The sequence below is a fragment of the Dicentrarchus labrax genome, unplaced genomic scaffold (genome assembly GCF_905237075.1).
Source record: "Dicentrarchus labrax unplaced genomic scaffold, dlabrax2021, whole genome shotgun sequence".
Classification (NCBI taxonomy): Eukaryota; Metazoa; Chordata; class Actinopteri; family Moronidae; genus Dicentrarchus; species Dicentrarchus labrax.
Window position 1 is genome coordinate 4,664,846 of NW_026136724.1, and position 60,948 is coordinate 4,725,793.

Consider the following 60,948-nt stretch of genomic DNA (forward strand, 5'->3'; position numbering starts at 1 on the left):
TCCTCAATACCTCCTGTATCTGTTTAAGATTGAAGATCTGTGTAAGAAGCCATCTTGTGCCATTAGGTTAGATCTCAGCTACCTAGCTGTATAGTTTTTTTTTGTGTGATTTGAGCGAATCAACTGACAGTACAACTGTTCATGTAAATATTAACCAGTCTGCAGTAAAGTGTCATATGTCATAATGTTGCTTGCTACCGACAAACAGTTTGGACAAATGCCTTTCCGTTTTCTCTGAAATTCTGACTTTAATCTCAGTCCTCTTGCTTTTTCCAACTGCTATTTCTGTTTTGACATTTAAACAGTCTAAAAAATATCCAGCATGTTTGATATTGACTGGCATGATAGATAATACCAGGAGCACTGACAGAAAAATTAACATGGAAAAAGATCTCCGGGATTGGTCTGGGACTAGTGCGAGAATCCATCGCTGAATCCATCACTGATGGTATACCTATGCAAATAACAAAACCAAATTCCTTGCTTTTAGCTATTGTGCAAAATGTCTTACCCTTTTGGAATATGGCCAACAACATCAATGCCATATCTTGTCTTGAAGTCAAAAGCATAGGACACGCCACATGCAATGACAGTCTAGAGAAGAAATAACACAATGGACAGAAGTTGTTAAGCTTGAATCATAGGATGAGTTTCAAAATGAGAGATATTTATTAACTCCTGGTTTACAGATTGTGAGCTGTTTATCTGTTATCTATGAGCGCTTATCATTTGTAGGGTTCCCATTTGACATTAAGCGAACGGAAGGTTACACCCTGGATGGGTCGCCAGTTCATCACAGGGCTGACACACAGAGATGAACTATCATTCACGCTCACATTCACACCAAAGGGCAAAAGTTGCCAATTAACCTGCATTTCTTTGAAAGGCACTCCAGTCCAACATCATAAAAAGTCACAACAAAATATTATCAATGTTATCATTATTAATGTTTATATAATGGACACGCTTTCAACACCTCAGCTGTGCAAACATACAGATCAATGTTACGCAATGTTGCTCACCATGATAACCTCTATGGGGATGGGTACTGGCAGCTTGGATTTGAATCTGTCATTTAGCTCTTTCACAATGAACACCACCACCATGATAACCAAGGAGATCACCACATCACACACATTGGTGGAGGTTATCTTTTCAAAGATGATTTCCAGGGTCTGAAAAAGACAAAAAAAAGTCAGGTCTAATAGATCCTGTGACACTCACATAAATAAAATAAATAAACTGTGAGAAAGTTTTGAATTTTTCTGTACTTACATATATGATAGCGAGCGGACCACTGATGCCTCGGACTTCCAGCCCCAACACAAACTTGAGCTGGGACACCAGGATGTGGATGGCGGCTGCTGTGGTGAAGCCAGACACCAGCGTGTCAGATAGGTACATGACAACAAAGCCCACCTGCATGACACCCATTGCCAGCTGGAAGAGAGATCATGATGATGATGTGGTAGTCTATGAAAAAACCCACTATAACTTTCCTCCATGTACAGACTGGTCACGATCTGTAACAGAACACTACGTCTGGATTTAGAGGAGTTTCAGATCCAGATATATTCAAGGTGCGTATACTAGAAAGCGATGCTCTTCCAACTATGGTCATGATTTTATGGGTATGTAACTATTATGCTAGTAACTTCATACTTATATACCATCCGGCTCATGCATTGCAAAGAGAATTTCTGTGTAGTTAAAAAACTAAAGAGCAACATATATAATGTTGGCATATAATGTGCACAACTACAAATGGAGCGAAGCCTTCGAGCTAGTTCAGGCAGTCAACTCAAGCTGCGCTGCTATACACTCATGACATGCCTCACTCCATAATCACTAACCAAGCGCACCCTTCCAATCTCAGTCTGTTTAAACTGCACAATTTCCCAGCTCTCCCTCTGATCTGTCAAAGTCATTTGCCCTGACACTGTTAAAGGGATTGGAGGGTTGCAGTGAGGGTGTTTCACCTGCATGATACCAGCGAGGAAGGTCACAGAAGAAGCCACCAGCACTCTCTGTTCGTCTCTGGTCAGGCCTTCGAACCCTGTGATATTGGCAGGTGGACCCTCGTCCGGGACCAACCTGGTAACCACCGATCCAATCATCAGACACAAGACTGGGAACGGACCTGCAAAGAGAGACAGAGAGAGGACAGCAGATTAGCTGAGCTGTGGCCACAATTCTATATAGATATGTTTCTATATATATACTGTTCTTACCCACTGAGATGTGTCTGGAGGTGCCCAGGAAAAAGTAAATGACAACGGGGAAGAAGGCAGAGAAGAGTCCGTACCAGGGTGGCAGAGAGGCCAGCAGACAGTAAGCCAGACCTGAAACACAAAACCATTTACAGTGTGATCCTCTTGTTTCCTTTACTTCACTTCTCAGATGAGGCACTTTTCAAATCACACTTTGGTGTGATTAGATAGCTATTGTTACTATTAAAGTAAAGTAGTATTAAAACTGAAATAAAAAAAAAAAAAAGGATAATTTCTTTTAAATATCTTAGTTGAAGAGAATTCAAAGTTTTTAGTTTTTACTTTCTGAAAACTACTGCTACCAATACTGTATATAGGACAAATGACGGAACAATTCAGGGTATGTTTGCATACATTAGTATTTAGTATTAGCATTATCATTCTAAACAACTCAGATAGCAGATGAAAGGCTGCCTGTAAAGTTATCATATATTATCAGTTAAGATTTTAAGTCTGCTTCTGACTCACATTCAGACATTCATACTTTTTGCAATTACTCATGTTCAAAGGCACAGGTGAGATTTACAGCAGCTCATTTTGTGGCTATGACAACACATCGACCTCCACGAATGACGTCGGAGCCCTTGAGGCAAATCAGTAACAAGATTCATCTCCCCCTCGAGGAATGTTCAAACACTGTTTTTTTTTCTACCGATATCATCCACTGTGTGATTGAAGATGCATTTGTCCACTCCCTTTGGTTAGGTCATGCAGTGGGAATGAGGCTACTGATAACTAAGTTTTATCTTCATTTCACACAGTTAGAGTAGCTGTGATATCCAACTCACGACCTGCCAACTATTTTCTAATTGAGAGCCAAAATAAATTGATTCATGCCAATTAGGAAATGTTCAATGTCCCTTGGCTGTGCAGTGGAAGGGGAAGGGCTGATACTTGATTTCAGGGAAAAGTTCTCACACACTTGATGTGTAGCTGGATTTACTTCTTGGTAACAAAACCACTGTGTTTAAAATGACAACTGCTGTATGCAAGGTCGCTAATATCAGGCACCATTATAAGTCAAAATATGCTGGCTTCAGTGCAGCGTGGTAGCAAGAAAAGTCGTCTTATTCTGCCACATCAATGAAATGTTCATTAATTTTTATCTGATAACTATTATTAATATATGTTTATTAACTGGCCCCTTTTCTTCTGTGATTTTTCAAAAGTGAGCCCCAGGCAAAGCAAATTGAGAATCCCTGGTCTACCTCATACTGTAATATTGCCAAAATGCATCATTTCTCTGTCAAGTTTTGTTCAGAACTGTTATTTTTCCCCACTTTGGAGTGACTAAGGCAGTCCCTGTCACTGTTAACTCTACTGTTGGTCGGCAGTAAGACCTCTGTGACACGTGATGTTGCCAGCAGCCAGAGGGTACTGTGACCTCATACAATGTGGGAGGTTCACAATTCCACCTCCTGACCAATCAGAAAGAAGGATAAGAATCCTTGCTGGTATCCCAACTCGAAAAAAACAACCAGTTGAACTCAAGGGAATCAAACTTGAGTTAAAAATGTTTGACTTTTATTTATAACACCCCCATTGTGCCAATAATTGGAACTTTCTGACACTGTAATCCTGCAAAACGCATTGCCCACACATGTTTGATTAGTGGTGTCAGAGACATACAGGACAGAGAGACTCATATGATATTTAGTTTCCTATATTTGCCAGTGACATGAAGAAAGACTTGCAGAGTTACATTTAGGCTACTAATACGTATTTATTATGCCAGTTTGGTTTAAAGAAAAAATTATCTTAACCTTACATTCAGACACTATAAAGTAAAACATATTTTACCTTGCAGGACAGCTACCAGTCCGGTGCTGATACCAGACACAATGTCACTGAGCAGCCACTCTTTGATTCGGTACATTTTTATCCAGCCGATGACCGGCAGAAGAGATAGAGCAGCGTTCTTGGCTCGTTTGGCATCACATCTGCAACGGCACAATAGCAGAAAGAAAAATAGAGTCCATGTTAAACAGATAAATAAAGCGATCACTCACCCTCTGAAGCTCTACTGTAGGACCTGGCGAAATATTAAAAAACAGACTCAAGAGTGATTGCGCTGTATTTTGTGTATGCTTTGGAATATTCCTTATATTCCTGTCTATATGTCAGGGTAAAAGGAAGTACATTCCATTTAAAGTATCGCCATGTACTTGTAAGCTGTTGAATAGCTAATTTGCACAGACAATTTAAACCACCAAAGCTATAAGAAACCAATCAAAGGCTGAATATTAGTGGGATGGTTTCTGGGATGGTTAGGGTTAGGGTTTCGTGATGCTGAGGGTAAAGCTAACCTGGGGTAAAAATTGATTTTTAAACTTTATGCTACTATGACAAAATGAATGTGTATTTATGTTAAATAAGAAATTGACATTAATGGACAACTTCTCTAAAGAATTTTGTAAATTTTTGTAATTTCTACAAACCATTTTTTACAAAGCTCTTGCACAGTAGAAAGTCTTACAGACCGACCGTCACTGTACTGTATTTAATATTGTCTATATGAATCGACCAGATAAAAATGACATGTTTTATGTGTTATATGGAGGATTGGACCTTATGCATTAAGCTACAGGGTTATTTATTATAATATTAAAGTAGGTGAAGCAAGAAACAACTTTACAGAACTTGAGCCATCATAATTGTAAAAACTATACAAGCTGAGCCAAATGTTAAAATAATATATGAAAAGTTGTGGGTTTTATATTTATATACTGTATGTATACAGTACATGCAGAAAATTAAACAGGATCTATGACTCATGAAACACTTGGACCCAGGAGCTCAACTTTTCCTACTCTGCTCCCTTCAAGTTCATCATCTTAACATCCATTAAGGACAGACCTCAAGGGTTAATTGTCCCGAAAGTAAAAAATCACACAGGAAACAAAAGCCAAAAGCAATGCGTGCTCCTTACGTGAAGTATTGCTTGATGTGGTCCAGCATGGTCTTGCGGTGCCTGTAGACCTTGTCATGCTCCTCCGAGAAGGACTCCTCCGAGTACAGCGGCCTGGCCACCACATACTGCTTCACTCCCGGTCGCATCATCTTGCCTCTGCTGCCCGGACGAACGCTGCTTCCTCTCTATGTGGTTCTGAGATCCATTAATGACATTAGGTTAGTGAGAGGATCCTGTCTTGCCTTTGAACACCACTTATCAAAGAACATTAACAGCAAACAACAAAGGTCCAGACCCTCAAATACAGGCAGGGCACATGAGCCAGGTCAGGACCTGCACTGTCCTGGGGGGGAGCTTTGTCAGGCTGTATTTGAGCTCTAGAACCAGATCAACACCAGAGAGGCTGCTTTTGAATTTTAATACTGAAATGTCTCAGCTCCCTGACTTTTCCCAGATATAGTTATCAGCATTTTTAGCATTCCAGTTTACGGAGATCCTCTGATGTTCAAAGATTTCACACTCAAAAACTTTGCTTTGATTGTGAAATCAAAGTTTTCTTTTTCCAATAACTTTCCTATCCTCATGTACTGTACAGCAGTCTGTGCAACATACCTGACAGTGTCCTATTCTGTCTCAAATCCAAACTCTTCACTCTCTCTTCCTCCTCCTCTTGCTCCTGGAGATCAACTGGGACCCCGCACAGCCTTGCCATCAATAAATGCCACCTCTCTTATCACGATTGTAATTATTAACAGCAATTATGATGAAGTCCCTGTTTCGCATAACTGCTGGACGCCTGCCTTATCCTTGACCATTGTTCTTACTGATATCTGTAAGCCGCAACTTTCAGTGGAGGCTTTCCGCCCCCATAGAGCATTGGAATATATTGTACCAATTGGGCAGGATAGGGAGGATGTAGACGGGACAGACAGGACAGGACAGGAGAGGTCATTGTTATGAAGTGGAAATCAAGTAGCTTTTCAGGATGGGAAACACACTGCTAAAGGTCGGCTGCGGCGCTCTGCCGTGCACTTCAGGGGTAAAAATAGTTTGTGCTTTGCCGGTACCGAGACTGTTTGAGGAAAAAGCTGCCAAATGCAGGAGTTGTATTCCAAAATTCATCTATGTAGCATGCAATAAGACACACTCATACTCTGATAGTCACAACTTAAACTTAACTGACCTCTAATGTCTTTACTCCTGGACACAACAGAGAGCCAACAGGAATGAAGCCTTCCTTCAAATTTAAACCAACACCAACCAAATTTATAAGAATGAGCAGAAACTGTAGTAGTGTGAGGTGTGTGTGTGTGTGTGTGTGTGTGTGTGTGTGTGTGTGGGGGGGGGTCTGTTACTCACTGGTTTCAGTAAAGTCTTATCGAAGTGTCTACTCAGAATTAAGTGGAAGTAATGCCGGCCCCAACTGTTTGTCCAGGATCAAGCACAGTTCAGGCCAGGTTCATGGGAAATGTGTGTGTGTATGTGTGTGAATGAATGAATACATCTCTTTGTGAAAACCAGTTTGGGGTATTTTAATGGACATACTCCGAAGGTTTTCACCGGACAGTGGTGGTGCATAATTGTGAATGCATGTGTGTTTTTTTCTGTTTAACTGTGGCTGTGTGTGTGTTATTGGAGGGGTTAATCTTCCTCATTGGAATAACTCCCAGCTCATACAAATTACTATAATAAACCAGTGTAATATGATTGTATAGTGTGATCAATTAGATTCGGCCTTTGTTCTGTCACACTATGCTCAGTGATAAACGACAATGACTGATAACTGATGAATTCTGGAACAATGATCTGCTGTCAATTACGCCAAGGTCAACCACTTTCCACTTGGTATGCTTTTATTTCCATTAATAAAAAAGGGACTGAAGGAAAGAACAGCGTGTTTATGGGCTGTGTGTGGACACGCCTGCATGTCGCATTCACTCCAGACAAAATTTCCAAAAGTTAGCAACATACACATGCAGACACACAGAACGCAATCTATTAATATTTGATCCTGTAATTGTTTACAATTATCTGTAATTTAAATAAATTAGTATTAGAAACATGATATCAAATCAATGAATTATCCTTTATGCAGTTGACCCTTCCTAAGCCTTTGCTCTTTGCTCGAGTAAGCAAGCCTCTGTCAGAACCTCGGTCAGATGGTTAAAAGAAAAGTAAGTAAGACATACAGGCTTATAGTCACATCTTAAGTTGGGTATCTAATGTTAGTCCAGTGGCTTCTGCAGCTATTGTTAAATGCTTGCTAACTAGCTGGCTAATTTACATCAATTGTTATTTAGCTAAACAAAAATGCTGCTAGCATGGCAAAAGATGTAATTCAGACATCATCATGTTTCTCTAGGAATGTGTTTCACTCATGAATTAAACAAAAATATTTGCATATTAACAGAATTCAAAGGAAAAACATTCTAGAAAGAATAATGCTGATAAAGCTGAAATCCCCTAAGAGAGAATCCTACAGGCTCACAGTACGTACAGTAATTGTGCATTGCCAAAAAAGGTTTCATTTTTATGATTTCATTTTCTGTTGGAATCTAAAGGAACCAGGAATATCCAGCTACAAACCAACTGAATTGTACTTATGCAGTTTATATTCCCTGTCAGTGCATTTAAACACGTATACATGTATTACCTCCCACCTCTGGCTCTTTGTGAAGGGAGGAGATAATTCTTGTACAAAAGTTGCGCAAATAAACAATGGACATACACTCACAGGGGGGGCAGTATTCCACCTGGCCTGACATAAGGCAGACGTCAGACCTGTGTTTGTGCCCATTGCTTGTCAGGGAGGAGAGAATGTACTCTCACTACAAACAGCGGCCAAAAGGGGAAAAAAAAAATGCACATTCCAAGAGGACAAGAACAGCTTGCAACTTTAGCACACAGAGTGTCTTGAACTGTCCTGCTGCAGTGAACGGGATGTGGTGACAGAGTCGGTTGGAGTAATTTGTTTGATGTTGCAAAACTGTAAGTTCTCTGCTCTGATAGTGATGACTGTCCTATAAAACTGATAAAAACACCCACGAAACCAAGGCATTTGGGAATTGCAGTCCAACCGGACGTGTAATTAAAGAGGAAGAACAGAGAAAATGAAGGAGACACAAATGTTTGACGACCCCAAAGCTTAAAGTGAAGCCTATTTTTACCCTGATGATGTCATCAGGGTTAATTGGGCGTGGTGTTTGGAGATTATAAATAGATTATTAACAGAAAGCCTACAATTATAACCTACGGCATAGAGTTTGACAAACATGGGCATTTCCCAGGCACGGGAAGTCTAAAGAAATATACTTTTGAGTTGCATTATGAGAAATTTATGATCCAGTGCTTTTGGAGCTTGACCCACACAGTACTAGGGACTAAAAGTCAGGATATTTTCATCACCTGCAATTTTTAACTATTATTTTTTGCAAGTATGGAAGTGGAATATGGAAGAACATCCTCTTTAAAAATGTGTCATATAAAGAGTCTACTTGTCAAAATAAAAACACTGGCAATGTACCTTTGATACTCCATACTAGAACCAAAGGTCATATTTAATTTCACAGTAAATGAAAATGAATTGAAAGCTGTAAAGCTGAAAAGTTCTTCATCGAGGAACCACAGGAAAGTTTTTATTGAGAAGCAGTTACAGGAAGTGCAGTTTTTACCTCCTCATTCCCGTAATAAATGGAACACCAGTGGGTGAGAGTATGTTTCTTGTTTATTTGTGGAGCTTTCATCTAAAATTGACCCTATATTGTATATAGAGCTAACTTTAGCAAGTAAAAAATAAAATGGTGTTCTGTATTCTACAGTCAAATAATTCGATTGTACAGTATTCTCTGTCACAATAAAATAAATAAACAACAATTCTGACAGCGTGCTATTAAAAAGTTTAATTTATTAAATGTAAGTTGCTTAGCTAATACAATGGTACGCAACTAAAGATGAGATAAAAAGTATTACTGTAAGTGTATTCTGTAACACAGGACGGAACAATGTGACCTTAGAAAATGGAAAATGGATCAGAATTTTTAGCATCAAATATGTCTTCTACTAAAAGAAAAACTGATGTATTTTAAGATTGTAATCCTGCTACTAATCCCAATTTTAATTAAATGTAGCTGTAATCTGATTAAGTCTTTTGTAATGGATTACGGTTACAGTACAGCCTGGTTATGCGTTGTTTCACTCTCACCTCTAAAATGCGTTAATTAACTCTGAGCAATCAGGCGACATCACTGAGTTACTCGTTCATTGATAGTCACTCTCACAGTTGGGGTAACAACTTAAAGGACTAACCCTGGATTATACTTGATGCAGTGGGAGTCCCCATAGACATTTGTGGCAAAAGTTTAGTTTTACGGTTCAGTGTCAGATTTCTCCCATTAATACCACCACCGCAACACAGTGGTGCTGATAGAGATGTAACCACATTGTCAAGTAGGTGCAGCTTTGGACCCAAAATAGAAGTTGTAGCTACAGAGTAACTCCTTAAAAAAGCCTAATGTTACAGCAGTGTCAGTTTGGGTTCAGATAAGTGAATAAATTCAATAAATGTATTGTGTGTTTTCTAACAGTGATCTCTCAACTAGACTCTCTGTTTAAGAAGTTGAAAAATGTCTGTGCAATTTCTTACTTTAATACACCTTTTTCACAGATAGAATTAAAAAAGTGTTATTAAAGTGAGCCAGCATGAACAATACCCGGATCCTGAAACTGAAGCAGCTAAATGGAATTCAGCAATGTTTCATTTTATCATTTAAACCTGATGTGAAAAAAGACTATTGTCAGTTTTGTGCTGCATGTTTTCTGATGACATTCAAGTTAACTGTAACACATTATCACATCTGATATCCAATCATTAAAGACCACTATATATAACTCCATATCTCATCTGACAGGAGGGTGAGAAGTCACTCACACTTACAGGATAGTTTGATTAGACACATGGAAAAGTTGAGAGAGATACAATAAAGATACCCAGCAGAGAAGTTCAGGGGGACCACAAAAGTTCATAACCCTCAATATATGAAAGCCAGATTTATCGAAGAAATACAGCCAGGCAATCAAAATAAATGCTCCTTCAAGTAATTCTCCAATAAAATGTTTGTGTACACTAAACATTCACAGCAACTGAAGCTCAAAACACGGGAGGTGTTTTTATTGCACAGACTTTAAACCCATCATGGGCAATAAATAGCGACAACCACTGGTAGAGATAATGCCGGCTCACAACAGAACTATTTACCAATCTCAGACCAGAGATTTTGTACAAAGATAACAGATACAATCAAAGATTAATGATAACAAAGATCAACAGCAGATTTTGGCTCCAGAAACATACTGCTATTACTCAATGAATAATAATTAAGTTAATAATTCAAAGTGTTTTCAACTAAAACGCCCCGATTCAACAGATTAAAGATCACATGAAGATGCAGAAAAAGTGTTTAAAATGTCACTTACTGATGCAGACAGGTCACCCAACTTATCATCAGGCCTCAAGTGTCTTTAAAGTTGTGGTTCTAATATTTTTTCTCCTCTAGCCTTTATATCTTTGCCAACTCACTTCAAAAGTGCAAAAGTGTTTACACCAAAAGGAGCATTCACCAAAGGGGCACAGACTGCTGTGGTGTACGTTTAAAGTTCCTTTTCTTGGAGTTGGTGTGTGGGAGAGAAAGCTGTGTATGTGAGCATGTTTGCTTCTGTGACTAATGTTACCAACCATGCAGTGTTCCTGCACAGTGGCTGTGGCAATCAGGTTTGAGGACAGAGTAAACATTTTTCTACCATCAGTGAAACAATATTGATGCACGGTCCTTCAGAGCTTTCCAGGCAGGAGTGAACACCAACAAGAGGTACAAAGTTTACAGGCTCACATGGGCCGGGAGGAATCGATAATGAGAGTAAAGGACTATCATAACAATAAGTGAAGTTTCAAACATGAGTGTGAAGTTATGTTCAGGTTTTCATCACAACAAAAACCCATTGAACTTTGTTAAATAAATGGAAAAAAAAAATTTAAATAAAAAAATTTAATTAAAAAATATCAGGGTAGATTCAAATATCAGGGTAGATTACAGAGAAATATATATAAAAGATGCAGAAGGTATACAGAGTCTTAGTGCAGTTATAAACACTTCTTCAATAAAGCACCACCACAAGAAGATACAGTGTGGAGCTGACCCTAATGAGTAGCTTTTAAGTTAGATTAGGCGACTTTGTTAATGCACAAAGACAGTGCACTGTTGGTACACTTCCTTAATTCCAGTGAACTGCAAACCTTGTCTTTTAGTCAGCTGAACACACTTCTTAACATTTAAATTTGTGTTCAGGCCAGCATACAGTTCAACAAATACAAAGGATGTTCTAGGACACATTAATGAATAACTTGGTTCATAAAATTACATCTCTATAAAATAGAACGTCATCGTAGATTACAAAACTAAGTTAGCCCAGACATTTAAAAAATCTGTAATTAGATTATTGTTTTTGTCTTACGATGACTTGATTCCATCTTTAAATATGGCAATTTTAAAAATGATAGAAACCAATGCTCTATTAACTATAGGGATGAGTAAGTACACCATTTTCAGTATCTGTATCTGTTCAACCAAGTAGATTATCTGTATTCATATCTTCTTGGAATGGACTTGGCTTTAACCCTGAAACTGATAAGGGTTGATCAGAGGTTGCTATCTTCATTAGAAAACTGTTTACAGAACAGCTTCAGTATTGAGCTTCATAATATTTTGATCACAAAAGTAAGAGAACTATTTACATCAAAATTTTATCAAAGAATGACTCACTGCTCGAGAATAACGATAAAGCTAAAAGAACCAGTAGGTAGGATTTAGTGGCATTGAGGTTCAACATGGTAAAAACGTCTGGTTCAAAGGTACCTAAACACAATGATTCTTATTTCCCTGTTATTATACAGCGATAAAAACATACCCATAAATATTACATTCCATTTCTGCCAATAGATCCTCCTAAATGTCACACTCTGGACCTTTAACCTGAACCAAAAGATAACCACAGTGTGTTTCTGAATCTTGAAGGGTCAGTCGTGTATTCAGATGTCCGGTGACCCAGCCGAGGGAGGAAACAAAATGTTTATGCCTCAGATCAACCACAGCCGCATGGTGAGCGGTCCTCGCCCAGAGATGAATGGCGTTCCATGTTTAGGCTTTTGTTCCTTTCCAAGCCCTCAACTCGCTCTCAAACAAGTGTTGGTGGACATTTGCTGTAGGAAATAAACATTGGGCTTGTGCCAGAAGATGAGGGTGGACTTAAAAGAGATGGATTGATCTTAAAAATAACTACAATTTTGTTTAATAGCTGCAGAAGCCACTGGACTGATTAAAGCATCAGTATATCACTACAGTACTCATGATGTGAAACAGACTGCAAGCCGCTTTATGCTGTGTAGCACTACAGTGGATCTGGGCAAATGCTACTGTATTTATTTTACGGAACAGAACAAGAATGAGGGCCGGTGTTTTAATGGCATCTAGTGGTGTAGTTGCAGATTACAACTCCCTCGCTTCACCCTCCCCTTCCAAGCATATGGGGGCTGTGAAACACATGAAAAACACAAACAACCATATTTAAAGCCAGTGTTTGGTTTGTCCTTTCTGGGCTACTGTAGAAACATGGTGATGTTCTAATGTCTTTGGTGGTCCCCTTGAATTTTCATCATTTTACTAATTTGTCCAATATTCTGTATTAATCCCATCAACAAGATGCTCTTTGCGCCTCGATATAGCAAATGTTAGAATGCTAACATGCTAAGCTAACAACCTAACCTAATGATGAACATGATAAACATTATACTTCCTTAGCATCAGCAAGAGCATACCCATGTTCTCAGGGTCCTACGTGTACTAACCACCTTATGCCCGAAACCCTAACACTAGATGCAGATGCAGTATCTGTTATACAGTGCTGCAGGGATGACGAAGTTAGCATTGCCCATGCCCATTTTGAGTTATTGCAGAAAATAAGCTCTCTGGGTATATAATGCATGTTTTATTCAGAAAGATAATCTTCATAAATTAACTTTAAGGATTTTTTAAGCTTAAATATGATCACCTGAAGTTAAAATAAGGCTAACATTAGGCTACAAACAAACTACATCACAGTCACATGACTTCAACATCACCACCACTAAACTTCCAACTTGTAATTAACTCTCATAATTAAAATCTACAAGTTGTAAGAGTACGAGTACAAACATAACAGGGCTGTAAAGGGGGACTAGTGAGTAGATGAATCTCTGTGTCACTGTTAATGTCATCGAAAACTTCTGTAGTCTTAATTGGCCACTTGTCAGCAACTGCCTTTTTTAGGATATGTAAAAGCTTCAAAATTCACAGGTGGGGTAATTACTGACATATTTTATATCGTAGAACAAAACGTGAAAATCTCTTAAGCTTGCATTATCCACAGTCTCTATTTCAGGCATCTAACCAAAAACCCATTTAAAAACCCCCACTGACTTCGAGGTGAGGGAACCGGAGGTGCAGAAATGCTAACCCATTTGTGGGTTTAGGAGTCATTCCTGCAGCACTCTATTAATGCTGTTAAGATACTGAAGGCATTTAGGCTTTTATTGGATCTGTGTGTTCAATAAAGAGAGAGGCAGAAGGAAAAGAAAGAGGCATGACCTGTGACAAAGGATACTGTGATTACAATGCATTCGTCTCAGCCAACTGAGCCAGAAAACTCTGCTTTTCATTTGTTCTTGACAAACATTTTTACCAGTTCAGCTGTTTTCTGCCACATCGCGGCGGCCCGTTAACAGCCTGTACTCTAGTCTGTTGCTAACATGAGAGTAGAAGCCTTTAGGGGGCAGGACAATGGATGGATGATGGCATAAATTCTCTCTGTACAACAGTCCTCAACCTCACACAGGACTAACATGGTACAGTGAAGCTGTGATGTTCTAATGTTCCAGGATGGAAAGTTCCTTCCTGAAATCTTCAAGCTTGACTGTGCTGCTATTTTAAGACAATAAAACTGAAAGCTCTCAACCATTTTATTTTACAATGCGCTTTGAAACATGTGATTCATACTGAGGCAATCATTTTATTGACTTGGGTCTATTATACTGTCAATAGTTCTGAACCATAAAATCCTGTTATGAAAGAGATATTGCCTACCTCGGGACAGTATTATCAGTATGTGTTAGCTCCCACAGCAAGAAAATGTCTGCTATTAGATAGACTGGAGGGTGGTTATACAGAAATATACTGGAGAACTGGCTTTGTACACAGTTTATATGTAGATTTGAGGGCTTCACTTGTCCTTTATCTTTTATTTTTCCCACTTAAAAAACACAAAAACACCACTCCCCTTTACAATAACTATTGATACGTTTTAATAAAGGCTTCAGCAGGCATGTGTTTCTGTAATTTCTTGTTTGATGATAGAAGATATTCTTCATTCTTTGGTGAATTAAAACAGTATATTGAGCATATACAACAAAAGTCTTCTTTGATTTGACTTGTCTACACTGATTTGTCCTGTATCTCCCCCTTGAGGACTGTGTTTTATTACCTCCACAGGGACATGTCAAATGTGTATCTGCTGTATACACTATATATATGTATATATATATACATATATATAGGAATGTTTACGTGTTAACACCTTTGCAATAATAACAGAAACACTGACAGGAGCCATTCTGCTGCATAATGGGTACTTTTACTTTTAATAATAAGTAAGATTTGATAGTAAGTACATTTTTTACTGTATAAGTAGAACATGAACGCCTCTTCCCACACTGGTTAGAATTCACAAAGCACACATCTTGTTTCCTGAAATCCAGTACCTGCAGTCTTTTTTTTATTTATTTTTTTGTAGCAGTTTAATTCACTGCACTGGACTCATTGACCTATGTTTTTTTTCTGGAAGCACATGTTTGACCATGTCTGCTGTATTACTTAGCAGCGATGACAATGCAGTTAGGCCAATAAAAAAATTCAAAGTGAGGATATGGAACAGGAAGTGCTCCCACCCCGACAATGCTGGCGCCGTTCTGAGGCTTTAGGTCAGTGGTGTGAGATCTAACTGCTGCAGAAACAAGGAGAAATGAATGCTTATGAAAGAGACAATATTACTGGGCAGTAACTGAGACACAGTGAAACATAATTAGTGCTATTAAACGCTTTATAGTTTTAAGTACCATTGTGATTGTAATTGTTTGAAAAGCCATGAAAAGCCATTTGAAAAGCCATGGTCGCCAACAACATCTACATCACCAACATTTCCATCTTCCATCAGCAGGAAGTGGTCATCAGGCTGAAGGCTGGAAGACGCAGGGAAAACCCCTCATGACAACAATGTTCACCCACCTCTGATTCGAGGAGCCGTAAACAATGTTTTTACTGCCCCATGGAAAAAAACACAATGCTGTAAATTATTCCAGGCTTTGAAATCAGTCTATCAACAGCAGTGACTTGATAATTACTTCATCACATGCTCTGAACTCATTTACCTGGAGGGTGTTTGGGACAACAAGAAACGCCCAGCGGCTACCTGCTACATGATCAATGGTGAAACATAATAAAACAGTCAGTTCATCAGTGTTGTTGCAGGTCTTACTGGTAACTTATCGAAGTCAATGGGTTTTAGATTCCTAAAATAACATTAATAGTCTTAAGTTCACACTTTGTTCTATGATATACAGTATGTCAGTGAACAGTAAAAAAGGCGGTTGCTAACATGGCTAAATTAGACTACATTAAATGTCAGCACACTGAACAGCGAGCCTCTTTAGAGTTATACTCACACTCACACGCAATTTGTTCTAACTCAAATTTTCCATTTTGATTACAAGATTTAATTCCATATTGGAAGTTTTGTGGCGGTGACGCTGAAGTCATGCAACCGTGGGGTAGCTTAACGTTAGCTTTTCCCTTCTGGCGATCGCATTTACGCATCAAAAATCATAAAAGTGGTGTTTATTTGTGAAGCTTATCTTGTTGAGTAGCATAAGTATGCAACAATCCAAAATCCACTGGAAACATTACATTGGCTTTTTCTTGAAAGAACCAGGGCGATGCTAACTTAAAAGCTGGCCTACAAAAAAATCTGTCATCCCTGCAGCACTCTACGAATATCTTTTTCACTTTTGGTACTTTTGAAGGAAGTAGTTATTAATATAACTGTAGTATTGCTGGTCCATGAAGCAGCGGTTGTTATGAAGCATGAGCACACTCTTGCGCTGACACACAAGCAGTGATGTAAAATACAATATTGTGATGGAGGCAAAGTTTTCTGAGGGTTTTTGCAGAGTTCAACGGGACTGTCGTACTGTGGCTTTATCACTCAGGCTGGGGTCATCGACACCACCCAGCAAACAGCCTGCACTCACTCCATTTGAACATATTGACCAAGATGAACGCAGATATAGTAGCAGCTGATTTTTTACTACAGCACTCCTCAGCATTTTAAAGTACTACACTATAGTGCAAATTTGAGGTACTTGAGTATTTCCATTATATGCTACTTTATACTTCTTCTCCACTACATTTGGGTGGAAACTACTGTACTTTTCAGGACACCTTTTTTATTTGACAGCAGACAACTTTTCAGATTCAAATTTTTCCAAAAAAAAAAAAAAAACATATGCCAAAATATAATATAATTCGAACAATGCGTTGTTGCAGTTTGCTTGTATGTAAAGTGCTTTACACATAAAGTCTGATTCTTTTCACATTATACTGTATTTCACACTGATGCTGCAATGTTGTACTTCCTCATGTATGACTTGTATTACTGCAGCTGAAAGCATTAAAACTAAATGTGCCTTGTGTTATGATTAAGCTCTACAGATACTGTAGTCTCTGCTCTAGTAAAGTTGAACTCTTTGACTGTTAGTGCCCCCTATTGGAAACAGACTGTTATTACAGAGAGACAGACGTGCCTCTTATACTGTCTGTATTTACTATTGATTTACATTCATTCATTCATTCTTTCCTCTTTTTTTTTATTATTGCATTCACTCAATGCATGTCCTGTCCCGCCATGTCACCCAATGTATTACAGTCTGTCTTGTCTCACCTGCTATGTGTGAAAAATTGTAATCTGAAAAGTAACTAGTAACTACAGCAATGCAGTGAGATAAGAAGTGTAATGCTTGCCTCTGAGATGTAGTGCAGTAGAAGTATACAGATGCAGAGAAGTCAATTCAAACATTCAAGTAAAGTAGAAGTACCCCAAATGTGTCCTGAAGTACAGTACTTGAGTAAATGTACTCAGTTACATTCCACCACTGCAAAGCAAACCTCCCAAGCAGATATCAAATATAAAACCCACACAAAAGTCAATAAGAGACAAGTAGTGTGAAGTCCTCTGTCATCATCATCATCATCGTCACCGTTCTCACCTGTGTTGTGAAATGTGTGGGGTGTGTGGATTACTGTAAGGGGAGGTAACACATGGAAGGGGGGAGAGGGGGGAGAGCTTTATCGGTATATATTCAAATGTTGAAAAGAGCTCTGTGAAGACATTTCATACAATTTGGACCGTGAGAGGAAAACAGCTCAGGAGGGAGTCGCGTGACTACGAGCCTACACGTCAGGACAAGAAAACCGGCGCGCGCGCTTTCATCATCCAGGTCCCAGCCCCCCCAACAACCAGAGATCTACAGCAGAGGAGGAGCGCTCACTCTGACATCAGTTCTGATTGCAAAAACTTTTGGCTTTCATTACAGGAGAGAATTCATGTGATAACAGAATCCCTCAAAATGAAATCACATGTCTTTTCTGTCAGTGTTTACATGGGGTGGAAGTGTGGATTTTAGTTAGATGTTTTCAGTAACACTGCCAACTGCATCACAAGCTCACTCAACTGTCAAATGTCCAGACAGTATATACGGCCATTGTCAGGGCCATAGAAACCATTGAGGTTTGGGGGTTTAGTAATTAGAATGTTATGCTACAATTAAAAACTCACACATGATGGATATCATGTAATATATATATATCATTTATTTTATGTATCAGTATATTTAAATTTGACAATTTGCCAAAAAAAAGAAAAAAAGAAAAGCTGTCTGAAGTTTTATAATGCTAATATCTCGCTGCAGATTAAGCATACCGGTAACCCAGTAAGTTCTTTTAACTCAAAAAAATTGTTTAAACTGATTACATCTAAATTCTTAAATAACAGAAACTACATTTTTTAGGTTGAAAAAGATTCTTGATCAGGCTGCTTTTACTAGTAATTTTAAGTGGCACTAACTTAGTTTTGTAAGTCACTGAAACATTGCTAATTAATATATTTTTACTAGGTATTTGTTTTTCACAGTTCAAAAAAATAAAAATAAAGTTATTCTCACTTAAAATTACTAAAGCTAGGCTGTACTTGATCAAAAATGTTTTCTTTCATTTACAAAATTGAATTAGTTTTATTTAAAATTTTGATGTGATCAGTTCCAACTATTTTATGAGTTATATGAACTTTTGTTTTGTTTACAGTTTTACAGTGTAGGTTTCTCAACACTCACTTTTACTTCCTTATGACCTTTTTATGGTAGTAGGATAATTATGCTTTTGTGTTAAGTGTAGATTTTCAGTACTCTACCCATCACTGCCAGATTCATAGTTAAATAATAAATAAATAAAAATACATTCAACTGAAATTCGTGTGGGAACAAGTCATTGAAAATCTGGCAATAAAAACCATGGCTCAAATATTCGCAGCGTTAAAGACTACAAGCGTGCAAGAGGAGAGCGCATGCGTGAGGGTCAACACCCATCTTTGCAGCCCGGAAGGTGAAACGGAATTTCACTACAGGGTAATACATCCTCTCAACGTGTCCTATCTCTGCTGTATCAGAAGCGGTTATGCTGTCTGCTGTCCTCGAAGGACGTCGCTGACCTTGTTAAACATTAACCGAGGAGGTCCCTTTATTAGTCCACATTCTCCTTCACCGGCAGCATCCCGGGAGCTGGAGGAGTACGGCGGTAAGAGCCCTGTCTTTACTAGCATCTTCATGTTAGCTTCACTGAGGAGAGCCAGAAGAGACTCCTCTCCTGTCACAGCGAGGGTAGTATAGTTGGACACTGGTTAATACTTGGAACCCGAATATTTCTGTTAAATTGTAAGTTATTTCCCCACACATTTCAAATGTATAAAGTCTCTGTTTGTCCTTTTATTAACACCGTGTGAGCTAGCTAACGTAAAGGAGAGGAAACGGGAAGAAGCTCGAGGCTGTCTGTGCGTCAGAGAGTTGATTGAAGAGATGAGTCAAACAGTGGAGCCGCCTCCTTTAATAGGATATTATACAGATAACACACAGCACTGTATGCTCGCTTAAGAGCGCCCTGTCACTGTGACAATATTGTACAGGTGACATGATAGAAATGTCTGCTTTAGCATCATTTATCATCATTTACAGTACTATCAGTCAGCTCAGTTACTTATATTATAGTTACTTAATATTAATATTTTAGCTTAATCAAATGGCTCCAAAGATGTATGTAAATGTATGCCTATCCTCAGCTTTTATATAGAATAAAATCCCTTTCAATCACAGGAGATAAGGTTACTGTAAATTCACTCTGAAGTCATACACAGGCGTTTTATTCCACCTTTGTTGTTGTCTGACTTTGAGTGAGCAGGGGGGAGTCCTGTACTCTTTTTCAAAACATAATACATTTGCATATATTTGCATACATGTTATTGGTTCCATAGATATTGAAACAGGAGGGCATGTGGTTGCGTGACTGAGAGAAATGTTCTCTACCACCAAAAGATCCTCTGCTGTAGAACCCGCAATGCTCTGACACACACAGAGGAACCTATCTACGCCACACTGTAGGATTTTGTACAGCAAACTTTGTTCCAACAATAGTTCATATATGATACAACCCATGTAGTTGTGTAAACTGGCCAAAGACCAAATATTTGCTTGAAATCTGATAAAAGGTGCTGGTACTCTTGCAAATCCAACAGAAGTCTCTTTTATCAGCACAAAAATGCACAAACACAATGGTCTGGTTGGTTATCATCACTCCCGCTCTTGTCGTCATGTAAAAGTAGTGAACCGAAAGGCAAACCAGATACTGTTGAAATGATCTATCTTGTCTCTTCTGGTCCTTTGAGCAGAAAAAAAGTGCAGACAGTTGGAGCAGTTAAAGGAATGAAGATATACCGGCCACAACAATGACGGAGAGACATACACTCTGACTCAGTAAGATCAGGCCTGCTATGGAGCAAGAAGAAGCTGCAGCTCGGGAGGGCTCGCAGCTGATGTACAGGATAGAGCGCTCGGTCTATGATGAAGCCTTCGTCCGGTCACAGCTCCTCAAGCGCAAAGAAAACTCCACAACCCTCCGACAGAGGCTGGCACAACAGTTCCGGTAAGCTTAGACCGACTCCAGGAATTTACCTCTGGATTTGTGCTGCTTAAGTTCTGAACAAATCATTGACTCAGTGTGGGTATGTCCACACAAGGTGAAATATCCCTACCGGGCTCAATTAGCTATAATTCTTTTTATATGTAACTCATAAAATGCAATAAATAGTAAAAAGATAAACAAAAGAGCAAAGAAAGTTATTTGATAAACAAAGTTTGTTGCACAAATAATATCAGTCCTAAATGCCAAACATTTGCAAATGTGAAGGTTTTCACTATTTTCTGACAATTGATTAATCAATTTATCAAAAAATGACATTGATAATTAATAATGAAAATATGCAGCCATAAAGCATACATAGAATGGCTGCAGCAGTTTAACCTATAACTTCTGAACATGCTTATGCAGTATGATCAATGTGAATGCCAGTTATTTGTAGGGCTCCAACTTATGATTACATTCACTGAATTTGCTGAGTTTTTTTTCTATTTTTTTGTTGAGCTGTTTAATTGTTTAATGTCAGTAAATGTCTAATTTACTGTGTTTAATGAACAACGATATAAAACAGAAACCTTATATTTGAGAAGCAGGAGTTAATTAACCTAAATGATTAATCAATTGTCAAAATAGTTGATGCATGCATGATGAATTTTCAGTTGATTGATTTTCATTTCAGCACGATCACAAACTTTTTACAAAATTCCCCATTTGTGCAAAAAGGCTCAGTGTTTGCATATTAAATGACACATGGTTAGATGAGGTTTATTGGAGGGTGTGTCCTCTCATTTTTGTGAGACAGTGGGTAACTTTTTTTAAAGCAGTCACATTTCCTCCATCCCAGTGCACAAACAGACAAAGGTAGATGATATCTGTAGTAGACTAACTCTGAACCCCTGCAGCGGTACGTTAGTTTTACATTTAAGTTACACAAACCTTACTGATTCAGATTGTATTTGAATAGAGTTATTACAAACCATTTGTCTGTTAATTGTTGCAGTTAGGATAAAGATGTGGCTGTTTTCATATTAGTCAAAAATTTCCAATGTAGAAAACAAAACACAAGTGAAACAAGTTAGTGAGGAAGAGGATTATGTTGTGTCATACTTTATCTGACCAAGTATGGCCTTTTGGGGGGCTGGGAACCATTGCTGAAAAACAACATGGATTCCAGGAAAGACTTTCTGTAACTGAAAAGATTCCTTTTTTTGATGGGGCACAAAAAGTCTGAATTGTTTTTTTTTTAATCACAAACTGATAATTCCACTTGTCTCCTTTCACAGGTGTTCTTCAGAGAAAGCCAAGGCGGCAGTTTTTAGCTTCCTGCCTATTTTAACATGGCTGCCATCCTATCCAGTCAAGCAGTACCTGTTTTCCGATGTGGTCTCAGGTCTCAGCACAGGAGTTGTGCAGCTCCCTCAAGGTCAGTCCCTTGTAGTCCCAGCTGCACTAAAGTGACTAAAGTCCCTTTCAGACTTGCACTTACGCTGCCTTCAAATGGAACTCATGAGCTTGTTGTTATGACATGAGAAGTCGTGTATAATATTTTTGTGTGTGTAAATGTGCTGCATCAGATGTCTTTCTTGTGTATCTATGTATTTATGTGAGGGTATGTACAGACTGTGGCAACACATTTTCTTGAAAGGACAATAAAGAATCTATCTAATTACAAGGAAAACTCTCTATACGACTAAAACTACAATATATTAACTCATGAACATGGAGCTTTCAGAACATTTCCACTTCCAAGGTCATGAATATCTTAAAAAGGGGGGGTTTATATAGACTCTTCTAATGAACGCAGTAAACACGACCCCATTTTTACAGCAGCATTAATTCAAATGAGGGAATATCCTGTGAAAGAATGGAGCTGTTCTCCAGTAGAGTTCTGGTGCCTGCAGTACAGCTGTTGGTGTATGGTGGTGTGTGGTAGAAAAACACAGTACAAAGACACTTTGTACCCATCTATATGTTTCAATGTCTAAAAAGCATTACCTTTACAGACTGAGCAATGTTATATATTTCAAGACTTTGTACAGTAGCCACAAGTTTGGCCAATCAGTGTGTAAGGGGCCAGCTGCAGACTCCTGAGGGGCCGCGTTCAGCTTCACACTGTTTCTGTTTTGGTATCTCTGCAGCCCTGAGGTTGTGATGCAATCACTGGGCTTCTGGGACTGTTCAGTTTATTTACATCTCTCCCTCTCCTCTGCTCCACAGGTCTGGCCTATGCTATGCTGGCTGCTGTGCCTCCAGTTTATGGCCTGTACTCCTCATTCTACCCAGTTCTGCTCTACACCTTCTTTGGCACATCCAGACACATATCCATTGGTGAGAAATTAACTGAAAGCTTCTTGTAGACTTTTGGGTCATTAATGTCCTACTACAAGCTGCGGCTGGTGCCCATATGGAGACTTAATAGAGACAACATGGCGGCAAAAACACACCTGATGAAAGTTTAAGGCTGCCTTTTGTGTATTAAATGTGTATAAATTGTGCATTCATTATGTGTATTAAATGCGAAATGTGTGTCAAATATGGAAAAGGGTTTTGTTAATGCATTCTGACTGTTGGCTTGGCCCTGGCCCCCCTTAGTAACTGTTGCTATGTCTATCAAGCTTTCCGTTCTCGTGCTGCACATACATGCAGTTTACAATGACAGTGGCACACTTAGCACTGGAAATCCTTACTAATCCTCCCTGTTAAAAATGTTTAGGAACAATGGGTCCTTGTTTTCAGACTGCTTTGATGTTGTTGCTAGTTAGCGTTTTAAGCTAAGGTTAGCGTCATGAGTTGATTGAAAACAATGACTCCGACTTTTTAATGTTCCCTGCAGATTGCGGGTAAAGCTAACAAGACCCAGGAAAAATGTCAGCATTCTCACCAGACAATGATCTATGTAGATGACATGGAAAGAAAGAAGCAGTATTGTTCTTGTATTGCACTGTAGAGATAGTTGTGAGTGGCTGTAAATATTAGTAATGACTGCGTCGCAGTTAAAACGGCAGGCACTGTGTTCAATCCGTGGATCAGGCGGGCTAGGTCATAAAAATAAACATTCTGGTTAATAGCAGATGGGTGAACTAGGGTGAAGTGTCTCCCCGTTAAGAGAGACGCTGTCCGCATTTACGCAAGAGGCACAACATCGTCTTCACTTAATAATTAAATCACCAAACATGCCAACAGGATTGATCATAATCTAATGCTAATTAATGTTCTGTGTTATTCTACACATCCAAAGAAGTCCCACACACAGACCAGGTTCATTCAGTGAAATAAAGTAAAGCAGCTGGCTTCCTAATAAATTCTCTGTTTCCTCTGGAGAGTTTACTACTACTAAGTACAGTTTTTAGTTTTGCTACTTAAATATTATTGATATTTGCTGCAGTGACATTACTGTGCACGTGGAAAAATGCCTGAAAGCAGCCCCTCTAATCATTTAGGTAGATTGTGAAAGAAAACAAAAAAGGCACAACTTCCACACAGTGAGGCAAGACCACACAGTGGACGTGCGTGTCATAGACTGGGCTCTTGTAATATCATCCGTAACCCCATTAAATATAATGTGGTCCTTGGCCTTCGAAGTACTGCTTGTTTACTTTCGTAAGTCATAAGCTAGTTAGCTGGGCATGCTAACAAATGCAATGGAAATGCATACAGTTGATCATGTAAATGAATGGTGGATATGCTGTTGTCAGTCAGTGGCCTTTTCACACAGCCAGGTTGCTCTTTACTGTCAGTGCCAAGGACACTATGATCAGCTAAAACTGCCAAGCGTCTCTGGCCCACACACACAGGGGGTACAGCACTGCTCTGGTAGAGAGACTCAATGAACTGTCTGAATATTCTCAAGTTGCAGACTGATCCAGAGATGAAAGATTACGTTGTCTTTCAGATGTCACATGGAGGAAACGTTTTCACTCAGTTGTGAGAACCATGTCCTTGACTGACATGAGCAGCAGGATTGTGAAATTTCAGTGACCCCACCCCTGACAACTCTCCCACCCATCAAGGTACTTTCTTTCCTAGAAAGGGCACCAGGTTGTCTCAAATGTCAGTTCTAACCTTTAAGTCCATCTGACAAATGGGCGCAATAAACGAAACCCTCTCAACCTTTTGAATCAAAAGGTTTAAGCAGAAGTGAACAGAAGTTGGCTTCCCTGTAAAATGGCCTCAGACTTTAGCCTGATAACTGGTTGCTGTGGAAATGATGATCCCTGAACTTCTGGCAGAGAATGAGAGGGAATAACTGGGCTGCTGTTCAAGTGCTGGGCAAGATGGCCTTTTCACTCAAAGGGATACACACACACTTTAAGTGCATGACCCCACAGTTCCACTGGAGATCATGAAACTGTACAGCACTAAGCCTGGACATAAGTGGGGCTAAGGTGAAATGATTCAGATATGACGTTTGATGGGGGACGGTTGTGTTTGGTTTGGTGTTGCTCTGCACTTTCCTGCAGTGAAGGCAAATACTGATAAGAGACTTTGTGTCTGGGGGACTGATTAAGATTAGACTTTATTTTTTTTGTCACAATGTTCCAATGCACAGCTAAGCTGGATGTACATTTAAATGATCCTATAGGCCTAAATCCACAATCTAGCTGTGCTTACATTATTCAATTCAATTCAATTAAATTTTATTTGTATAGCGCCAATTCATAACAGAAGTTATCTCAGGACACTTTTCAAATAGAGCAGGTCTAGACCGAACTCTTTAAAACATTATTTACAGAGACCCAACAGTACCACCATGAGCAAGCACTTGGCGACAAGGGCAAGGAAAAACTGCCTGTTAAAAGGCAGAAACCTAGGACAGATCCTCCGGCTCTAGGTGGGTGGTTGTCTGCCTCGACCAGTTGGGGAGGGAGAGAGGGAGAGGGAGAGAGGGAGAGGGAGAGGGAAAGAGAGAGAGAGATGCACAGCAACAACAGTATTGGCAATCTAGCAGGACCATGGCAGGAGGCTCCACCAGGATCGAGACGAGAAAGCACAAGAACTCCGGGGAAGAAGTGAAATTAGTAACATGCATTAATGGGACATGAATGAGTACATTATAAGGTTACAGTTTGGGTAAGAATATAGGTGGTATATTTATACATATTATACAGCAGTCACAGTAAATCTGTCAATGAAACACAGAGATTTGACAATTTCTTACTTTATATTTCAGCTTACTATCTCAAGAGGCTGTATGTTAAGCACTGGTGGTAATAAAAACTGTTGCCAGTGTCAGCATGGCTTCATCAACCCTTTAGCAAAATATTTTAAGGCAAGTTATTCTTGTGTTTGTTAGTGTTCATCCTAGTCTAAATGAATGGTGGTCTATAAGACACACACAGCCCGGTTGCTTTCCACTGTCCGTGGCAAGAACAGTATGATGAGCTCAAACTGCCAACCGTCTCCTCCCACACACACAGGGGGTCAGCTCAATGAACTATCTGATTCCAGATTAGGAGGCGTTTTGATGTGACCACAGTTGACTCTTCCTAAGTCTCAACCCTTTTTGCTCTGTGCTTCAACAGTGCAGCTGTTTGCTCTCAACAGTTGAGCAAGCCTCGGCCAGAAACTCGGTCAACTTTCTCCTTTCCTGTACGCAGCTTTTGTTAGCAAAACATTAGCCACCTATTGATGGAAATTAGCTTGCTACATAGCTAGTGTTTTGCATCAGTTTAGTCACGTCTCTCAGGGACACCTTAGCATTAAATCAATAGTTCATATAATTGAATAGGTCTGACCCTGATTCAAAGGAATATATTTCAGAAAAGTCTCTTTGCTTCTAGATCACCAACTGAATCCTTACTGGTATTTCTTTTATATGAATGTGTTTTATTATTATTTCTGGGCATACATTTTCTGTTTGTATAGCTCATTTTAAAACTAGATTACAACCTATGTAAAAGACAGTATGTTGGTTTTTTCACAGTGTAATTGTTTGAGAAATCAAACCATACAGGTTTTGAACAGAATAGTCAGATTAGTTAATATTGCATATTACTACATTGGATGTCAACATAAAAGATGGACGTTGCGTCTAAAATGGCCTCTGCCCAAAGTCTTTTTAATAGGTTGCTGTGTAAATGATGATCCCTTAACTTTTGGCAGAGAGAGAGGGGGAGTAATTGGGCTGCTGTTCAAGAGCTGGGAAAGATAGCTTTTTCACTCAGTGGGCTACTGCACATGATGGGGTGTAGTCACAAACCCACGCACACAGTTTAGATGAATGATTCCACAGTTAAAGTGGGCATCGTAATACTGTACAGAACCAAGCCTGGATGGATGAAGCACTTCCATGATTCAGCCATAATAAAGTGTAACAGCAGGCTGTGTGTGTGATCCGCAGGCACCTTTGCGGTGATAAGTCTGATGATCGGGGGTGTTGCAGTGAGGGAGGCCCCAGACGACATGTTTTACTTCCTGCCTGCCAACGGATCCAACGCGTCTGCCGTCCTGGACGTGGCGGCTCGTGACACCAGGAGGGTGCAGGTGGCCGTTGTGCTCACGACTCTGGTGGGAATCATCCAGGTTAGTCTCCAAAAAACAACCACCACACTCAGCCAGCAACTGAAAGCTGCTGTTGATTAGGTCTGTCTGCCTTCCGCACCCACAGAGTGCCTGTTTGGTTAAGCATCAAGTACAGTGATACGGCTTGCTGAAAACTTCACGCTCAAAAATCACTATTTACCCAAACGATGTTTTTGTTTGAAACAGAACTGTGTAGCTCGTTCTTATCCCCTTATCTCTTTCTTATTCCTTGCCTTCTTAATTTTTTCCCCCTTTCTTTCAGTTTGTCTTAGGCCTTCTCAGGTTTGGTTTTGTGGCGATCTACCTCACTGAACCCCTGGTGCGAGGCTTCACTACAGCAGCAGCCGTGCACGTTGTTGTCTCTCAGCTAAAGTACCTGCTGGGGGTGAAAACACCGCGCTTCAGTGGGCCCCTCTCTGCTATTTATGTGAGTTTTAATGGCTTCTGGAGGGTTTGTAGGTGGGAAGAGCGCAAGAGGAGACCCCTTGATTTGGGAGTTGGGAGAATTTGCGTATTACTAGTACTCCTTTTTTTTTCTATGTGTGGTTTTTGGTAATTGCAAAACACAGATCACTTAAACTTTCATACAAGGTCACTATGTCCTGTTTCCCTTTCCCCAGAGCATCAAAGCAGTACTCACTGACATCACCAGCACCAATGTCACCACTCTCATCCTGGGCCTCTCGTGCCTTGTCTTCCTGTACGTGATCAAAGACCTCAATGAGCGCTTTAAGAAGAAACTGCCCGTTCCCATTCCTGGAGAGATTATCGTGGTCATTGTGTCAACTGGTGTCTCTTACGGCATGTCCTTATCGGGCGATTACAAAGTGGACGTGGTTGGGGAGATACCAACAGGGTAGGTTGTTATGTTCTCTTTTGTCAAGGGAATTTGCGACTGGAGTTCCAGTCATGGGATTTTACAGCTGAGAAATCTGAATGTACTACAGAACGTTGGTTTCATAGCTTGCCTGTATTAAATTTGTGTTTTTAGGCTTGTTCTGGGTGCACTACAATTGTTATCTTACGTGTTCTCAGGCTTCTCCCTCCTGCCGTCCCAGATTTCTCTCTGTTACCCAGATTGGTCACGGACTCCTTCGCTGTAGCAATTGTGGGATTCTCAATGGGCATCTCACTTGCCAAAACCTTTGCCCTGAAGTACAGCTACAGCGTGGACGGCAACCAGGTGAGTCTGGACATCTGAGGAGCTGCTGACGAGCCAAAGATCCTGGCACAATAAACTCTTAACAAGGGCCCAGCACGCTAACCTAACAATAAGTTTACATGCACCTTAGTAACCCGGTTACAAGAAAAACCTGGTTTCTTTTCTGTAATTGAGGTAGGGATTGTCCAGGAATGGGATATAGAAGACAGTTTCCACTGCTAAAATTGAAATGCATTCTGTAGGGAAAGGCTGTGCTCTGTCTGTCTGCTACAAAACACACTTAGATCACTAAAAAGGTAAAAATAAGTAAGTGCTTCTGAAATAAGGTTGACTGTAGAGGGGAAATCTGATCACTGACCTGCTGCATGTGTACATGGATTTACAGTAACCAAGTTACCACAGTGCACGTAAACGTACTGAGTTGTTTGGTCTGAGCCACAGTGGAAACAAAGCACCGTGTTTGGTTTGTTTTAGTTCACGCTGCCAAATTACAAGGATACAGGAGCATGTGAACACAAGTCACATGGACTCACAAGCAGGGGCTAGGCTATATAAAAACAGACATTGTTTCAATGAATATGCTGCTTGTAACAATATGTGATTTGGTATGGTAAATCACGTCTGTCACACTTAACTGTCAGGAAATGAGAAGCCACTGTAACTTGAGCCAAGCGTAATTGAACTATCTGTGCTTCATGTTGTAAGTGATCCTGTCTGGAATTCATTGTAGTTTATGTCAACATCTGAGATCAAACGTGTGTGTTTTAGGAGCTGATTGCCCTCGGCCTGTGTAACTTCTTCAGCTCCTTCTTCCAAACCTTCGCCATCACCTGCTCCATGTCAAGGAGCCTGGTGCAGGAGAGCACTGGTGGGAAAACGCAGGTAACACACACTACAGGAGTGATTACACTATCTCACTGGACTAAATTGGTGTTGTAAAACCATAATTAGAGAGATGATGTTGACACAGTTATCGCGGTTTGTGTGTGTGTTCAGATCGCCGGGCTGCTTTCGTCTCTCGTGGTGCTACTGGTGGTGGTGGCCATCGGTTTTGTCTTCCAGCCTCTCCCTCAGGTGGGTGAAACTGATGACGCAGAGCTCCCAGCTTCCTGTCTGGCAGCTCGGCGTCACAGTCGAATCTGCAGACGCTTTTATTTTCTTCTCAGTCTGTTGAACAAACAGTGGCTGACTGCTCCACTGATACAGAAATGAAGTCATTAAAACTACTCAATGCTTCATGTTACACCTAATGAGATCAGGAGTCTTTTCTAATGTGTTTCACTTTGTTCTCATGTTGTATTATCCTCTGTTCTGTTTCCCAGACGGCGCTGGCTGCCATCATCATGGTGAACCTGTTGGGGATGTTCAAACAGTTCAGAGACATTCCCCTTCTGTGGAGGACCAGCAGGATCGAACTGGTAAGTCTGTCATATCAAACTCCACATTAAAACCACTGTGCTTTTTGGATGGGTCTGATTTAAACTTTAAACAGCTTTTCTTTCAAAATAGTCTGTTACCATGAGCAACACATGCTGTGTCTTTAGTCAGAACATCAACAACAACACAACACAAAAGGGCAATGACTTGAATGGGTCTTGATAATGTTAGAGACTGCGCCTGTTCTTAAAAGCAGAGGGCATTTGGACAAGTGTTTTTCCCCCACAAGTTACCCAGTCCCAATGGATTTCACTTACATTGTGCCTTTTTAGGTGCAGCGCTGCCTGTCACAATAACTACTTTTGTTGGACGATATATTGTCTCAGATGTAATTGTGAAAAACAATATTGTCTTTTCAGTGTTTCCTCTAGGATTTTTTATAGCAGTGGGTCTGTCCGAACACCCCCACAACGTTTCGGCCTTGTGGCCTTCGTGCGTGTGTGTAGCCTAATTCATTAAAACCTTAACTTTTCCGTGTACTATAACACAACTATTTACTTTAACATCATTCCATCTATGACTACATCTATAGACTATTTCCAATTTGTATTATATTAGTGACTTGCTTACCGTTTTAATGTTTCCAGATGTTTGATATCAGGACGTTGAGCTGAGAACTGACAAGTTGAACGTTGTCCAATTAAAACGGACCCACCGCGGTGACGTTTTTGGTGGAGCTGTTAGTTTAATAGTCGACTTGGAAGAAAGCGAACGTTTTGACAATAAGCTACATCAACACAACAGTATGTGGAGTTAAACTGGACAGCCCCAATAACCATTATTGAATCATTCCTTCCTCAACATATAGTAATGTTAGGGAAAACCCTGCTGTTTATTCTGGCATCATGTTGGTGATATTCTTCAACGATAAGTCGAAATTGTGACAGGCGATAACTACATAGTGTACGTACGATAGGTTGATAACTGTGAGTGTGTGAAAGTGCGTGTGTGTTATATTGGACTTGTCCACCTCTGCATGGTGGAGAGATAGACAGGTTTATTTTTTGTTTTGGATAAAGAATGTTCAGTTGTGTGACCTCTGCTGTACAGCATAAACAGGATAAACTGCTTTATTTTTCTGTTTCATAGATTAGACCTTAAACCTCAGTTTTTTGTCCTTGTATCGTATCTGAATATTTCTTTTGTGTGTGTGAAACAGTGTTAGCTTGTGACGCAAGTAGGGATGGGAATTGATAAGATTTTATGGATACCAACGCTATTATCAATTGTGCTTATCTCTCAGATTCTTTATTGATACCTGATTAATTTTCTGTGTGGAGAGAAAGTAGGCCTACGCAGGTTTTCAGCATCAATGCAACTTTTTTGTTAACTCTGAGTCTGAACAGTGTGGAAAAAGAGTAGTTACAGTAGTTTGAGTTCTCGATTGCAAGTTTCAGAAGGCATCTAACAATAAAGGGCGATCAGGAAAATAGGGTATAGCTGTTTGCATTGCCTGGCTGTAATACATCATGTGGGTATATTTCAGTTTCTTTCTCTTGCTCTCTCAGGCCATCTGGCTGGTAGCCTTCGTAGCGTCTGTGCTGCTGGGCCTGGATTACGGCCTTCTGGTGGCCTTGGCATTCGCCATCCTGACAGTCATCTACAGAACACAGAGGTACTGATAATGAGCTGCTTGTCCAAATGTGTCTTTATTTTTGTTACCGTCATATCATTATTCACTATCTTCTCTGAGTAAATAGTAAACACATTTGTATGAGCGGGTTTGGATGGTGCTCCAGGCTTGAAAACAGAATTATAATAATATAAAAGGTGCTTAGTGTTTCTGACCTTTCTCCATATCTTTCAGCCCCAAAAGTGGCGTCCTGGGCCATGTTCCCGGCACGGGGCTTTACTGTGATGTGGGCGACTATGAAGAGGTGAGTCTGTCAGCAGAGAAAACATTAGCACATGAACCCAGGCTAAAAACTGTCACACTGAGTCTGTGGGTCTGAACTCTGGTTGGTGTTTTTGTTCCCAGGCGGCTGAATACGAGGGGATTAAGATTTTCCACTCTAACTCTTCAATCTACTTTGCTAACAGTGACCTTTATGTGAATGCCCTCAAGGAGAAGGTAATCCTAGCCACTATGTCTGTGTGTGTGTGTGTGTGTGTCTCTCTTTACATCTATGGAGGAGAGGAATATTAGAAACCCCTTTTATTCATAGAGTTGAGCGGGTTTCAGTGAGGTTGTGCAGTGAAATTTAAAGGTGACAAACACTGACGCTACGGTTCCACAGAGACATGAGTAATCATACATATGTGTAAAGGTATGTGGAAACAGCTCAACAGTTCTGATTTTTGATGATTTGACAAAAATCTGGATTACTCAGTTCTTCAACTGAAATGTATCTGCCGCTGTCCTTAATCCCAGTTCCTCAAATATTGAATTCTTCTGTTAGCACTTTATAAACCCCCAGACACAAATGTCTGCTTTTCTCAGGTATGAGGTATGATGACATTAGATGAGAACATGCTGGTTATTGAGAAACCATACCTATATAGGATAAAAGATGCAACAAAATAAAATGGGTATCCTGAAATAAAGAGTCAAACCTGAAAAATAAGTAGTATAAACTATAAACTTAAATTAACATTTTTGACTTAAAAAAGCAGTTGTAACCAGAAAACATTGTATTCATGTGGACTAAAACATTTAATTAACTTCCTACCAAACAAAAATATGTTGAATATAGTTGGACATTTTGGGAAAATGAAAATGCAGAAGGAATGTTGCTTTCTGGCCAACAGTTAGAATCTCAGATCTGTGTGGTAAATAGGTTACTGTTAAATAAAACTTGTCCTGTCTTTATCTATGCATGTTCCTTTCTTTCACCTCAAAAATCAAAGTTAAAAGACACAGTGATACCATTAGCTTAAAAGATAATTTGTCAGTAATCAACTATTTAACAGAACAATTTGGATATTTAAAGATGCCAGATGATGGTCATTGGTTTTAGGGAGCTTTTGTTACTGATTCCTCTGCGGTTTCAAGGAATCTGTCAGGCTGGACATGAAGAGTAGCAGTTGGTAATAGTCATGCAGGAAATTAGAATGAGTTTGTTTGAAGCATGATTGCATCACTCCCTTTCTGTTAGGGTGGATGTTTGTACAAATCATCATTAGTTACATTTACATTACATTTACTTTGCAGCCATCAGTCATGGTACTGAGTTGGAAATGTGTTAAACTGGAAGTTTTAAAACAGTCTCAAAACATGTTAACCATATAAGCATAGACAGAATAAAGTGCTAGAACAGAGATGGTGAAAAGGACATTAAATACTGTTTCACTGACAGGCTACCATTAATGATGTGTTCACAGACGGGAGTGAACCCTGAGCGTTTACAATCTGCCCGGAAAGCTATACAGAAACAGAAAAAGAAGGCAAACGGCAGCCACAACTCTCCACGGAAGATCTGTGCTAAGGTGAGTCTTTCTTCTCCCCCTGCTTGCTTGTTGCGTACTTACACAGTCCGCTTTGTTGACAGTGTAAATATGCAGCATGCTGATATGTGTCTGTCACGTAGGGGCTTGAGTAAATCCTGGAGGGATTGAAAACCTGTTTCCCATGCTGATGTACGGTCGGTAGCAAGGGGTGACTGATCCCTCGGGGGGTTTTAAAGGGTCTCGTAGGCCCTAGCTCACTTCTATTAACAGTAACAGTAAAAGGAAAAGAGACATTTTAAGTCTTGGTCACTAGATAGATGTACGCAAAGCTTACACATACCACCCTGAAACACCTTGTAAAAAAACAGTTTTCTCTGGTTCCAGTACAAGGAGCAGTCAGTGACCCATGAGGTTTTGTCCATTAACCACGTGGCGGAGGAGCAGACGAACGGCCAGTTGGGGGACAGACACAGCGAGTCCGACTTAGAGGAGGCCGTCTTCCTGGAACCTCTCAGCACTGTTCACTCCATCATCCTGGACTGGACAGCTGCCAACTTCATCGACTCCGTGGGAGCAAAAGCCATCAAACAGGTTCATTTCATTCCGTTGCTGCTACAATAGCTGTGTTTCCATTTATGTATTTTTATTATATAAATCATCATTTATAAGTATTGCTTAGAAAAGGTTGATGGAAACGGCAAAATTCCGAATAAGCTCTGATGTAGGGAACATTTAACTCACATGATTGATGAGCAGTTTCCACTCAGACAGTCTCCTCATTACTGTCATGGTTCTATAATACATCCATGATCGCTGCACACAGATCTGATAGAGCCTTCCTCACTTCATATTATTATGTCATAGCAGACATCCTGTGTTTTTGGTTTTCACCATTTGAGCTACGACTGGCGCTCAGAATCCTTCTCCAAAGGGGGGTGTATTTGATAGACAACCTTAATACCCTCATTCCCAATGGTATGAATGAGGAGATTTGCTTGTTTTTTAGTGTGTGTGTTTGTGTAATTTTTTTGAGTTTCCATGTATTTTGTATCATGTGACTCTGGGCCTGTGATTGTTGGAATGAACTTGTTGATAACCTATAACCTACATGAAATCACATTAAATGTGGGATGCATTTGGATGGAAACACAGCTCCTGACAGGAACACTTGGTTCGACCTCAGTGACTGAGTCAGCATGTGTCTCTGCAGGTTATTAAGGAATATGCAGCTGTGGACGTGCAAGTGGTGCTAGCCGGCTGCAGCAGTAAGTAATCATAATGACTTTTCTCTGAATTTGTTTAAAGCTTAACTGCATTAACTGCTGTTGTAACTTATTAAATGCGGAAATGTACAAACTGTCACCGGCCATATTTATATGCACTTCCCTTTTTAAAACGCAGACTAACCTGTAATAATTTTGTATAATTAAGAGGAGCCTAGTTAAGATGCTTTACCCAGATTAAAAAGGATACTCTGACATGGAAACCTTTGTCTTTCACTTGTGCTTCAAGTTAAGACTTGCACAGCATCGTTTGCAGTATAATGACATCGAAGAGGTATGACGGGGATCAACAATGTCTTGAATGTCAATAATTTCTTTTGTCATATCTTAATATCTTTTATTTTCCAAATAGACTCCAAAATGCCCATTAATATGAATCAACACCTCTCTAAAACAGTTTCAGCCATCAGAACGTCAAAGACTGAAATAAAAATGGCTTCAGTTAAATACTGGAGTATGAGAGCACGGTTTGCATGTGGTCTGACTGATATCTGCACTGCTTTGATCTACCAGGAAGCCTGCTGTCTGAACTGGACGCCCTACAGTTTTTCACCGGTATCATGACTCCAGAGATGGTGTTCCCCACCGTCCATGATGCCGTGCTGCGCTGCCAACACTCAAATCCCCACCTGTCAGCTACTGCAACCAATAAAACCACCTGACCAGAGGTGACGCCTGTGACCGGGGACAGATTGAAGCAGCGAGGTCCTGACTCAGACAGCAGATTTGGGAGGTCCCCCTTTCTCCTCTAGGAGGGATGAGTTTGTCTCCACTGACGTTCCATTATCACAGTAGAGATGAATAGTCACTCATATTGAATAGACGAGTGTTTGTAGCGCAGGTGGATGGTTTTCACTCTCAAACAACTGTGTAAACTTAAAAGTGCCCAAAGCAGCTTGACACAAGGCAGTTTAAAAAGGGTTTTATCTCATCAGAAATTCCGGATTTCCAGCTGACATTCCCACAGCCCTTATTCCTTTTGAACAATCTGAGAGGTCGAGAGAGAGAGAGGATGCAGAGTTGCACTTTTTAAGTCTTTTTGTAGTTCTTACGGCTCTCTTGGGAGAAGTAGATTTTATTGTAAGTTGCTGCTGTCTTGTTAGAATGATTTTAATGTGTGGTTGAAACTGACTAGAAGCTGCCAGTCATTATCATGCTGTACCAATGTTGATGGTTACTGAGATGTTTTAAACTGTATTTCTGTCATTGTGTATTTAAATCAGCAAAAGCACTATCATTGGTCAATTTGCAGTGTCATGTTTGTTGTTATGGTACATTTGCACTGCTGTATGAGTTGTGTAATGTATTGTACATTCTGTAATTGGACATTTTTAGCATAAGAAGAGCTCTATTTTTGTGTTAGTTATGCTCTTATTGTATAACACAGGATGCCTTTAAAGTTACCATGTGGTTATTTTACACCATTAAAAAACTGAGACTCAACTCTGGAATAAACTTTATTTTTAAGTGAACAAGAATGACAACAAAAAGGACAATATTTTTTTGACTCCGTTTGACAGTAAAAAGCCAAAGTGGACACTCTCACACACTCTTAGTTGTAGGTCATGTATCTGGGGGTGGCGCTGAACTTGGCGTAGGACTTGATGACCTTGTTAACGGCCTCCAGGAAATCCTTCTCTGTGGCAATCTTCCTGCGAGCTCTGATGGCGAACATGCCCGCCTCCGTGCACACGCTGCGGATCTCAGCGCCTGGCAGGAAACACATCAAATTCTGCTTACAGGACGAACAGGAAATACTGCGTGGAGGTTCAATCACTCATGTTGCTATACACTGGTTAATGAGATTTTTGGGGTGAGATGTTTCTATGGCAGTTTTGTGATAAGAGACCGTTTAAAAAAAAAAAGCTTTTAATGTACAAGTGCTGAGCTTCATCAGCTTGATGAAGTAAAATAAACCAAAGATTTCCTGACTCATTGTCTGTGTCCTGTGAAAGCCATGTTTCTATGAAACCCTTTCCATGACAGTTCAGGTTCAGCTTTGTGACAAATGCACAGAAGAATGAGAATTTCATCAACCCATAAAAGGAACTTTTAATCCTTTTGGCTTAACTGTAAAATTCAAATATATAATCAAAATAAATTCAAATAATAATTCAATCTCTAAATATGCAGACATAGTTTGGATTGGACAGCAAAATGTTGATAGAGTGCACCCTTGTGGTCACATATCAGTACTACACTCGTGAACAAATAATTGAAGGCAAACTTGTAATTGTTCACAGGAGTCAATACTCCACAGCAGCATAAGGAGCCACTGAGAAGAATAAAAAAAACTTTGAGGCCTTTTGGATTTTAAGACATGTTGAAAACCTTGGAAATATACAAGTAGGCCTATATCTTTGCATTTGGTTCACTTTTGTGAAGGAAAGTAAATGTAAAGTATACTGTTTAATAGAACAATGGCCAAGTATCAGGGACATTTTATATTTATTATTTATTTATTTATTTATTGTGTATTTTTGACAGAATTGTATAAAAGTTTTCCTAAACAGAAAATAATCTGCTCAAATTTAATGAAAATCATTGTTTTACACAAACATCTTTCAGTTACTGACTTCAACTGTTCACAGTTAACTGAAGGATAGAATTAAGGAAAAAGGTTGGGAACCACTGCTTTAAAGGACAAATTACAGAATGAGGGAATGCTGTGTGTCAGTCTTACCGGTGCTGTTGGGGCAGAGGCGAGCCAGCAGCTCGAAACGAATGTCTCTCTCCACACTCATAGAGCGGGCGTGAATCTTAAAGATGTGTGTGCGACCCTGAAATACAGAAGAATACAGAGGTGAGACTTAAACACAGCTAGAAATAGCTAGACAAAAAAGGATACTATTTCATGACTAATCATGTAGTATAGTCTTATGGTCGCTCTCTGAGAGTATGTCTTGTCACCTCCAGGTCGGGCAGGCTGAACTCGATCTTCCTGTCCAGACGTCCGGGTCTCATCAGGGCCGGGTCCAGGGTGTCCGGTCTGTTGGTGGCCATGAGCACTTTGATATTGCCTCGAGGGTCGAAGCCGTCCAGCTGGTTGATGAGCTCCAGCATGGTTCTCTGGACCTCGTTGTCTCCACCAGCACCGTCATCGAAACGAGCACCTGGCAGGTTCACAGACAACAGGGTTCATGTTAAAGTGGAAGACTGCATTATATATTTATTTTAGCTTCTTTACACTCCTCTGAGAATATAACATTCAGTATTTCATGAGGACAAAAGACAAAAGACAAAAAAAAATGTACATACAGAAGGAATGTTGCACCAAACTGGTTTAAAATTATATAAATTATAATTTTAATTTGTGGGTAATTTTAAGATGCATTTTGTACTTAAATTACAGATATGGCACTGTTTTGTGAGTTTCAGATCTCTTGATGTTACCCTGAAGGATCATAACACAAACATACTACAGAAAACCTTACCTCCAATAGCATCAATCTCATCAAAGAAGATCAGACAAGCCTTCTTAGTCCTCGCCATCTCGAACAGTTCACGCACCATCCTGGCCCCCTGCAACATGAATGTTCATATTCATCAGGACTCTATACAGCTGCTATTCTTTGCCCAGTGTGTGCTTCAACTGCTCTCACACTCACCTCTCCCACGTACTTCTGCACCAGTTCAGAGCCGATGACTCTGATGAAGCAGGCATCTGTCCTGTTGGCCACAGCGCGGGCGCACAGGGTCTTTCCTGTGCCGGGTGGCCCGAACAGCAGCACACCTTTTGGTGGCTCGATACCCAGATTGACAAACCTCTCAGGCTGGAGAGCAGAGCACAAAAAACAGGAAGATCAGTCAGGATGGAGGCAGAGTATTCGTCCTTGGTACCTGTTCATCTGAGTCTGGGTCAATGCTGTGACTAGGAAGTGACACTCACGTGGAGCAGGGGGTCTCGACCACTTCTCTCAGCTTCTCAATCTGCTCCTTACATCCACCAACATCACTGTAGGTCACGTCCGGCTTCTCCTCCACCTACAGGACGAGAACAGAGTGTTGCTGCTTATTTTGTAAACTGCAGGAGCCAAAACTACAATCTTCCATCTAAGATAGAAGTCAACTGTTGTTTCTCATAAAATGAATTGGAATAATGTAAAAGAAGTCAGACATTTCTTAACAACATACGGTTCTCATACCTGCATCATGGTGACTGTCGGGTCAATCTTAGGAGGCAGAGGAATGTGGATCTGATACTTGTTCCTGTCCACACTGCAAGAACAGAGGAGAAGCTACATTTAGCCGTTTCACTAGATGTTAGACATAAACGTGACTTTTAAAGAATAATTGGAGACATTCAAATAATACTTCTGCCTCACCCGACTCTCATGCCCTCCTCAATGTCAGTCGGAGCCACCTGGTCGCTCAGGTCCACCACAAACTTAGCAAACTGTTTGACATTGATAATGTACTTAGGGTCCTCGGAGTCTGCGTTGATGATCTTTGTGCATCTGTTGGAATCATACGCAGAAAGAGAAATGTATGGGACTACTGCACAAATTCAAACATGAAAAGAAATATGTATTTGGTACTGGAGAGGAACATGGTAAAACACTGCTTTGAGGTGTGTGAGGCGGATCATTTATACTATTATTTTGACAGAGGATGGATAATAAAGTAAGTTTTCAGTTTTTAAATGCAGAAGGAAAGATAAATCGTTAACTCTGACACCATCTTATACTGCAACTTAAAGAAGGAATGGGAATCTAAAAAACACTTTATTTGTAGAAAGATTAAGTACTTGCAAAAGCACAGTGCTTTTCAATATTCACATTGAATATTGCACAAAAAGCAAAAACACAGATTGATTTTTTTTAACCATCATCCAGTTGGCTTTACCTTGCCACCTGCAGGGGCTGTTCACTCTGCAGCGTCTGTTTGTCAGCAGCCAGATCCCAGAGTGCTGGTGGAGCCAGGCCTGTGTCTGACTCCTTAATGCCTGTCAGAGCCAAAACACACGAGCAGCATCCGGTCAGAACAATCTCCAGCCAGTGAGTTACAGGGGGGGGACACTGAGGCAACACACGGCCTTATATTAACGCTTCCATCACTCACCTGTCAGCTCGTTGATCTTTTTGAGCAGCTGCTGGATGTCATCTTCCACTTGTTTGATCTGTCTGGAGTACGTGCTTTGACCCTGCCGACAAACAGCAAGCACCACGTTAGAACAACTTTAAACTAACAACAATGTAACAATGTGAATGTGAACACTCTCACAGGTAGAGCTCTACTGGAGCGAGCTGTGGCCACACTTACGTATGTTTTGAGCAGGGCGATGTCCCCTTCATCCAAAGCTGTGAGGATGAAAACAACATGAATGAGTGTGCAGTCTGCCAGTGGGCCGCTAGCATTGTTGTCGAGCTGAGCGATGTAGCAGTTAGCTTATGTCATCATGGTTACACATTTCATAGCAACCGCTTTCACTGCAAACATTTTAAACGGAACCTTTACCAAACCCCGACAGTTATCACAACCTATGATACATAAAAAATCTGTTTAACGAGCAACGCTAACGTTAGCTTGGTGGCTAACGCCGACGTCCCCTTTAGCGAGACCATTGACTGTTTTCTAACAGTTGAATTTAGTTTTTACTAAAATATAGTGTTTACATCTGATGGGTGCGTCATCCTTTTCCTCTTCTTTAGTCTTCCTCTGGTCGTCTCCCAAGTAATCCGGCATTTTAAATCTGGTATTAAACACTTTGTCACTGAAACACTGCGCTGCCTCTGCGACCGAGCTGCACCATTACACAGCAGCTTTGAGTTTCCGCCGCTGCGCGCCAGGCACCGGAAATACCGCTCGGAATTATATTGAGGACGTACCACCAATACAAAATATCTTTGATACATAAATAATGCTCTAATAATTATAATTTTTCATTTTAAATATTAGTTAAATGTTGAGAATTTCCAATTAATAATCAACGAAAAGTCGCTGCTCAATAAAACGCTTATTTCGGAAGTGCGGAACCATAGTGCGGATGTGTAACACGGAGTGGTTAACGGCGTCACAGCGGAGCTCGTTTTTGGATTGGCACTTGGAGAAGGAGGCCCATGTGGTGTGTGTGAATGAGCGGGCCACAGACTTCTGCACTTTAGGAAGCTTTCACTTGATCATTTCGGCACCTGAATGTTCGTTTCGCCATTTCTGCCACGATGTTGTTAGAAGCGCTGGACGGAGAAGAAACGGTTGTCTTCACTACCGCTGCCGGTAAGCGCTGCACGAGCGGGCCACGGGGAGGCAGCTAACGGAGCTACCAGTGTTTAATGAAGACCACTCGTTAGCATGCAGCGGAAAAAAAGCAGACAGCGAGGACTAGGCTAATATGAGCTCATGTAGAGCTCGAAAGAGTCTGTTTATTCTTCATATATATGTGTATATATATGTATATATGTGTGTGTTGTTTCTCGGTTTACTCCAACAGGGTTGTTATTTCCTGTGTTGTGTAATGTTAGCGAGCTGCTGCCCACTCATGGCTGCACTTGCTGCGGTGATTTATTAGCTCAACTCTCGCTGGTTGGCAGCTCTTGATGTTGAACACACTTTCACTTGTTTAACATGCCACTCACTTTTCTGCCTATGCGTGTCCGACATTCATTACCGGGCTGTTACATAATGTCTGGACACCTGTTGTACCTTCAGATAGTCTGACCTGTCACCATTTTCAGTGAGGACAAAAATAGCTGTAGTTCCTTCTTTTAAAGGAAAGGCTTAAAGGTACAACCCAGAGTAAAACCCCACTGTTACCGGAATGGGTGGCCTTTGATCCTGGTAGTTTAAGTGCAGTTTGTGGGGGATTGGCAGTATTGACTGTTGCCACCACACATACATGTCACTGCAGCTCAGTGGCATTTATTTGTGGTGGTCAAAGTCTTTAAAGTTTTAAAGTAAGAACATTTTTTAATATAGCCGTATACCATTCAAGAGCAAATGTCACAAAGGCTGTGTTTAGACTGCAGGTCAGAGTTACCCAAGTCTGAGCTCTTTTTTTTTTTTTTGCTCATATGTGACTCAGATCAGATTGTTTCCTGACAGTGTGATCAGCTCAAATCATACAGAATCTGATCTTTTGGATTACAACTAGGGCCACTTGCAGTGTGACCTCATAACTTCATATTGCTCTAGATAGACATTTGTAACCTGTTCATACTGGAATCTGATATGGGCCACATTCTAAAAATAATGTAAGTTTGAACGTAGCCTACGTGTGTCTCATAAAATCTAGACAAAGCATGACAATTCACTGGCTTACCTTTTGAACGTTTGTCTTGTAAGTACTGTATTTGGAAGCACACAGGTCTCTGGACAGGCTGCTTTGAGCATCATGTGGGTAGATGAACAAACAACCAAAGACTAAAGGAGGACTCTGGTGTGTGTGTCACTGTAGTTAGAGTCTTGCAACTAAGAAAAGAGTTTGTATCAGAGTTGGGGATGGGCGTGAGTACTCAGTTTGAGCGTCGTCCAATGTATATAGAGTGCTCACATTTTTCTCTGAGCACAAATGATAGATCTGTGGATGATGTTCAGCATTTTCAGTCACATGGCACTCAGTCGTTGCACTCAAATTGCACTTGTTTTCCATTATCGGGCAATTTACACAAATATGAAAGCATTATGTAGCAATAGATTTTCTTATAGCTTTTTTGTAAGCTGCCAAATTATTGAAATTATTGCAACATCCTATGTTTGTGGATCTGTTGGCTAATCTCTACAGTCTGTGCAGGTCAGAAACATAGGATAACCCTAACCCCATTCACGTTTTCACCTAGGTGTTCATTTTGGACCCTATTCTTACATTGATTATATTTTTGCGAGTACTCGAATATGGAACTGGCTTCCAGTGTTATTAAATTACTTTGTACAGGAGTCTGCTACAGCTGACAGTGCCAAACCAGCGTGTTTTGCATAGAGCCCGACTGATGCACCGGCATGGTTGATAGCTTATCGGGATGTATATTATCAGCCGATATGATGGCTCTAGGGAAAAAATGCGTCTGAGATCATCTAGGGACAGTGTTACCATTAGTCTGTACACCAGAGAGTTCTGACGAGTAGGAATGTGACGATATATATTGCGATACAAATATGTGAAGATTAAAATTGGTCAGATGAAAAATGAATCGTGACGCTCTTTTTAAACAGCTGAGATCCAGTTTTGACTCTGCTCTTTCAACATAATCCTGTTTAAAATCAGAGGTGCTGCAGCTCTTCCTGAAACAATAATATTAATAAATAATATGTCTTCAACCTCATTAAGTTAAAAATCATAAGAAAATCATCTTGTGAGTTCAGTATGGTTAATTGTGGGTATTGTTACACCCCTACGGAGGAGTTTTCTTTTTAGACTGTAAAATGTCCTACTCAGTACATATCTCTGTCACAAATCTTTACAGACTTGAGGATCTTTGTGTGTTTTTGTAAAAAAAAAAAAAAAAAAAAGGCAGAAAGGCGACCCCTCTCCGCCTCTTTTCTGCAGCCTCTGTGCAGGTGCGGGTGGAGCCTGTGGGTCGATGGTTCGAGGCCTATGTGAAAAGGAGGAACAGGAGCACATCTACCTCCTTCCAGGAGCTGGAGGAGGAAGAGGAGTCGGAGGAGGAGTTGGAGGATGAGGAGTTTCAGCTGGAGGAGTACCCGATGCTCCGAACTCTTGACCCCAAAGACTGGAAGGTATCGGCCTTAATCACAGAATTATGTCACAGGAAGAGAAATTTGTTTCCTCTTTAATGGATTCATTTACTCATTATTTCCGCAGTAGCAAAACATAAATCAGCTTAATGAAGCTGGCTCAATTTGTAACAAGTGTAGTCGTAATGGGAGTCGCTAGTTGCAGCCCTCCACCGAGAGGCTGTTAATGAGTGATACATGCATATTTTACTCCTTCCATTCTGGTTTTTAACTTATCATTTAGTTGTGATATTGGATCGGAATGTTTATCATGTTGCTCAAAATATAATCAATGAGTGCAACATTCGTTTGAACTCCTTCCTTGTCTGTCAGAATCAAGATCACTATGCTGTCCTCGGGCTCATACACTTGCGGTACAGAGCCACACAGAAGCAGATCAAAGCTGCCCGTAAGTATTCTTCTTCTTCGTCTTCTGCCTGTTCTCATGGGTCATTTCTCTACTTTAGTGGAATAACTTATTCTCTGCTGCTTCTCAACAGACAAAGCGATCGTGTTGAAGCACCATCCTGACAAGAGGAAAGCTGCAGGAGAGCAGATTGTAGAGGGAGACAATGACTACTTCACCTGTATAACTAAAGGTCTGTAACACTGCTTCTGATGGTTCCCAGCACTGAGGTTCATTCTGGAGGCTCCTGGTCTCACCGTCTCTCTGTCTGACCCTCAGCTATAGAAATCCTGTCGGACCCGGTGAAGAGGAGAGCCTTTGACAGTGTAGACCCTACCTTCGACAACGCTGTGCCTTCAAAGGGCGAAGGCAAAGAGAACTTCTTCGAGGTGTTTGCTGCCGTTTTCGAGAGAAACGCCAGATGGTCTTCCAAAAAGCACGTGCCCAAACTTGGAACCATGGAGTCCTCTTTTGAAGAAGTCGATAATTTTTACTCTTTTTGGTAAGTGGATGAGGTTTTTGAAATGTTAATCTGATCAGAGAAATGTTAGTGATTGATCAAAGACACAGGTTAGAGCGGAGAGAGTGTTTTTAACTTGTATGTCGATTTCTGTTAAAGGTACAACTTTGATTCATGGAGGGAATTCTCGTACTTGGATGAAGAGGAAAAGGAAAAGGCTGAATGGTAAGCTAGTGTGTGTGTGACAGCAGTCCATTATTGTACTGAAACACATCTGTCTATAACTGCAGTCTCTGACCGGCGTGTTCTAACTCTCCCTTGCAGTCGAGACGAGAGGAGATGGATTGAAAAGCAGAATCGAGCCTCCAGAGCTCAGAGGAAGAAGGAGGAGATGAACAGAATACGAACACTAGTTGGTACAGTCTCAGAGCCGGCACGCTACAGCATTGATGGAACAAATCAGAATACCAGAAAGCAACATTAGGCTCTTACGTATTTAGTAAAAATCTCTATCCGTGTATGGAAAATGGTCTGTAATATGGTGCATGAGCCAGGAAAGCTGAACAACAGTGAGACTGATGAGTTCTATTGCTTCCCCGCAGACACCGCCTACAGCTGTGACCCTAGAATAAAGAAATTCAAAGAGGAAGAAAAAGCCAGGAAGGAGTCTGAGAAGAAGGCTAAGGCCGACGCCAAGAGGAGAGAGCAGGAGGAGAAAGAGAGAGTAAGTCTCATATCTAAAGCTGCAACCATTATTGGATTCAGGAGTGAGTTGTAAACTGATATCAGCTTCTCAAATGTGAATATTGTCTGCTTATTTTAGTCCTCTATAAACTGAAGCTCTTTGGGTTGTGGACAAAACAAGACATTTGAAGACGTTATCTTGAGCTTTAGGAAACTGTGAAAAACATTTTTCTCCATTTCCTGAAAGTATGGACCAAAACAACTAATCAAGAAAATGATTAATTGATGACAAAAATAATCGTTAGTTGCTGCCCTATCTCATTCTAAACCTAACACCTGCCAGTGTCACGTGTCCATTCACTTTGTCATCGTCCTCCCCTTTCTTTCTAATGTATAGTCATTTTTAAGAATGGCTCAGCAATTTCCTTAAACAGCTTAGAGCTTTGATCAGGCCCAAAAAATCAGCCCTGACCAAAGCCTAAAACAATCTGTGGGAGTCCAAAACCAAACCACAGAAGCCCAGTTGGGCCTGAGACCAACGCAAAGCCACATTTACACTTAAATATAATAATAGTAATGATAATAATAATTGAACACCGCCATCATAGCACAACGTAGCACAGTTCTTCAGCATTTGAACTGGTCCCAGAGTAGGCAGTAGAATAACAGGGACACCAGGAACAGAGCTCTAACCTGCTAAATGTATGTTGTTTCTTTGGCAAACGTTCACCAGTCAGTTTTCGGTGTGCTTTACAGGCCCGGCAGGCGGAGCTGGAGGCAGCTCGTCTGGTGAAGGAGAAGGAGGAAGAGGAGGCCAAGCAGGTAGCTCAGCAGGCCAAGAAAGAGAAAGAGATCCAGAAGAAGGCCATCAAGAAGGAGAGGCAGAAACTCAGGACTACCTGCAAGGTTCGTTCTCATATGACTCATTACTTATCAATCCTCTAGTATTTCTGAAGAGAGGTGCAGTCTAGTGCTTTAGTTAATGTTGTCTGTCTCCACATTGTTCCACTCCACAGAACTGGAATTACTTTGGTGACAATGAAGCTGACAGTGTGAAAATGATGGAAGAAGTGGAGAAGCTCTGTGATCGACTGGAGCTGACAAGGTACAGTCAGCAATGAATTTGAATGCTTTCAAAGCAAAATATAAGCTAAGATCATTCCAACCTTACAACACTTTGAGGAAATGGAGCCCTGAGGAAATGTGTAAGAGTATTTTATGTTTTTTGTCTGTATCCAGTCTGCAGTCCCTGAATGAAATCCTGGCCTCGGGCTCAAAAGACGACAGTAAGGCAGCAGTGGAGAAGCAGGTAGAAAGACCACCACGAGACCCTTCAGTCGACGTACGTATAGTCCTCACAAGTGTACAAACATGTTGGCGTTCCTCCCCTCAGGTGCAGGAGGTGAACGCCCAGCTGCAGAGGGAGAGGGAGGCAGAGGTCCAGGCGAGGCAGGCGGCCCGCAGCGCCGACCAGGCCAGCGGAGGAGGAGGAGGAGGCGGGGGGAAGGGCTGGAACGAGGACGACCTCCAGCTGCTCATCAAAGCTGTCAACCTGTTCCCCGCTGGAACCAATGCCAGGTTAGAGAGAAAACACACACGATAGTTTTCAATTGTTTTACCATTATTTCTTTATCTGGAATAACACACAGTTTCCTGATGAGTTTATGGTCTCAATCGCTACTTTCAAGTCTTCTTCCAAACATTATGATGTTCATTTAGTAAACGATGGTCCCATTCAGAGTAAAATAGGCCATAAATCAGGGTATGCTTTTAGGGCGTGGCTACCTTGTGATTGACAGGTCACTCTCTCAGTGAATCCGTCCAGCTCAAACAACAATCTGTTACTGCTTTGCCTATTTATTTATTTATTTATTTATTTATTGAGAGCAGCTCAGCTCGCAGTATGTCACCTCCGCTGGCTCTGAATAACCGACATGGCGACAACCATAATGCCAAACTTCAAACCAATGGGTGATGTCATGATAGGTTCACACTTGCTTGAAGCGTAAGACTATCCTTACTTGCATACAGCGTTAGTAAAATGTGAGCGGTGAAGTGTCAGCAGCAACATGTTGCTTGCTTGTTTTGTTTGAGTAAAACAGGATTTTTGTCAGTTTTGTATTCTTCTTGTTTCATTCCTGCTCCTTTACTACTTCACTTTGTCCCGTGGTGTAACCCAGTATTGTTATTTGGAAATATTACTTCAGGAAGGACTAGAAGCTCTTGTTAATTCTACTGCATAACACCAAAGTTAAAAGTATTTTTTGTCTCTTTTAGATGGGAAGTTATTGCCAACTATATGAACCTACACTCCACCAGTGGCATGAAGAGGAACGCCAAAGATGTCATCAACAAAGCCAAGAATCTACAACGGCTAGGTGAGCTTGCTTATGAAGAAAACACTATTTACGTATTCAGTGTGTTTACTAACAGACCTGGTTTAAATGAACATAGAAAACGTTGAGATATTTAAGATCTCACCTTTTGAAGTAGTTTTCCTCATGCAAGTCAACAGATAACTCAGTGATAGACTTTATATAAATACATATATAAAATCAGTTTGAATCAACTAAAATGTTCTGATCAGTCCTGTTGAACTCATCTCCACAGATCCACTACAGAAAGATGAGATCAACAGAAAAGCCTTTGAGAAGTTTAAGAAGGAACACAGTGCAGTAGCGCCCTCCATAGACAATGCCATGCCCTCAGAGAGATTTGATGGTGAGTGTATCTGATGCTGTGAGTGATAATGTGTGGAAATGTGTGACAATGAGCCACAGTGACCCGCTGTGTGTCGTCCTACAGCCTCTGGTAGCGATGGCAACGCTGCCGCCTGGACCACAGAGGAACAGAAACTTCTGGAACAAGCCCTGAAGACCTACCCAGTCAGCACCCCTGAGCGCTGGGAGAAGATTGCTGCTGCTGTCCCGGGACGAAGCAAGAAAGACTGTATGAAGAGGTACAAGGTAAGATCATGAGCCCGTCTGCTCCTTGGGTACGGCTAGCTAAAGCTACTGCAGTGTAAGGAGCCTGTAGAAATCTATTCTCTACTCACTAAACGTATTTGCATGTTAACTATTATCCATATTAATGTGCAATAATGCCCCCCCCCCCCCCCTTCTACTCATATTCCCTCTCACTAACTCTAGCAGAGAACTGCTTAAGGTAAATTCTGATGTCTAATCACAATGCTTTATAAGAAGACGAAAGAACAAATTCACTCTAGATATAGTAATCTGAGAGACACGACAGCCAATCAGAATTGACCTTTAGCAGTTCTCTAATTGGTTGATTTTGTGGCACATTGTCACTGGATAATAATATGGATAAAAGCAGTTACCGAATAGATACGTTTGTGTATAATTGATGAAAATATAATCTGTTCTCCAACTCTCCCATTGCTTGCTCAGTATTACTGGTTTACTGACAGACTGTTCTGTGTGTCTCTGGCAGGAGCTGGTGGAGATGGTTAAAGCCAAGAAGGCTGCACAGGAGCAAGTGGCAGGCAAGAGTAAAAAATGACAAGAACCACAAAGAATAGTATCTGTTATTTTAACATTATTGTGTTGGTCTTTATTTTATAATAAAAATTAAAGGAGGAAAAATGCTACAGACTTAAATACTGTTTGTTTATATGCTGTACAGTTGATGGGTAATGTGAGCCCAAAGCTGGTCTGTTCAGGTTCTCATCCAGAACATCCCACTCTGGATCTGGTTGTAGTCTGGCAGCTGTTCAATGGGACCTGAGACAAAAACAAGTTGGGTTATTTTCATTAAACCTGTATAGACCTTTTCCCAGCAGCCATAGTAGGGTAAACACAGGTGTTGCCAGTGAGTCAACAGGGACAGTAGCAGCAACCCCTAATTAGTTTAATTGGTAACAGCTGTGTTTGCACTACAGAACAAAGGTCATCAGTTGTTTATAATAACACTGATATCCTAGAAACTACATATTTCTCCCCAAACACACAATTTTACACAACTAAATCAAATCAAATTATTGACCATGCTGCAACAACGAAACATTGAACAAATCATTTTCCTTTATATATTTTTGGTGAATACAGTGGTACACATTAAGCTTCCTGGCCACGATGCAAGTCCAAATATTGTCTTACAGCAGCTCAGTTTGTTGCATGGTGGAAGAGGTCTCAAAATTAAATATTGCTACTTATTGGGAATTTCCTTTGATATGACACTTATGTCATCAGTATTGGCAAAGTTACATTATTTTAATATCTAGTGATCTCAATTATTTGAATTACTTTACCAAGTACTGAATATAAAAGTAGTAACTTCTAAATGTCTGCTTCAATTCTCTTATTTTTCTCACACAGCCATTATTATTATTATTAATTATTAATTATTATTGTACTGAGATAAATTATCTAGTTAATACTCCTGACCACCAGGAGGAAGTAAAGAGTAGTTACACTTCATACGTGCAGTGCAAAGTAACAAGCCCATTTAAATTTCAGTAACTGATTGTATTAAGACAACTGCCTATAGTTGGACCTTATGGTCAGGATAGATTAAAGCTGTTCTGGGGTGGGAATAGCCTAAAAGCATCATGTTCCTGCTACAGAGTGTACAGCCTGTCTCTCTAAATCCACACTGAATAATCAGTGACATACCAACTGCTGCGATGGCAGGAGCCTTGCTGAAGATGTATTTGGTACACACGTCCTTAATGGTGTTAGCATCGATCGCCTGTTGAAGGGCAGAAAAAAGACAATTTCAACATTTTCCATTAACCTTTAAAATGTATTACAATTGATCAACTAAAGCAGTTCCTACAAAAAGCCCCAAAATCAGAGAGAAGTTCTTAATGGGTCAGATTTCACTGTATCCACTCACATCAATTCTGGCCTCCAGCTCGTGCAGAGGGATCCTGCGACTGTAGCACAGCATCTGTCTGCCGATGTCCTCACAGATCGGGGTGGATCCTGGAGACAGCAGGTATACGAGGTGATGTCAGTAAAAAGCGTTACGTTATGTTTCTCTGAGCGGCCTGATGTGACGCAGCCTTACCGTCCAGATGCAGGAGCATGTTGGTCTTGAGCAGATTTTTGGCCCGTGCCACCTCGGTCTCCGTGACACTGGTGCACAGGGACATCCTGAGAGGGAGCGACAAGACTCATCAGCCCACCAGATCTCATTAAACGTTATACTTAAACCTCATCTGTCCTGTGTGCACTCACCATTCCATCTGAGTGAAGTGCATCATGTCGTTGATGGTGCCGGGCTCACACACCATGTAGAGCCCCCACAGGCCTGTGTCTGTGTAGCAGGTGTTGAAGGACTGGAAGCTGTGGCACAGGTTTCCCTGACAGGCCATCTGAGCCAGTTTGCTGGACAGATTCTGGGTTCACAAAAGATCCAAAACGGGTAGGGTTACAAGATGGAAACACAACCTGTGCATGTACAAACTACTGGGTTGTGTCTGCTTACCACTGAACTGTCTTTGTTTGCTTATTAAAGAATTCCAGTTTTACAAAAAAGAAAACATAGTGCAGACCAATGGGACACCACTGAATAAGTATTTGGGGTATTTAAGTTGTCTGGTGCAGCTTGGTGTAAGAAATCTAAATTAAATGAATTAGCTGTAGCAGTACTCACCACACCTCCACCAAACGAGCGGTCCCAGTTTCCAATGAGTGTGTTGGCGACCATGAGAGGGATGGTGTCGGGGTGGGACCATCCAACCGCCTCCACTGCGATGGCGATGTGAGCCAGAGGCATCTTGTCGTCACGCACGCGGATCTGAAGCGAAAGCACAACACAGTCACTGTCACTCCACTGTCAGTTGTTCAAGACTGAGATGAGATAGATTTCCTCTGAAATAAACATTAATGTATTAGTGCTGCAACAATTAGTCAATCTGTTGTCAACTATTGAATTAATCACTAACTTGTGAATTTCAATAATCAATGAATTGTTTTCAGTTGTTTTAAAAAAGAAAAGAAAAAAGTTTCTCTGGTTTTAGTCTGTAGCGGTGAAGAGACTGACCATGAACCTACATGTCCCTGGTCAACATCCCTCTCTCCCTCATTTCTTCTCTGTACTAATCTGACAAAGGCATAACATTCCCCCCAAAATATTAAAAACAAAGACAATTTACATGACCAAACTAAATAAATACAAAAACAAGAAAACTAAAACAGTAACTGTGTGGTGTGGTATTCGCACCCTTACCTCACTTCCTGTGAAGTGGCATTGAGGAAGTGCCGGGGCTTCACCCTTATATCTGCCAGGAAGCTTTCCAAAATGATACTTCGCCAAATCGATCAGCTCGTTGTGTGAAACTCCTGATCAGAAACACATCACAGAATGAAGATCAAAAAGACCTCAACGTCATATTTCACACTGGAATGAAGTCATGACTTGAATGTGGTTCATGCAGAATCAACAGTAAAGTCAACTGTACTTTAATCAGTCGAAAAACAGGAGCTAACATATCAACCTATATATAGAACAGCTCTGACCTCCAGCAGCAGCCAGCACTATTCTGGGGCCTTTGTAGTGAGTAGTGATGTACTCCACCAGGTCTCCTCTGTTGATCGTCCTGCAAGCAAATACAGATGACTTATAGCAAGACGGAACAACCCTTCTAAAGCAGGTCTGATTAAAGCTGCAACACATGAGACCCCCACATCAACAACACAGTGATCAGGTGTGTGCAAGCTGTCTGTTGGTGTCAGATTTCATCTGCACCACCTGCAGAAAACATCGTTTAAAAAAGGAACATCTGGCCTTACTTGATGTTCTCTGTGGGGCCCAGGATGGTCCGGCCCAGAGCTGTGGACTGGTACGCTGTAGCGTGCAGGTAATCAAAGACCACTTCCTGCAGATTGGTCTCCACTTCCTGCATCTCTCTGAGGATCACCCCTCGCTCCCTCTCGATCTCTGCCTCACCCAGAGTGCTGTTCTGGATGATGTCAGCCAGGATCTCCACAGCTTAGGAGGAAGGAAACCATTTCATTAGCATACAATAAAAACTATTCCAGCACATCAGTCTGATGTTCAGTGCATGCAGGGTGTTATTTTGTGTTGTGCTATACTTTACTTTTTGGATAAGACTGAATTTGGTGTACTTAGCTGTCAGTTTCTCTTAACAATAATTATACAGGAAACACCAACTCCACTTTAGATTACATAACTTAATTTTTTTTTATTTTAGGATTTGCAGACGTGTTGCTTACTCTTGTGGCTGTATTGCAATCTGGTCAATTACTAACATCCATGGTGGATCTCTCCCTAAAAGATTGAACATCTGTGTATGCCGACTCCAGAAAGAAGCCCTCGCTCTATGATTATGTAATCGAATATGTAATTAAATACAATAAAATAATATGTATCCTCCTGTCTTTATCAATTGAATCATCCTTATGGTAACCTCTACACAAACATTCCTCCTCTGCTGTACTGCACCTCGTGGAAGGTCTTTAGAGAAAGCTTTGGCGTAATACACAGTCTGCTCTCGGGACGTGTAGGCGTTCAGGTGAGCCCCCATGTTCTCGATCTCCAACTCCAGATCCAGCTGGGAGCGCTTCCTGGTGCCCTGTCACACACATACACAGGGTTGAACAAACCTCAGGATGTGTTTTACATTACTGAAGACAACACATACCATGTTGTTTCTTTTCCCTCAATATTACATGTATGCAGTTCTTTTTGCATGATGTCACCCTGAACAATTCCACCGTGTTCCACTTTGCTAACATGTTTTTTCTTGTTACATATGTGCCAATAAGAAACAGAACAGTTTTCAAAGCCAGTGTAACAGAGTCAATTAAACAGCAGTAATATGTAGTATTATAATTACACAAAATCTGTTTTAATAGTTATAACCTGACATGTCCGGCCTTCTGAGTCAATGTGTGGAACGTTTGAGACTCAGTGGTTCCTGTACCTGACATTCACTTTTCGTGGGTCCCCCCCTATAAATGTGTCTCACGCTTTTGCTGTTGTACTCCTTGGGAGAGGTGAGCGACACTGTGGTCACAGAAATGTCTGTGTTTTAGCCTCTGTTAAACTACACTTATAAGTTCACCTGCCAGCTTAAACTTATTGTGTAGTACACTAACATATTTCTGTCATTTAAATTTGTGTCGGAGCACACGTTGATAACAATTGACCGGAGGATATTGTTGTTATTTACACCTTTGTCAGAATAAACGGAGATCGCCTCCAAAAATATCCTGGTCTGGGCCTCTTCATCAAAACGCAGACAACGCTAGAAACTAACCGGTTACACCAGCAGTCAGGCTGGAACGTTCTATAAAAAATTACAAAATACAATTGCACAATTACCCTATAATTATGTGTATCATATATATATATATATATATATATATATATATATATATCTCCATACCAAAATCCTTTTGTACATATGTATTATAAATAATAGTTTTATATGCATCTATGCATATTATATTTTTATATTATTTATATATATATAATATATATATATATATATATATACAAATCCTTGTACATTGTATTGTAAATTAGTTTTAAATGCATCTTGCAAAAGGGGGGGCCCAGCCATAAGCTAATGCTATCTGGGGGGCCTTAGGATGGTAAAGTTTGGGAACCCCAGCATCAGAAGACAACCCAGTAAGTCCAGTTAGCAGAAGTAACAACTTTGCCAGACTGGTACCATCTCACCTTAAATGCCATATGTTCCAGGAAATGTGCTGTGCCATTATTTCTCTCATTCTCGTAGCGACTGCCAGCGTCTATCCACAGGCCGACCTGGAAGTAATGAATATCCACACATTAACACACTCTGCTGCCACGCTACTGCTGTCACACAAATACCTTTACTGCAATATTTTGTCCCTCAGAATAACAATCTGAGCCTGTCAGTGAAACGTACTTTGACAGGCGCATTTGTTCCCAAGGATCAGCTTGTCACATGGCAGCCATAACAGACCGTTTCATTCACATTTTCTCGTCTTACTCTGACATAAGCGTTTAATTCAACCAAACCAGCGTTAGTGAATGTTGGAAAGACAACAGAGACAGTTTTATTTTGTTTCTGTTAAGTCTGAAGTTTACTATTATTTAAGTAAAATGACTGGTTTTGTCAGTAGAGTCTGGTAGCACCCACTGTTTTAGTCTGAGATGCTTTAGTGTGACATCTAGCAGCAGTGAGTTTCATATATAACCTTTAAGTTTCTATGTACAATATTTTGAATTATGAGACGCAAACACTAAATACTGTGACAAAATGGCATTTGATTTTATTCTTGCATTTGTACTTTCCTGAATTATTATTACTGTATATACAACAAAGTAGCCGGACCAAATAAACAGCGAGTGAGACTGAGAGAGTGTGTGTGTGTGTGTGTGTGTGTGTGTGTGTGTGTGTGAACTCACTGTGCAGGTGGTGAGCCCGGCGTCCTCAGAGGCCACCCGCAGTCCGTTTTCTAACGTGGTCACCTTGGTTTCAGGAACATTTAGAGCCACCTGCTGAGCAGCCTGGGTAGCCAACAGTCTGCGTGGTCCCGCTGTGAGCTGCAGACAGACGGACAGACAGACAGACAGACAGACAGAGGAATTAACAGCCAGTCATGATGACACTGCTAATTTAGGACAGTGACGTCAGCTGTCGCGAGCCTCCTGCCAGCATTGGTGAGGTGAAGTGAACTACATTAAACCGTACATTAAAATGTTTGAGTGCAGACAGGACAAACATCAAACATTACTTTAACAACTCATTGGAGTAGCCGTTAGCAAACAGTGAGCCTGTCAGGCCGTACGGAGGGCTTCTGCTCCGTTACACTGCGCACACACAACTGTCTTACAGCACAAACATGAGTGTAAACACATTGTTCTTACCCGGCTCAAAGAATTTGTCTTCAGTAAATGTTTCTGTAGCAGATATCTTCCTCCAAATGTGAGGCGCTGTAAGGACGCCGCCATGTTGTTTCTGTCACACGGCGCATGTGCAGTTTTCAATTACGCAACTATACGAAACATCCGCTCTTTATTAGGAGAATAAAAGCCAGAAGACTTTGGGTTTATAAAAAACAGTAAAAATAGATTTAAAGTACTCCTACAAAAGTCATTATAATAACAAAAGTGGAAAGAAAAGGAATAACATCTAGATGAAAACGATCTAAGGGGGTGTATGTACATTTTACAAGCTGGTGTAGCCATAGATAGCTAATGGAGTATATATTGTTTAATTCCCCTTGCACATTTTGTTTTAGTCTCACAATTCTGCATGTTCTTAAAAACAATACAAGATTTTCCATTAACGTTGACTATGACAATATACAAATTTAACTAAGGCATCTGTTTTCTACTAATATTGTCTTAGTGTCTTTTGTCTTTCATAAATGCAGTGGCAATGAAAACAACATTTTGCTTTACATTGAAATTACTTTAATATATATATATATCTGAAAGCAAGTGCGCAGTGAACTGTTTCATCATTTATAAAATGAATTAATCAGCAGTCTTCGTTTGAGTCAAGACCTGTGTTTACAACCTTTTGGATCATATAAGATGTACTTATTTGTTGGTGTTTAGGTTTGCTTTGCTCAGTATTATATATTATATTAAAGTGACTTTTCTACTTATTTCTTTCTTGCACGTTTACTCTGAAAGGGCCTGACAGTTGGAAGGCGGAAGTGTTGCTTTGGCCCAGCGCGAATTTTCTTCAAGTCTCTGTACTGACTGACAGCCTCATCTCAGCAGCTCGCAGTGAGTTCAAGAGCCACGCAGGGCTACAGCACTGTTTGATGTAGATCCGAGAGTCGGCTGCTGTGTCGGACATTTGAAGGTATTTCTCTTTTAACAGAGTAGTTTGATTCTCTTCCGGGTTTATTATTAACTTCTGTGTATTGTTAGCTGCTAATGGTGTAGAGTTAGCTAGCTGCTTGCTAATGAGTGGCCACAACTTTATCTGATGCATTAGAGCAGCAGTCAGCAGTCAGCAGTCAGCAGCCATTATCTTTGGTGTGGCTTCCAGACAGAAATGGCGGATAGCGGAGATCTAATGGTCGGTGATCTGGAGGATGGGGAGCTCTCCGGGTCCGGCTCGGATACTGAGATGGGAACCGCCGCCGCCGCAGCAGCACCAGCTCGACCCCAGGTTCCTCCAGCTTTTGGCGGCCAGTCCTTCCAGCAGAGAGCCGCTGCCCAGCCCTCTGCCGCCGCCTACCGCAGCGCCGGTGGGACGGTGGAGTCCAGCGACAGTGAGCAGGACTCGTCGGACGAGGAGGCGGCTGTTTGGCGCCGAAAGCGCCAGAAAGTGACCAACGCTCCCCAGCCGCCTGCCTACACCACCCGGGCAGCGCCGACCCGCATGCCCGGCCCCGGTGCACAGGGAGGCCGCAAGGTTAATAACATCTGGGGCTCTGTGGTTCAGGAGCAATGCCAGGATGCCATAGCTGCAGAGCTGGGCATATTTGGCATGGAAGGTGAAGTTAGCATGTCCAGCAGAAATGTGGAGACTTATAACTTTGTCCTGGCCCGTAAGATAATGGACAAGGAGAGGGAGATGGAGAAGCAGAAGGATGATGGAGAAGTGAGCATGCTGGACGCCCAGCTGGAGGAGTACATGAAGGGCAGGGAATCTGAGGAGAGGGCAGGAGGTGATGCAAAGAGGAAGAGGCCGGCTAAAGATAGACTGGGGCCCAGGGCTGAGATGGACATCAAGGGCCGCTATGAGATCACAGAGGACGACTCTGACGATAAGGTGGCGGATGAGATAGCACACAGGCTGCAAGAGCCTAAAAAAGACCTGATAGAGCGTGTTGTTGAAGTCATTGGGAAGAAAAAAGCCATAGAGCTGCTTGGAGAGACTGCCACGCTTGAGGAAAGCGGAGGCGTGTACACTATGGACGGCAGCAGGCGACGGACACCCGGTGGCGTGTATCTCAACCTGCTGAAGAACACACCCAGCATCACTAAGGCCCAGATCAGGAAGATATTCTTGGAGGAGCACCAGAAGGAGTACAAGTGCAAGAAGGCCGCCCAGAAGAGGAGGCGGCACATGGTGGCCAAGAAGATGAAGCAGGCCATCGGCACGCTAAACCTGCAGGAGCACGACGATGTCTCCAGGGAGACTTTCGCCAGTGATACCAATGAGGCCTTGGAGTCACTGGAGGAGGCTGCAGAAGAGGAGGAAGAGGAGGGTCAGGAGGAAGCTGCTGTAGGCATTGAGGAGACAGCGGTGGTGTACAACTCTGCAGACCTGGAGGTCTTCTGAGGACCGCCTGCTGTCGGAACACTGGGAGGTTTGAACAGGATGGGACATTTTGTATTGAAATTAAATCCAAACACTTAAAACACTGTATAAGCACTGTCTCTACTGAGTACAGAATCACACCTGAGTGTCCTTTTTTGTTTGTTTGTTTTACCTTAGGAAAAAAAGAGAGCTTATGTTCATTAAAATATAGTTTTGTTGGGTAAATGCATGGATCTGTAGAGTTCAATCAAAATGATCAAAAATGTACCCACGTTGTTGCAGCATATTGGAATAACAGTGAGGCACTCTTGTTGATTTTCACTCTTGTTGATAGTAACTTTCTTTGTTCTAATTAAATTTTCATTATGAGATAAGGAGATCTGGATTTATTCAATTACTTTGTGACTATCTGGAATATAAATAAATGTGACTGGCAAAAATGACATGAACACTAACTGGTTAGCACACTGGGCTTTTTCAATGCTGGCTACTATAAGAAAAATACTATTCAAGGCTAAAATTAATTTTTTAGCATTGTTATACAGATTCAGTCCCTGATATCCGAAGATGCATTAGTTTGGACAGCTGTTGTGGTGCAGAACTTTGTCCACTAGATGGCGGACACATCATTTCAGAGAAAGTATTGATCCACACAAGGAAATAAAAGGATATCATACAAAAGAATGTTGAATAATATATGTTAGAAAAAGTACTGCATACCAGAAGACAGATGTGATGGAATGTGCTGTATACAATATACAATATCAAAAACACACACAAACCCAGCAATGAAAGTGAAACCTAAGGTAAGTAAGATGAATGATGAACTTACATAAGAAATACAAGAAGAGCACTTAACAGATTGGGATGGGTTCGTGGTTTAAAGTGTCGATAGATAGCAGCACATGCAGTTGTACTGCATTTAAATGAGAATGCTATCTATCCACAGACTGATCCTAAAATAGATAGCGGTATAATATAACATCGGTGGCAGCAGATGGTAATGCAAAGTACATCAGACAATGTTCTGGTTACACTGCATTATCACACTGAAGAAATAGTCCCTATGAAGACTGTGGATTGTGTTTTGTAACTGGCACATGGATTGATGCAAAAGTGGGCAGCTAGAGGTCTTTGAGGTAAGTGAGGAAATCTGTTTTATTTGTAGTTAGGGTTAATTGACCTTTTAATACTAAACATAATTCTTATTTTGAAGGTAAACTGGTTGCAGTCATGTATTCATGTACTATAGACAGACAGGACAAGACTTTCCTCTTCAAGGCCAATTATGTGAAAACCTACTTGGCAATAAACACAATAATAAGCGATTATGATTCTGGTCCACATCTCAAACACACATCTGTACTGATCAAATTCATTAATTCTTAATAGTCTTTGATACATTTCCAGTCACACTAATCAGCTGTGTTGAACTTTACCAATCTTATCTTGTTTAATGGTAGAATTGCACAGTCTTGCTTATTGTCCCCCTTTTTTTAAATGTGTTTATTCTTGCATGTACCAGACAGAACAAGTGGGTGGCAGCAAAGGTCTAGTTATGGTTGTATGAACAGTGTTCTCTGACAAAGCAAGGAGTCAAATACTAGATGAATGTTTTGTCCTTGAGGGCATTCTGAAACATGTTCCCTGTTCATTGTTTCATTTAGAGAGGTCTGAAGTTTAAAAACCGCCATTTAGTCCATTAGCTCATAAGACTTTATATCAGGAAGAATTATTACACTTTAGTTTACAGGTCTTGTTATTTCCTAATAGTTTCATTGCATAAACTAATTACAGGAAAATAAAAAATGTGATTTTTAGTAAGTTGTACTGACTTAATATGCAACTGTTGATTTCCAAATGAATTTCACTGTAAGAACGCCTCCGTGTAAACCAAGGTAAATATTTATTCATTTGCTCTGGTAACTTTATTCTTCATGTAAGTTAAATTGTATTTGTATGTGCACTGACCGAAAGACAGTAGGTTATGGTAGCTTAGCACCTAAATTAAAATAAATAATAATAATAATAATTTAATAATATTTAAGGGTAAATCAACAGATTTCTTTGGCCACTTAGGAGCAAAGGAACAAGCTGTAAACACAGCATCTGACATATTATCGCCTCATACAGTTATGGAAAAGCAAACAGTTGCCTATTTACACATCCGGATGATACAGAGCAACATCAGCATTCATTTGGAGTTGTGTTTCTGGCGACCTTTTAGCTCTGTCTCGATCTCAACCAACTTAGCCTGCTACAGTAAATGTTAAACTCTTTTCTTTGCTGCTGGGCAGCTGGCATACAGTGGATGATGAAAGGTGCAGTGTCAGGTGATAATTCTCAGCAGCCTGTTGCAGCAGCTGTGTGAGTTCAAACTTTAACTTTTTTTAACTTCATATATATATGTGTGTGTGTGTGTGTGTGTGTGTAAATTATAACTAAGGTGTGATTTATGCGTTACTAAAATAAAAGCGGCTGCACCACGGAGATAAGTTATAACTTCACTCTAAACTAATAGATTTCCTAAGGTAGTGTAGATCATAAAATGTCACCGAATGATACTCACCAATAGTGAAACAGCAACCATTTTGCAACACAGTAATCGAATACAGACAACATTTATTGATATAGTATTTCAATATTGATGAAGCTTACTGTGCTACGATGCCAAGTGGCTCATTGTTGATAACCACTTGCCTTTGTTAGGACTTTTTGTTCAAACTAGTTGTTTGTAGCTGATTTAGTTATAAACAGACTAGTAGTTACTGAGCCTCTAGAACTTACACATAGCTGGTGCAACCCAGTTTCCTCACTACAAGGTACACCTTTCGACATTACACATACTTATGTGATCCTATTGATTAGTGCAGCTTTAATGTCTGGGAACAGTACCCTGGCATACTATTTATCATCCAATATTGGCTTTACAAATCTGACTTGAGCTAAACAAACCACAGTAAACCAATGCACCCCGCTAAAGCAGCTGCATCTGACTCAAAGTAAAAGTATACAGTCGCCCCACACAGCTCCGGGGGAGAATGAAAGCCTTTAATGGTGGCGGTGGATTTGTCAGCTGAAGCGCCTCGGAAATGATCATTATCTCTGCTAATGGCTGCCACATGAAAGGCCCAGCATTGTGGCAGAAACATGTTTGATAATCCCACCACTTATGGCTGTTTTCATATTTGCTGGTGGATACGTCTTCTCTGATAAACTGTCAGCGTGTACATCATGATTCCATGGGGCAATTAGGCAAGCTGATAAAGGTTTGCGAAAAGGTGCGTGGGTCTATTTCCTGCAATTGAGTTTTGCTGTCACTTTGTGTGCTCATGAGCAGGATTTATAGAGTTTGTTACCACCCGGGTAGAGGGACTGTTCATACAGTGGCAAACAGATATGTATTGTTTGCATTAATGGTAAAGGCGATCAAAGCAGGAGTATCAAAGAAATGTGTGAGTTGCAGGAGGTGACTGATGTTCTGCCTTGTCTTATTCATGTGGAATTGTTGCACACAGTCTCTGGTCTCAGGACCTCTGCATCTGTCACCTGGCAACGAACTTGTTGCCTGGATACAACACGCTGTTTCTTATTTCCATTGGATCAAACAGGACCGGGGTTGAAAGACTTGTATCTCTGGACAGGGAGGGGGAAGGGGAGGGGGTGCATGATGTCAGCATTCACAGAGGTTGTCAACAAATATCTCTCCAGCAAATAAACCGGCTATGTGTTTGTGATTTCTGTGCTGAAGATTAGCATTATTTTGACAGACGCATCTCTTTGAGCATCTGCTCTTTGAGATGTGTCCACAATCATCGAGCTGTGTCATGGATGAACGGCTCACTGCCTGGGATATCACAAATCAGGAAATCAGAGGAAGCTGTTCAAATACTTTTTCCTTCCTCTAATGATCACACGAGCAGAAGTAAAATGCAATCTAAGTTTATCAGTGCACCCCTGCTGACCCATCCGAGCTAATCTTGGAGACGCTGACAGAGAGGCAGAACGCAACCACCGCAATTAGATGACGGATCCACGCTCCGGCAGGGAGAGGTTGCAGTTTTCAATGTGTCTTCCTCTCACAGTAACGTGTTCTCTGAGCTACAGCAAGTGGCCAGAAGAACAGCAGTAAAGGTAAGTTAGGTAACATCATCAGAGGACTATTGAGAAC

The 60,948-nt window shown here is 40.8% G+C and overlaps 6 protein-coding genes across 7 annotated transcripts in view; 3 read left to right on the top strand and 3 right to left on the bottom strand.

Moving 5' to 3' along the window:
* The window catches only part of LOC127359056 (chloride anion exchanger-like), a 13,579-nt gene extending 7,422 nt beyond the window's left edge, over positions 1–6,157 (bottom strand). Inside the window, 8 exon segments of the mRNA XM_051392728.1 lie at positions 512–594; positions 1,023–1,175; positions 1,276–1,440; positions 1,980–2,140; positions 2,232–2,342; positions 4,071–4,210; positions 5,200–5,376; positions 5,794–6,157. Coding sequence (XP_051248688.1) covers positions 512–594; positions 1,023–1,175; positions 1,276–1,440; positions 1,980–2,140; positions 2,232–2,342; positions 4,071–4,210; positions 5,200–5,330 — 944 coding nt within the window. The 5' untranslated portion in view covers positions 5,331–5,376; positions 5,794–6,157.
* A 12,839-nt stretch (positions 6,158–18,996) lies between these two features.
* Positions 18,997–35,792, top strand: slc26a5 (solute carrier family 26 member 5). Its single transcript, XM_051391917.1, has 18 exons — positions 18,997–19,166; positions 20,311–20,564; positions 21,842–21,981; positions 22,776–22,886; positions 26,899–27,080; positions 27,343–27,507; positions 27,701–27,936; positions 28,116–28,263; positions 29,011–29,124; positions 29,239–29,316; positions 29,565–29,660; positions 31,188–31,294; positions 31,487–31,556; positions 31,658–31,750; positions 33,001–33,105; positions 33,451–33,657; positions 34,277–34,331; positions 34,863–35,792. Exons 2-18 carry the CDS (start codon positions 20,413–20,415, stop codon positions 35,009–35,011), a joined length of 2,208 nt encoding a protein of 735 aa, XP_051247877.1. The 5' UTR covers positions 18,997–19,166; positions 20,311–20,412; the 3' UTR covers positions 35,012–35,792.
* Position 35,793: 1 nt separating this feature from the next.
* psmc2 (proteasome 26S subunit, ATPase 2) lies at positions 35,794–40,131 on the bottom strand. The gene is given in 12 exon segments (XM_051391923.1): positions 35,794–36,059; positions 37,033–37,129; positions 37,260–37,462; positions 37,784–37,871; positions 37,958–38,122; positions 38,235–38,333; positions 38,495–38,567; positions 38,675–38,806; positions 39,195–39,294; positions 39,411–39,492; positions 39,612–39,649; positions 39,965–40,131. Coding segments are annotated over 12 exon segments (1,305 nt in total). The 5' UTR covers positions 40,035–40,131; the 3' UTR covers positions 35,794–35,901.
* Positions 40,132–40,362: 231 nt separating this feature from the next.
* Positions 40,363–48,189, top strand: dnajc2 (DnaJ (Hsp40) homolog, subfamily C, member 2). Its single transcript, XM_051391918.1, has 16 exons — positions 40,363–40,565; positions 42,832–43,022; positions 43,353–43,428; positions 43,520–43,618; positions 43,705–43,927; positions 44,045–44,110; positions 44,210–44,301; positions 44,488–44,609; positions 45,326–45,475; positions 45,586–45,674; positions 45,809–45,878; positions 45,963–46,147; positions 46,847–46,947; positions 47,180–47,290; positions 47,375–47,535; positions 48,023–48,189. Exons 1-16 carry the CDS (start codon positions 40,511–40,513, stop codon positions 48,089–48,091), a joined length of 1,860 nt encoding a protein of 619 aa, XP_051247878.1. The 5' UTR covers positions 40,363–40,510; the 3' UTR covers positions 48,092–48,189.
* pmpcb (peptidase, mitochondrial processing subunit beta) lies at positions 48,108–54,551 on the bottom strand. Its single transcript, XM_051391919.1, has 13 exons — positions 54,419–54,551; positions 53,957–54,094; positions 53,243–53,329; positions 52,001–52,130; positions 51,328–51,526; positions 51,055–51,134; positions 50,765–50,877; positions 50,189–50,332; positions 49,771–49,931; positions 49,601–49,686; positions 49,427–49,515; positions 49,204–49,279; positions 48,108–48,312 (listed from the first exon to the last, which is right to left on the bottom strand). Exons 1-13 carry the CDS (start codon positions 54,500–54,502, stop codon positions 48,248–48,250), a joined length of 1,452 nt encoding a protein of 483 aa, XP_051247879.1. The 5' UTR covers positions 54,503–54,551; the 3' UTR covers positions 48,108–48,247.
* A 665-nt stretch (positions 54,552–55,216) lies between these two features.
* On the top strand, positions 55,217–57,151 carry phax (phosphorylated adaptor for RNA export). Of its 2 annotated transcripts, none has more exons than XM_051391922.1 (2): positions 55,217–55,367; positions 55,557–57,151. In XM_051391922.1, the coding sequence occupies exon 2, from the start codon at positions 55,563–55,565 to the stop codon at positions 56,796–56,798; it is 1,236 nt and encodes a 411-aa protein (XP_051247882.1). In that variant the 5' UTR covers positions 55,217–55,367; positions 55,557–55,562; the 3' UTR covers positions 56,799–57,151. The 2 variants fall into 2 exon arrangements, with proteins under 2 accessions (XP_051247882.1, XP_051247881.1); XM_051391921.1 differs by having other exon boundaries at positions 55,219–55,367; positions 55,503–57,151.
* Positions 57,152–60,948: the final 3,797 nt, after the last annotated feature.

Coding starts and splice junctions, on each gene's coding strand:
- slc26a5 (XM_051391917.1), top strand. CDS start 20,413: ATGGAGCAAGAAGAAGCTGCAGCTCGGGAGGGCTCGCAGCTGATGTAC. Junction 29,317..29,564: donor TCTTCCAGCCTCTCCCTCAG/GTGGGTGAAACT, acceptor TCTGTTTCCCAG/ACGGCGCTGGCTGCCATCAT. Junction 31,557..31,657: donor ATGTGGGCGACTATGAAGAG/GTGAGTCTGTCA, acceptor TTTTGTTCCCAG/GCGGCTGAATACGAGGGGAT.
- dnajc2 (XM_051391918.1), top strand. CDS start 40,511: ATGTTGTTAGAAGCGCTGGACGGAGAAGAAACGGTTGTCTTCACTACC. Junction 45,879..45,962: donor AGGCAGCAGTGGAGAAGCAG/GTAGAAAGACCA, acceptor TCCTCCCCTCAG/GTGCAGGAGGTGAACGCCCA. Junction 46,148..46,846: donor CCCGCTGGAACCAATGCCAG/GTTAGAGAGAAA, acceptor TGTCTCTTTTAG/ATGGGAAGTTATTGCCAACT.
- pmpcb (XM_051391919.1), bottom strand. CDS start 54,502: ATGGCGGCGTCCTTACAGCGCCTCACATTTGGAGGAAGATATCTGCTA. Junction 50,878..51,054: donor AGTGCTGGCTGCTGCTGGAG/GTCAGAGCTGTT, acceptor GTTTCTGATCAG/GAGTTTCACACAACGAGCTG. Junction 49,687..49,770: donor CACTTCACTCAGATGGAATG/GTGAGTGCACAC, acceptor GCTCCCTCTCAG/GATGTCCCTGTGCACCAGTG.
- phax (XM_051391922.1), top strand. CDS start 55,563: ATGGCGGATAGCGGAGATCTAATGGTCGGTGATCTGGAGGATGGGGAG.